At 45.8% G+C, this 71047-nt stretch overlaps 3 protein-coding genes and 1 long non-coding RNA gene across 9 annotated transcripts; 1 reads left to right on the top strand and 3 right to left on the bottom strand.

Annotated features, from left to right (window-relative positions):
* Positions 1-22121: 22121 nt before the first annotated feature.
* On the bottom strand, positions 22122-37668 carry Mfap1 (Microfibril-associated protein 1). The gene is made up of 11 exons (XM_077643809.1): positions 37472-37668; positions 37034-37085; positions 35105-35281; positions 33214-33358; positions 31344-31403; positions 29407-29534; positions 27916-28024; positions 23740-23900; positions 22873-23032; positions 22670-22759; positions 22122-22446 (listed from the first exon to the last, which is right to left on the bottom strand). Exons 1-11 carry the CDS (start codon positions 37551-37553, stop codon positions 22258-22260), a joined length of 1353 nt encoding a protein of 450 aa, XP_077499935.1. The 5' UTR covers positions 37554-37668; the 3' UTR covers positions 22122-22257.
* Positions 37669-38165: 497 nt separating this feature from the next.
* LOC144110740 (uncharacterized) lies at positions 38166-38908 on the bottom strand. The gene is made up of 2 exons (XR_013309914.1): positions 38771-38908; positions 38166-38234 (listed from the first exon to the last, which is right to left on the bottom strand). It is a non-coding gene; the product is annotated as an uncharacterized LOC144110740 (long non-coding RNA).
* Positions 38909-38997: 89 nt separating this feature from the next.
* LOC144110739 (exosome complex component RRP45-like) lies at positions 38998-42749 on the top strand. The gene is made up of 3 exons (XM_077643810.1): positions 38998-39133; positions 39329-39549; positions 39972-42749. Exons 2-3 carry the CDS (start codon positions 39370-39372, stop codon positions 41082-41084), a joined length of 1293 nt encoding a protein of 430 aa, XP_077499936.1. The 5' UTR covers positions 38998-39133; positions 39329-39369; the 3' UTR covers positions 41085-42749.
* Positions 42750-44182: 1433 nt separating this feature from the next.
* LOC144109460 (store-operated calcium entry-associated regulatory factor-like) lies at positions 44183-64529 on the bottom strand. Of its 6 annotated transcripts, none has more exons than XR_013309602.1 (10): positions 64414-64529; positions 61950-62115; positions 56707-56885; positions 54812-54922; positions 53661-53713; positions 51352-51483; positions 49343-49638; positions 46225-46336; positions 44540-44666; positions 44183-44323 (listed from the first exon to the last, which is right to left on the bottom strand). XR_013309602.1 is itself a non-coding variant. In XM_077642266.1 (10 exons), the coding sequence occupies exons 2-10, from the start codon at positions 62050-62052 to the stop codon at positions 44298-44300; spliced, it is 1122 nt and encodes a 373-aa protein (XP_077498392.1). In that variant the 5' UTR covers positions 62053-62115; positions 64414-64529; the 3' UTR covers positions 44183-44297. The 6 variants fall into 6 exon arrangements, 4 of the variants coding, with proteins under 4 accessions (XP_077498392.1, XP_077498395.1, XP_077498394.1 ...); XM_077642266.1 differs by having other exon boundaries at positions 44540-44649; XR_013309603.1 differs by lacking the exon at positions 46225-46336 and having other exon boundaries at positions 44540-44649.
* Positions 64530-71047: the final 6518 nt, after the last annotated feature.

Below are 71047 nucleotides of genomic sequence, written 5' to 3'. Positions count from 1 at the left end.
ACTTTCGTTCTTGCGGTGTTCGAAAGAGGTTTGCTCCTAGCACACACGTATACCATTTGCTGAAGGCGTTTATCTGTCTGAAGAGCGGTACAGTCACTAAATTGGCCATATCTTTAAATAAAAAGTAATATTTATTTTCACATTAGCAAGTGCTACCAGATACGACATACAACGATGCAGACGCCGACGGCGCACGGCAAGAATTTACGGGCTGCTCTTAAGAAACATAAACCGCGTCGCGTCTGTTGTCCGTTGCAGAAGCCCTGTTTGCGCAACAACCCACCGATTACAGCCACGAAGTGAACGAAGCCGCTAGACACCTCTCGTAATTATCGAATTACAGGCGGTCAAGGGCGGTCGTTGGCGGCTTTGCCGCTCGTCGTTGGGCGTTCGTTCGAAGTAGGCGCTGACAACCTGCAGAGGGAGGTATCCGCTCATTACGCTGTCTCGAAGAGGACCAAAAAATTGTTTCAATTATGCACACTTCGAACACTGGCCTCCCCTTGGTGCTGTCGGCACCAAGGCATTACTTCGAATAAAGCGGAAGGTCGAATAAAGCGGGTTTGAATTTAAGAGATTTTATTGTAAAAACAAAACGAAGGGACAGCTCTGAGGCGCGCAGAAATTTGAGTGTATCTGTCAACTACGATACGGGTATAACCCAAACAGCTTTCAAAACCACGACGCAATAGTTCCTAACGCAAGCTCTTCAGACCTTCTAGAAACAAGATTGAGTATTAATGCTTCCAAAAAGCATTCGTATTTAATCCCCCGGGAGGCTTCTGGATTACCTTTTTTATTTATTTTATTTGTTTATAAATACTGGGGTCTTGAAAAACAAGACCATCGCAGGTGGATACATAAATTTGTTTAACACCAAAGGACAAAAAGAAAAAAAAAATATACAGCAGACAAGGCGGCACCAGCAGCGAAATAACTACAACACACTGTATAGTTATCACAACATAAGAACATACACTATACTCGTTTTTTCTTTAATCCACCACCATGCTACAAAGAAAAAAAAATAATAAAGTTGCGCAAGAATTGCCAAGTTACAGCGGTGAAGGATAGCACAGTACAGGCAGCTGGGGCGCCGTTGGGACATCCAAGAGGTATGCCACGCCCACTGTTCAAGGTGAGCCAGTCACAGCGTGCAGGCAAATAGCCAATGTCGACGTACTAAAGCACAGGGAGCTTTGCTCTAAACACAATATTAAAGACACTGCGCTGGTCAGCAACTACGGATTGTGGCGGAAATCCTTTTATTTAAAACAGAAAGTTGATTCCAAATTCGGCGCTCGTCGTCTGAAAAGGAATGACGGAAAAGTGCAAAATTGCAGCATACTGATCATTTTTGTATAAATATGAACAAAAACAATATATAAACATTCTCTAAGCGAAACCCTTTAGAGTGCTTGCAGAATTGGCGGGTGAAATTCGATTTGCGTTCACGAACAAGATTTTTGACGAACTAACGTATGCGTAACCGACTTAACGATTTCACGTAAACAGTAATTATGCGCGAATTTTGATAGCTCTTTAGAGGTTATAAAAAGGTATGGCTTACAAAATTTCAACATCTATTTTTCTTATATTGTCATATATTAGTATGCACGTTTAATTATTCTTTGCGTTTTCTTGTGCTGTGCTCACTATCTCTTGATTTATGTTTGCCCTGTCGAATGATTTCTGGAATACCAGAGTTTTTCAAGCTGCATAGTTTTAAGCTTTCTGTCTGGGATCCTTTTACCATTTAATTCGGGTAATTAATAAATTAGTCAGATAAATATAATTAATTCATTCATACATTCGGCGTTGAACTCCAGCTAAAGATCTTTAACCTCTGAACGCCGTTTGCGGATGCGTATTGTGGCCATTAAGGAGCTGTTGCAGTAGGCCTGATAAAAGAAATGCAAACAGATGCTTTCAGTGAATAAATTCCACAGAATACAATGAGAAAGAATAGCGACCTTAGGCGCAATATCTGCACCAAACCCTGGTCAATCCCCCACCGTGGGTACGTGCCATTGTATTTGAGGCAACAACAACAATATGCGAAGCGCACCTTGTGAATCACAAGCGCGACACCAACGGCGGGCTTAGCAAAAAAAAAAAAAAAGCAACGTAATGGAATAAGCCAGCTAGGCCTACATGCACCGCCATTGCGTCATATCATGCGTTTGATAAGCAAAGGTAAACGTATCATTCAGGAGCAGCATGTGGTGCTATCTTTCTGCAGGTGTAAATTAAAAAGGTCTCGGCATAAGTAATTGCTTAATTGTGGCGTTACATAGCCAGGAACATTTATCGGGAAGAGTAAGCATGAATCGATCTGCATCCAGCTCTCGTGGGAGGCGCTTGATCGAGTTGAAGATAGCCCATTGTACTACATACGAGGTCAGCGTTCATACTTCAGGGCATCCATGGGGTGATGGGTTTAGCGTTGCCCGGTTTCCGTAATCGGTTGGTACAAGAAGGGAGAGAGAGGGTGGATTAAGAAATGATCACGCGACGACCGCAAGGCCACGCGCAGCGGCGTGATTTGTTGGGTTGGTGGTCGATTAATAATCTCACTCTGCTTCTAATAGATTCCCTATAATATTGTTGCTCGCGTCGATTTACTAGTACGACATACAACAAAGCACAAACATACGCTATTGCATTAGATTAGTTGTTCCTAACGTCGGTCCAGTTACGCGCTAAAATAAGAATGTAAGGAAAAAAAAACCTACTTATTTTGCATTAACCCACTGTTCGCATTGCATTGTTTGCATTAACCCATGAGACCCGGTGAGGCATTGGCGCTGGGTTCGAACCCCGCACCAGGACGAGTTTTCGGTGGAAGCTGTACAGCTTTCTTTTGTATAGCCATGTGGCTGCGCCTGGGTGCATGCCAATGAGTGATTACTCCCTTATTACAAATCTGCTCCACCTTGGGGGATTCCCCTAAACATTAGACCAACACCGTTCCCGCCTCGAGTTTATCAATTCGCTCTCGCTCTACAACATGCTAGACATGCCCCGATTAGCTCAGTTGGTAGAGTGATTGCCCCGCTAAAACGATGGTCTTGGGTTCGAACCCCATACCGGGACGAAATTTTCTTCAACTACAGTACAGCTTTCCTCTGTATGGCTGCAGTAACCAGCGCACAGAGACCTAGCAAAAGAACAAGCAGTACTAGGGGGCAGAGTGCTGATGCTGGATGCTTTGTAGCCGTGTGGCGGCTCTTCGGTGGATCAGTAATTAGTCTCTTATTACAAACCGTCTCCACTTAGGGGGATTGCCCTTAACATTAATTGCACTGTTTCGATAACAGATGCGTCGACGCTACAAAGCTGAAATCGTACCTGTAATATCGCATATTATTGAGTCTAGCTAAATAAGTAAAACAACTATGGGGCCGCTTAAGTCACGTTAAAAGCGGAATGCGATAGCATTAGATCTCACCTTTGTCGCAGCTTCTTTAGCGACTTCTGTGCGTGTTTGCGCCAGTTGTCGAAAGTTTCGGTCCATCAGGTACAGTAGCAGGTGCCTACTATGCTGTGACGGCGCCGACATTTGCATATGTCACATTTTTTCCTTATTTTTTATTTCTATTTCCTGTCTAGAAACTGGTTTCTCACTACCTGCTGGGCAGCTTGCCACCTGTCGCGGTGGGCAGGTTGTGATGACGTCACAAGGTAACGTGACCTTTCTCGATCAATCAGGGTGGCCCATCAGGGCAAGTTATGATGATGTCACTGACTCACGTGACTTCTCTCGACCAATCGGCGAATTTTGTGACACCAGACATCGATGAGGTTTTGTTGTGACAACTCTAATTTTATCGCATTAAAACCCGAGCGAAAATTCCAGTAACAGAATGTATTGGCCTCATACATTCCTGTATTTGCTCTGTAGGTTACCTATCAGTCTGGTACGAGTTTGTGTCCAAGTGGGAGCAAAATGCCCAATTTGAAAAGGACAGCACTAATTACTTTTTTGATGTCAGCAATTAATGGAACCTCCGATTAACAACGTCACCAGCAAACCTACTCAGTTTTACAAGACACATAACGAATGTCTAGCCGTAATATTTATTCACATAGCTAAATCTGCTAATCGTCAACTCACCACCGGTACACATGGGTTGTACAGAGAGACTATGAAAGCGAAGGCTGCCTATTTATATACAGCACGTGTAGAAGTTTTTAGCTCGGCTTTTCCTTATGATGTCGCCGTGCCCCCAAATGGCGTTAATGTGTGCGTGCTTTAAATGGCTCGAGAACTCTGTCACATGGCTGTACAAATGCTACTTCCCAACATCAGGAAACCTAATAACCTATCGTATTTCCTTTTGATGCATTTTTCATTCTCATTATAATTCTCGCTAGGGAAGCAACTGAATTTTTTTACAGTACAGAGTCAATTTCGTTTTTCCTTTTGTTAACGACCATTCCAACTGCGACACCGTGTTTACAAAGTAACCATGTGCTTGCTTTTTCCGGCTAGCAATGCAGGATTGCTGTAGGGGTGTGGTAGTACTTTTTTCCAAATGGGATCGAATGCAAATAGCGTAGCTTTGCTACCGAATCCAATACGAATAGTTTAGCTGAACTCCGAGTCCGTAACGAATACGAATCGAATATTTTGACAAATATTCGCTACTTGTGCGAATATTCAAAGAGTAATCGTGAGGAACAGCGAAGTGCTGCTTTCGCATTTATAGCTGTATCTGTTAAAAGACGCAACACTTATCTCCATTTGGGGGTCGCAACGCAAAGTCAGTGTATCAAGTTTATAATTCAATTCGGTATTCGAAATTTCCTAATATTCGAGCACCCCTACCATCACATTTTCTGAGCGCGCTGCCACAGAATTGGCTCCACATTTGATACCTTGAGTTTAATAAATCATAGAAGAAACTTTCAATAAATCTTTGCTTACTACGTCCTTAACTTTTTATATTATTTTGCAGTGATGGAATAAAGCAAGAGTTCAAATGAAAGTGCCCACTTCCCCAGGAGTATATGTTAATTTTCGATATAGTTCCTCAGCGGCGGTGCAGTTCTATACTACCGGTGTTCGGGTCTCAGCATTTCGTCGCCATAGAAGAATGAAGGCTTAATTCGCCCAACTCAAAGCCCGGACCTCACACCACCTCATTTCTGGCTGCTTCCAAGGATGGAGGAACGTATGATTGGTATGCGCTGCGCCGGTAGTGTCACCAACAGCCGCCCGCCTTCTCCGACGATGGGGCGCAGATATTTATTTATTTATTTATTTATTGAATACTGCGGACGTGCTGTATGTTCAAGCAGGAGAGGAAAATACATACAGGGGAAAAGCAAAGCAAGTACAATAGTACCGAACAATATAGATGCCACAAAATAAACAATGCAAAAACAGAATTGAAAATGCGGTTACAGTGCAGCTACTAAGCCAGCAGTGAAGATATCAGGAATGACTGGAAGGCAACGGAGAGTTCTGCGGTAGAGCATCCCATTCAGAAACTGCTCTTGGAAAAAAAGAAAACTTGTATGTATTTGTGCGTAATAATAATAGCATTTTTTTTTTGGGGGGGGGGAGGAAATGGCGCAGTATCTGTCTCATATATCAATGGACACCTGAACCGCGCCATAAGGGAAGGGGAAAGGAGGGAGTGAAAGAAGAAAGGAAGAAAGAGGTGCCGTAGTGGAGGGCTCCGGAATAACTTCGACCACCTGGGGATCTTTAACGTGCACTGACATCGCACAGCACACGGGCGCCTTAGCGTTTTGCCTCCATAAAAACGCAGCCGCCGCGGTCGGGTTCGAACCCGGGAACTCCGGATCAGTAGCCGAGCGCTCTTAACCACTGAGCCACCGCGGCGGGTGTATTTGTGCGTGCAAAAATAGGTTCCAGGCTATGTGTATGCTTGTGGCGCGAGGCTCGTCTAGAATCACTAGCGACGTGATTTTCGGGTCGAATACCAAGTCGAGAAAAGTATAATGAATGAAGGAAATTGAGGCGGGCTTTCTTTCGTCTATCTGCAAGTGGTTCTAAGTCTGCAAGTTTCAGCATGGCGGAAGGAGAGTCTAGGCGCCTGTAACGGTTGAAAATAAAGCGAGCCGCAAGACGTTGCATTTTTTCTAGTTTTTGGGTGTCATCTGTAGTGTATAGGGGTCCCATACGTGCAGGCATACTCGAGAATTGGCCTTACAATCGATTTATATGCCTTCAGCCTTAGGGCACTAGGGCAACTGCCCATCCGAAACTTGAGAAGCCCTAACTTTTTGCGGGCGGAGGAACATATATTATCGATGTGTTTCGTCTATTTGAGCCGTGACGTTATTGTGACACCTAGATACTTATATTGTTTTACATCCCTGATGCCATTGTTATGTTGTTAGTAAAATTAAGTTGCGTAGTCTTTTTACTGATGCAGAGAGAAACTGTTTTGTCAAAATTAATGACCATTTCCCATTCGTTACACCATTTTGCTAATAATTGTAGATTTGCGTTCAAAGTAAGCTGGTCAGACAAAGATTTGATAGTATTAAATGTAATACAATCATCCGCAAACAGCTTTGCGGACACAGAGGGTTCGAGACCTTCGATGAGGTCGTTTATGTAGATATTGAAGAGTACTGGACCCAAAACTGATCCCTGAGGTATACACCTGAGGATACCTCTAAGAATCGAGAGGTGGCTCCATCGATTTCGACAAACTGCTTTCGTTTTGATAAATATGACGTGACCCAATTGATTATTTGATCCGGAATACCTATTAATTTAATTTTTGTTACTAGTTTATGACGAGGGGCTCTATCAAAGGCTTTGGAATAATCTAAAAAAATCATGTTGACCTGGCCACTGCAATCAAGCACTTTGGCAAGTTCATCTACAGTGACCACTAGCTGAGTTGTTGTAGAGAATCCTCGACGGAAGCCACGTTGCGCTTTGGTGATTATTCCTGTCTGGTCTAAAAAATTGTTGAGGTATTTGGTGAGTACGTGTTCTAGCACTTTGCAGGGGGTGGAGATCAGTGAAATAGGGCGGTATAATTACCAACTTGCAGTCGGCTGCCACTTTTAAAAACCGGAACCACGCGGGAAATTTTCCATTCATCTGGTACTATGCCCGATTCAAGAGACTTATTAAATATTATTATCAAAAACTTGGCTAGTATTTCAGCGTACATTTTAAGAAAGGCAGTGGGAATATTATCGGGGCCGGGGGACTTCTTGGGGTCTAGCCGCAGGAGTAGTTCTACTATTCCTTCTCTGCTTATAGTAACACTTCTTTCGAGACTGTTCAGACAGCAATCATTAAACGTTGTGTTAGATTTGGTAAACACGCATTGGAAGTAAGTATTAAAAGCATCGGCTATCTCCTTTTTTTCTGTAATGGCAGAGTCGTTGGCAATTATCTTGTCAAGTTTTCTAGTTCCTTTGTTTGAGAGAAACTGCCAAAATTTACTGGGATTTTCCGTCACGAAACGACCAAGCGTCTCCCCGAAGTAGCGCTGTCTAGATTCTTGTATCAGTGACGCAAGTGTAGCTTTTAGGCTGTTAATGATAGAAATGGCAGCGCTTTTTTGTCTCCGATATCGTTTCAACATGCGTTTAACGTGAATTATCTCTCTATAGTTATCCAAGGACTTCTCCTATCTATCTTCTTTTTTCTATCTGGAACAAAGTTGTGCAGGCAGAAGTGGCAGAGAGTCCTAAACCTTACCAAAACTGTATTGACATCACCACTATCGATGATTGTAGTGAATCTTCTAAATAGGAAACAATGCTAGGATGATCCGCTAAAGCAAAATTTTTTACCGTTACGATCCTGGAAGCAACCTTCAGGGATCGACGTGGAAGTGAGCAACAAAAAAATACCAAGTTATGGTCCAAGATTCCATCATGCATTCAGTAGTACAGTTTGTTACGCCATTTGGACAAAGGATTAGGTCTAACACTGAAGCTGTTGATTCAGTTACACGAATAGGGAGTAGAACCACCTGCTTGAGATTATAAGCTAACAGCATGCTGAAAGCTTCACGTACGGGTGTTCTACAGATATAAGAGGTTACGGGAAATTACGTCGTAAGCTCTTACTGGAGTCAATACAGACAGCGCATGTGCAAATAATAAAAAAACGTATACAATTGAACCCCAAACTCCTAGAGCAACTATACAGAACATGGCAGAACATGGCGGGCGTAGACATAGTTAACATAACGAAGCACGAACACTTGATCGCATTAACAACTGCGATTTCACAACATATACGATGGGGAATGAACCAATGTAAAAGTTTGCGGGAAAAGTTTAATTCAACAGTTTTTCTTGTTTGTGAATGTTTTATTGATGCCGACGATACGTTAGCTCAGTGAACGCTACATACTCAAACACGGTAGAGTATAAACCTCGGAGCTCGCGCAGCTTTGTAGCGACTATTCGCCAATAACACGTGATCGCTAGTCGGATCATTCTGAATATACGTATCCGTGTCAGAGTTAAGCTGATCCTCTTTCGTGGTGCCATACATATAAGGTGCCCGAAAGCCGTAGGCTGCTGGATTCTAGGAACTGTCGCTTCCTCCACCGATGGGGGAAAAAAGCAACAAAAAACAACAGAACAACAACAAAAAAGTCGACAATAAACGCGGACTCGTATAACACGAGCGGCGCAAGGTACACCTATAGCTCGGCCTCCGTCCCCGACGTCCGTGACGTCACGGGACTTCACACGCAAACGCTGTTTGCAAAGACAACAACGTGCCGCTGAACGTCCTCAACTCTGGTCCCCGCTGCACGCGATCCGCTTTCGTGAGCGAACGCAAGCTTGCGCAGTCAGCACAGTGTTTGTTATTCTTCTTTTCCCGTCCTCTTTTATGCCGACACATGGCGCCACCGGCACCAATTAAACATACTTTAACCACGATTTCCGGGAAGTCAGAGGCGTGCCAAGTTTCTCACAATTGGGCCGAGAAAGATCCTCTGAAGTCGCTGCACAATTAAGCTGCGCTTGGAAGACAAAAGACTGGCCGAGAGTCGGGAGCTGTTGCGTCCGCCTAGAGCGCGTGGCCTTGACAGTGTTCGGCAGGCCGGACAGACTATAAATGAGATCACGGGACCCTCTTCGGCGTTTTCTTTTTTCAAAGGACTCCATTTGTCACTGGCATGGACGCGTAGCGTGGTACGCAAAGGCTTTGAGCGTAAACAAAGATATTAGAGGGTCGTCCGTCTTCCCGAAGGTCGCTCTCGGAAACTGCGTCCGCGACGCGACAATGGTGACGCGAAGGAGTGAACAGCCTCGCGACAACGAGGCACTGAGGGACCGAGGAAGGCTCAGCCATATGCTGCGGGCTATTTTTTGAAACGAACATGCCCTAGGCTGCTGTCACGTGCACACGTGGCAAATTTGAGCGTGTCTGTGACGCGTTTAGAAGCCCAGGCGTAAGAAAAAAAAAACTGATAGTACTGCTTTTGCGGTCGAGGGCGAAGGAAATACTGTGGGTGACGTCCACCCACATTCTTGTACCCCGCAGGGAGCCTCCGGTTCCTTGGTCACTGACCGGCCGGAGGAATCGTGGCAGAGTTGATGCACTCTAAGCACGAAATGAGTAAAAATGGAGTAAGCTAGTGCACTCCCTTCTACAGGGTACTGCAGGGTATGCTCCCCAAGCCCTGGGGCAGATTTCTATCACTTAAAATGCGGAATACTTACACTTGGCGACGGAAACAAACTCCCTCTTCAAAAACATGCCTAGTTCATAGCAGCTACGAAGATTTCAACCGAGGTTTCAACCTCCCCTATTCGCTAACCTCCATGCAGAGTTTAAAAACGCCATCCCATTGTTAACCGCATCAAGCTACTATGCTTTGAAGAGGGAGTGCACCTCTATTGCTAAGAAAAGTACTCCGTACATTTAGTTATCGAAATCTGCTCCGGAACTGCACTGGAAGCGTCCGCAAACAATTCAACGCCAAGAGTACACATTAAACACGTATACGCCTTTATTGGAATAGAGAGTTGTTCTCTAGCGTTATAAAAGAGAGGACAGCTTACTCCTTTCTGTTAAGAGTGTTGTGTTTAAAAAGAAGGCTCCTGGAACTCCCCTTTCAAAAAGCGCCAACATAATGCAAGCCTTACAAATGGTAAAGGAATAAAAAATCATTTTCGTTCTCGTAGGACCTTTATTAATCATTTTTCGCAAAGCACTTAATACTTTCACTGCGACAACAATTTTCGGAGCGCCAGACCATGTGCGTCACCCTAATGTTTTCTGACCCGCCGCGGTGGCTCAGTAGTAACGGCGTTCGGCTGCTGAACTGAAAGACGCCGGTTAGATCCCGGCCACGGCGGCGGAATTTCGATGAAGGCGAAATTCTAGAGGCCTGTGTCAGCGCACTTTAAAGAACCTCAGGTGGTCGAAATTTCCGGAGCCCTTCAATACGGCGTCCCTCATAGCCTGAGTCGCTTTGGTACGTTAAACCCCAATAAACCAAAACTATTTTTTTCTTACGTGCGGCGTGACCCACCAGTGAGCAACTGACGACGCCAGATTCCTTAAACCGCCAACAAGGCTTAATATCGACCTAGCATGTGTGTTTTTCGCGGGCTCTGTGAAAAACTTTAGCTATCCCATGGCTTCATCGTTTGGCCCAGTATTCGTGCACCCGCACAGCACAAATAAATGACGGGTGACCCATGACGCAGTCAACATGTTAAATCTTGCGGCTTACGAGTAGGCTACTGTATGATCACGCTTGTGTATCAGCAGACAGATGAAAAAAGACACAGAGCCCTGATGCCCTTGAGCCCTCGAGGATTGCGGACCTCGGTGGGAAAATAATCGCTTCGCGCGGGGTTACAACCATGTAAGGGATGTTATCTGCTCCGCGCTGTCTAATACAAGGCGACCGACAATCCCTATCACACTGGTGTTGATAGCGTGCGCATTCCCTAGCACGTGGCAGAAAAAGCTGCACTTGCAGCGAAGCCAAGGATAATCTTTTACGACGCCTTTTTTTACACTCCTAGCAATCGTCTTCTGTTATCATCTTTCGCCACTAAAACTCTGCTGACCTCTTTTAGATAAAGGGTGGAATGGGAGAGGGGGGTTAATAAATTTCTACTTCAGCATTCATTTGATAGTGCCGATACATGCTTACAACCTTTGTCCGTAAAGTTCCGAGACTGAGTCCATTAAAAATGCGTCATTGAAATCATTTGTGCAGCACTCCTTCGAAATAGTCCCTTGCAGTCTATACACAGCTTCCAACGCTTCTTGAGGTCTTGGAAACAGTTGGAAAACGCTTCTTTTGGCAGAGCTGTCAGCTCCTTTGTCGTGTGGTCTTGAATGGCCTCCACGCTCCCCATCCAGCGACTTTTTAGGGCTCTCTTCACACGAGGAAACAGGAAAAAATTGCATGGGGAGAGGTCAGGCGAGTATTGCGGATGGGGAAGTACAGTAATGCTGTGCTTGGCGAGACATTTTGTCAAGCTGAGAGCAGTGTGCTGCCTTGCGTTATCGTGGAAAAGGCTCCATTGTCCAGATGCTCATAAGTCAGGGCGATGGCGTCGCAGTGCATCATGCATGTGTTGGAGCACGCAGATATAAAACTCCCGATTCACTGTCTGCTCTTGTGGGACGCACTCGTGGTGTATGACACCGCTGGCATCGAAAAAAGCTATCAGCGTCGTCTTTGTTTTAGTCTTCTGTCGCCGCACCTTTCCCGACGCCAGAGAGCTTGTGGACCGCCATTCGGCGCTCTGCCTCTTTGTTTGAGGATCGTATTGAGAACACCATGTTCCGTCTTCAGCAATGATGCTCTCGACGAATGCAGCATCCTTCTCTGCCTCGGAGGGCAAATCAGAGCTCATTGACGCCCGCGTGTCCTTCTGGTTCTGTGTGAGGGAGTGCGGCACAAGTCTGGCATTCAGCTTTCGTTTCCCCAAGTTCTCACGCAAAATTTGGTGGCATGTTGTCTTACTAATGTCGAGAGCATCTGATAGAATGTGGACTGTAATGGTGCGATCTTACAGTACGATTTCCCCGATCCGAGCCACGTTGTTTTCATTTCGTGAGGTTGAAGGGTGCCCCTGCCTTGTATCGTCTTCCCCCGACGTTCTCCGCGAAACGGACCTTTTGTGCCACTCAAAAACTCGCGCCCGCGATAACGTCTCGTTGCTGTAAGCGTCACGAAGGAGCTCATACGTCTGTGTGGCTGTCTTGCAAAGCTTCACACAGAATTTTATGTTTACACGCTGTTCGTGGTGGACGTCCATCTCTCCACATTCACTCACAGTAGAATGCGCAGACGACTAGTGACAACGTATTTTTCTACATGTAGTGCCATCTAGCGGCTGCCATAGCAATGAACATGAATAGCTCAGGTTAGTCCGAAAAGATGACGCTACACATAAGCACCAACATTGTTTTGGGGAATCATTTCTAGAGAAGAAAATAAATCACTCTCGAAACTTTACGGACAAAGGTTGTATTTCAGGGTTGCTGCCTACAAAAATCGATTTTTGACTCGAGCGCGAACCCGCCGCGGTGGCTCAGTGGTTAGGGCGCTCGGCTACTGATCCGGAGTTCCTGGGTTCGAACTTGACCGCGGCGGCTGCGTTTTTGTGGAGGCAAAACGCTAAGGCGGCCGTGTGCTGTGCGATGTCAGTGCACGTTAAAGATCCCCAGGTGGTCGAAATTATTCTGAAGCCCTCCACTACGGCACCTCTTTATCCCCCGTGGCTCAGTGGTTAGGGCGCTCGGCTACTGATCCGGAGTTCCCGGGTTCGAACTTGACCGCGGCGGCTGCGTTTTTGTGGAGGCAAAACGCTAAGGCGGCCGTGTGCTGTGCGATGTCAGTGCACGTTAAAGATCCCCAGGTGGTCGAAATTATTCTGAAGCCCTCCACTACGGCACCTCTTTATCCCTCGGTGGCTCAGTGGTCAGGGCGCTCGGCTACTGATCCGGAGTTCCCGGGTTCGAACTTGACCGCGGCGGCTGCGTTTTTGTGGAGGCAAAACGCTAAGGCGGCCGTGTGCTGTGCGATGTCAGTGCACGTTAAAGATCCCCAGGTGGTCGAAATTATTCTGAAGCCCTCCACTACGGACTCCCTCCTTTATCCCTTCTCTTACGGCGCGGTTCAGGAGTCCAACGATATATGAGACAGAGATTCTGAGTTCAGTTAGGTTTTTGCAGGCATGTTCCGCACCGAATACTAAGTAGTCTGACATCTATATGTTTGGCTTTAAAACGTGAAGGCAGGTGCATAATCACTGTTTGATTAGGCAGTCAAAACTACTCTAGAGACCTCCACTGCGGTACATCGTTCTTCGTTTTTACACCCCCTCTTTCGTTCCTTGCGTCACGCCGCAGTTGAGGTGTCCACCAAGAAATGATGCAGTTAATTGATGCGTCCCTTCTTTATTGTAATTAAGTAAAGTTTTATATATGTTTGCATGGTCCTGCTTGTATGTCGCCATCTGCTAGGTACTGCTCAAGCCTTCTGTTGCTTTGGCGGGCCTGAATTTGCAATTGTTCTCCGAACGAACAAAAAAAAATATTCGAAACCAATTTTCATTATAATTTCAAATATTTCATAGCGAAAGCAGAAAACCCATGCGTTCAACCGATATTGCTGGAATACTACCACAAAAACGTAGCGTTTGAGTCCATGAGACACAAGAACTTTCCCTTGTCTGTCAATCAACAAACGCTGATCAAACCAGAGCAGAGCTTGACGATCGCTGCGTTTGTGTCTTCGTGGCTAAAGCAAGAGATATGGAGGGGTGCCTCGTTTCCCTCCAGGCACTCCTAGGCAAAATAAGGTTAAGGCCTTATCTTAAGCCCCCCAATCTTTTAAAGTGCTAAATTTACCCTTCCGGAGTGGAAGACGATACTAATTTGCCCAGATATCCCATGTGCACAAGGCCGCTCTTTTCTGAAGCCCTTCTACCCCAAGATGTTGCACGTAAACTGTATTGGCCACCCTGCCCACCACACATGCGAGGCGATCATGAAATATTTCACCCATGCGATTGAACGGCTGCAGCCAAACCTGCATTCCTAAAAGCGTTCTCGCGTTCGCTCGTTCAAGGAACCAGATCCTCGAGGTACCTGCATGCCTCTAATGTATTAGGTAGCCAGGCAGTGCGCACAAATATATATGCTTTAACGAAGTTTCCGCCAGGCCAGATAAACCTCCCTCAATGGTGGTGCTGTGCGTCTATTTTTTCAACTTGAACGAAAAAATTGCATAAAACAGAGGAAACACCCTTTTTCCGCCGCGGTGGCTCAGTAGTTACGGCGCTCGGCTGCTGACCCGAAAGGCGCGGGTTCGATCTCGGCCGCGGTGGTCGAATTTCGATGGAGGCGAAATTCTAGAGGCCCGTGTACTGTGCGATATGTCAGTGCACATTAAAGAACCCCAGGTGGTCCAGATTGTCGGAGCCCTTCACCACGGCGTCCCTCATAGCCTGAGTCGTTTTGGGACGTTAAACCACAATAAACCAAACAACCAACACCCTTTTTGTTGCGGGTACCTCAGACGGGTTGAAATTTTGGACTAACTATTTTGGGAGCGTCACGTTTAGCATCAAAGTCCCGTGCACTACTCGGAGGGGACGTGCGGCGGAACACACGGAGGAAAGCCTCGAGTGGTCGCCGTCGTTAGGGGCTCCATCCATCATGCAGTGCTGCGCAGAGAGTTAGAAACACAGGGAAAGTGCACGACGAATATACGGCACGTGAACCGTACGCGTCCGCCACAAGTCACGGTAAAAAGAAAAAGGAAGGAATCACTCGGCATGACGAACGCGGAGCACCGTAACGTCACGTGTTCATGCCCGGTTGTTATGGCTTCCAGCGCACGGGGTGTTTTTATTCATCGGTTGCAGCGGCCCAGGGCCGCACGTGGCGGTTGCGGACGTACGCGAGCAAATGTTCTATAGAGCGTATATTCGGTCATTCCAGCTCCTATATATAGATGGCGCGGCGGCTGTTCGACATGGCGTGGATGAGTACAAGTATCTTGGGGTGTGGATAAATAACGGTGCTGAGTATCTGACAGAGCATGAAAAATATGTAATGAATAAAGCTAGTAGGAATGCAGCTGTCACCAAAAATAGGGCACTGTGGAATTACAACAGCTATCAAGTGGTAAGAGGGATCTGGAAAGGGGTGATGGTTCCTAGCCTGACTTTCGGTAATGCGGTCCTGTGGATGAGACCAGATGTGCAAGAAAGGTTAGAAATTAAACAACGCGGCGTAGGGAGGCTAGCTTTGGGAGCACATGACAATACACCAAATCAGGGTGTACAGGGTGATATGGGATGGGCGTCGTTCGAGAGCAGAGAAGCTAGCAGTAAGATAGCATTTGAGGAGCGATTGAGAAAAATGGGGGAAAAGCAGTGGGCTAGGAAAGTTATCAGATATCTGTATATAAGGAATGTTGACCCGAAATGGAGAAAGCGAACTAAAAAATTGACAAGCAAATATCTGGACAGCAGTGGGGGGGGGGGGGGGGGGGGGAATAAGCAATTATCGGTTAAGAAAAAGGTTAAAGAAACAGAGAGAGCCCTGTGGAAAACAGGGATGCTGACGAAATCAGCGCTGGGAACACACAGGATTCTTAAGCAGGAAATTGCCAAAGAAAATATCTATGATAATTGTAGGGGAAGCTCTTTGTTGTTTGAGGCCAGGACGGGCGTTTTGCGGACTAAGACATATAGAGTCAGGTACCTGAGATAGACACGTTGTGCGTTGCGTGCAGAGAGGAGGAAACGGCTGAACACGTATTTTTTCTGTAAAGGGTTTCACCCTGGAGTGGAAAGCAGCGGGGCTGATTTATCCAAGTCATTGGGGTTTAAGGACAGTGAAGGGAAAGTAGATTTTAAACGGGTAGAAATAACCAAGCGAAGGTTATCTTATTGGTGGCTAAAATCAAGAGAAGAGTAAAATTTCCTGTCATGGCTAGGTGGCTTGAGCCACCGCCCGATTTAAAGGGTTCAGCCGTATTCATCTATCCATCCATGGCGGACGAGGCGGTGATGGCGCCGATGCCATAGCAAGGCGGCTTCTTGACGTTGTGGCAACTTTTGATGTGATTTTTAGTGTTTAGTTAAGCAGCAGTAAATTCTTGGTTATTAATAAAATCCTCTGCTTAAGTCTGGCTGCATTACAGGCTCGAAATAAATTTTTATCGATATGAGAATGTAATTGCCAGTTAAGTGCCTCAAAAACTCCGTTGAAACTTGCGAACTCAGCTTAGTGAAGTGCGAGAAACACTTTGAACTGTGATTTTTTGCACGTTCACTTTCTTGTTCTTTCGGCACTTGCCTGAAAGTGGAAAGGAACTACTTTAATAACCCAAACAGTGTGACGCTATATTTGGTGCCTACACGAGTGCGGCCCTTACTCGCATAAATACGGTATGTGTTATGATTGCGCGATGATCTTATAAAGACACAATTGAAAAGAAAATCAGCATTTGGTAACACTGGCCACGGTCTGCGGCCTAATATAACTGCACTTACCAATTGCGGCAGAGATCAGAATTAACCTTTTAATGTTGGGCTGCATCAAACAAGCCAAAAAGATAGAAATCCTTGAGCCTACAATTCCGACTCGTGATTGGCTGCTTGTTTGGGTAAACTGAAATGTTTTACCAGTGATCTACATTTTCTCACGAAGAAATTCTGTTCGGTGCTCTGTAATGTGGGTGGAGCTTTACTGCAGACTTAATTGTGTCCTACTACAGTCCATCTGCAGCGTACGTAGGTCACATATATGCGGCAATAGAAAAGGCAATGTAGCTGTTGTTTGAAACGGCAGCCAAGGGGCCATTCGAGTAATACAGTTGAAATTAGCGCTAAAAATGTGTTTTCGACTAGCGGGGGAAAACGCTGTGATCGAGTAAGCAGAGGACAGATTCCAAGAAGCGTTTGCGGTCATTCATTGCGCATCATATTCGAGAAATGAAGGTATAATTGTGAAGTTCTTGCCATTCATATCGCTATTTAACAATCACGTTGTGGCCAGAAAGCTGTGTTTAATCTAGACCAGAATGGACTGAAGCTTGATGAAAAATCTTTTTTTTTGTGCATAGTTACGTCCGCCTTAAAACATAACCAATATACTTCATATCAGCTCAGTGCATAAGCACTGCACTGTTTTCATGCAGCTGCAATACGCTGCGTTGGTCGCATGAACAAAGCACCGAATAGGAATGCATTACGACAAGGTGTCGTGGCGCCAAAAGAGTATGCCGCTGAGACGGGTCATTGGGCTGGAACGCATTACCATCCTGCAGATCACTTAATCACTGCTTTTTGACCTCTTTACGTGTCGGCAGAAACAACATGTTTGCTGCTTGGAATGTTTGCACATCGTAGAATAACAGAATATGATCATTTTTGACGCGTATCTTGCGCTGCAAACCACTGCGATTGCACGCGCCGCACAGAGCGATCACCCTCACCGCTTCAGGAAGAGGCCGCGTGGCGCCGCCACAGTCGCTGGAACAACCGTACATGATATATATATATATATATACACACACACACTCACTCACACACACACACACACACACACACACACACACACACACACACACACATATATATATATATATATATATATATATATATATATATATATATATATATATATATATATATATATATATATATATATATATATATATATATATATAATATGTTCGCAAGTTTCCGGCGGTGCGGCAGTAGTGGTTAAATTGAAAAATGAGAAAAAATTAAGCGGCTCTTTTCCCCGGCTAAGCCTAAGTAACCAAAGAGAAAACTTGAAAGTTAAGCCTGGTAAAGCTTGGCCTGACTTGGTTGCTGCTTGGTGGTAATAACACGTTTAGCCAAGGTTTACCAGGCTGAACTTAAAAGCTTCCGCTTTGGCTACTCTTTTCATCTCTGTGCGGCAGCCTCTCGGCGAGCTATGTCCACTGGTTGATCGGTTTCGGCCAGTTGTCTTCACAACCTCCGAGACGCAGACAGTCCATGAGGCGTCTCGCCTGGATCATCGATGACGACTGCTGCTGTTAAATTGTCGAGAGGTGTTGCAGTCCGTTGGCACCAGCGGAGTGGCAGCGGAGGCTATCTAGACAGAGCGAGTGCACGGCTTCGGCGCAGCTGCGGTTGAGTGACTTCATAGTTGTCACGTGACTGGGCAGAGGCACCGGCTGAGTGGCAGCGGAGGCTATCTAGACAGAGCGAGCGCACGGCTTCAACGCAGCTGCGGTTGAGTGACGTCATGGTTATCACGTGACTGGCAGAGGCGAGCGCTCAGTTTCGGCGGCGGCTCAGTGACGTCATAACTTCACGTGGTTTCTCCTCTGTTTAAGATCAAATTCGCGCACACAGCGAAGAAGCTACGGAGTAGTAAAAGCTTTCACATTTAGAAAGGTGTGTGTGTGTGCGTGGTGTGTGGGTGTGGAGTGGGGGGGCTCGCAGAAACTACCTTATTCTTGTGTGGGACGCCTGAATGGTGGCCGGCGGAAAAAAAACAGAAGTAGAGCAGAGAGTGACTGACAGGAGGAAAGAAAGAAAGACAAACATGACAGAGATCTAGAGGACAAAAGTATGGGCTATACATAGTATCGATTGCACCAGTGTTTTCGTTTCAGCTAGAAAACAAATAATACTCAGGGTATCACAGGATCCTCATTTCTCTCAACATATTTCTCAAAGTAATCGAGTTGGTGTCAGCAACCTGAGATGCAGAAGGGATAGAGAAAAATTTCCCAATTATCCGAAGTTAGAATTATCAATGACCCCTCAAAAAACTGCCAGAAACTTCTCACCATACATCAAAGTACATTCATTTGGTGGAAAGTTCGGCGACGGTCGCATGCTTTTGAGATGAACTCAAAGCACCGCAATGTCGATTTTGAGCAGTGCCGTCAAATGGATGGTTTACCGTATGCACACTGTTGGGAATGTCGAAGCAGAACTGCTACAAAAACGGTGAAGGCATCCGCCGCGGTGGCTCAGTGGTTAGAGCCCGGCGCCGGCAGCCGCGCTTCGATGGAGGCGAAACGCAAAAAGGCACTTCTGTGCTATGCGATGTCAGTGAACAATAAAGATCCCCAGGTGGTGGGTATTGAAATCCTCAGCTACAGCACTTTTTTCTTTCTCTTTTTTTCACTCTCCCCTTCCTTTACAGCTTGGTTGAGATGCCCGCCCATGCGCCATTTCCTTTCCTCAAAACAATTTTTTTCGTGGCCTTCTTTACTGTGCGTGCGACTGTAGTGGAGCCCTCTCACAAGCAGTGTTTTGTCATGTCACAGGGCTCAACCCCACAAATTGCGAACAGTGCGTGACGAATGTGCGATGTCTGCACACTGGAAGAGCAAAAGGACTACGAGGACCAAAGCGAGGCACATTTCATAAAATTATTCATGCCTCATTTAACGTTATTCCAGATCAAAGGCAAGTGTCCAAAAAAACAAAGCTTTACGATAAGGCTGACGATATACCAATAAATAATGAGTTAAATTCTCTCTTCCCCACTTTTGAACTAAACTACAGTCAGCACGCAGCCGATGAAAACTGGTCAATCTTCAAACACAAAATTATAATGAACAGATATATTCCAAAGTGCACAATCAACACTGATTGCCAAAATCCTTGGTTCAACACAACACTGAAAAGAATAAACAATTTAAAAGTAGTGGCTCTGCCATGCTGCAAAACCTAGACAAGCTCATTTTCATGGGAAAAATATTGCAGCACTGAAGATGCTTATTTGGCAGCTGTGAAAAGTGAAAAACTTTTCTTTTTTCACAATGACCTATCCAAAATAACAAGTAACCTGACAAAAATTTTGGAAAGTGATAAATCCCCAGCAATCGCACGACATCATCTTTAGTAATGATAACGGAGACTTTGTGACCGATGCTCACGGTTCCGATATATTTAAAACAGCATTTTCATCAATATTCACGAAAGAATGTGAAGAACCATTTCTTTCACTGTGTTCCATCTCCGAACAGGCAATGTTAGCTATAATTTTTTCTTGCAAATGGCATTCCATGCGCAATCGACAAATTAATTTCACTGTCAGCCGGAATCAACTGGAAGATGGGGAAGGTCGTTTCTGCATTCAAATCAGGTAACATAGACTCGCCACTCAACTACTGCCTCATTTCGCTGACTAGCATCCGTTGTTAACGCATGGAACATATCATCTACTCCCAGGTAATGCAGCATCTAGAGTCTAGAAATTTTTTCACTCCATCCCAACATGGATTTCGAAAAGGCCTATTATGCCGGATGCAGCTTGCTAACTTCCTTCATAATCTTCATTCCAAACTTGATGCTAACTTACAAACTGATGCCATCTTTCTAGACTTTGCAAAGGCATTCGATAGGGTACCTCATAAATGTCTACTCTTCAAACTTTCCCGACTTAACTTGCATTCAGAAATTATAACACGGATAAAAGAATTCCGAACACATCGTTCACAGTCCGTGGTTGTTAACAACTACTCCTCTGTTTACCGGTAACATAGGGCGTTCCGCAAGAAACTGGTTTGGTTCGGTTTATGGGGGTTTAACATCCCAAAGCGACTCAGGCTATGAGAGACACCGTAGTGAAGGGCTCTGGAAATTTCGACCACCTGGGGTTCTTTAACGTGCACTGACATAGCATAGTACACGGGCTGAAATAATGAATACAACGAAATAATGGGTACAACAAAATAATGAATACAACGAAGGAATGATGACCGAACCCGTGTCTTTCGGGCCGGCAGCCGAGCACCATAACCACTCAGGCACCGCGGCAGCCCCGTTCCGCAAGGAACTATCTTTAGTCCCCTCCTATTTCTGATTTGTATTATTGATTTGACACGAAATTTATCATGTCATGCCCATCTGTTCGCCGACGGTTGCATTATTCATGCCCCGGTTACTAACAACGCTGATCAGGAATTCCTCCAGGACAACCTTAACCGCATTCAAGCATGGTGCAATCGCTGGTTGATGACAAAACCCACTAAATGCAAGCCCATGTCTTTTCGTCGCCGTCGCAATCCGTATTCATTTGCGTATGTGATTTCTGGTTTTCCTGCTGAACTTGTCCCATCCTATACTTATCTAGGCATCACAATCAGCAATGATCATGGCGAGAGCATGTAGCAAACCTAATCTAGCAAACCAAAAAAGCTAGGCTTTCTTAAATGTCATCTTTGTGGCGCCCCTCAAAATGTAAATGCAAAGCTACTCATAAAACATTGATCATGTCAAAACCTGAGTAAGCATCTGCCATTTGGAATCCACAATAAGCATACCTCATTGATTCAGTAGAAGCCGTGCAAAACAGCCACCCGTTTCATTCATTACTCATATGCATCCAATATGAGTGCATCATCTCTCGAGCTACAATCCCAATTATCCGGTCTTTCCTCCATTGCCGCATTTCTAGCCTGTGTCTGGTTCACAAATTTTATTATTCCCAAATCAGACAGCAACCACACATCTGCGCACCGCCATCACGCATGTCTCACCGCATCGGTCACCCGTTAAAAGTTTCACACCAATGTGCCCATACTACTTTTTCCAAGTAATTTTTCCTCAAAACAGCAAGCGGCTGGAACAACCTTCCCCATGAAATCGCAGCCATCAACTTGCCATCAACTTGCCATCAACATTCCTAGATAGTCACTTTGCACCTGTCGTCATGAAAAAAAGAAATGTTATATTTTCTTACATTAACCATACCCCTTATCTAATACCTCTGAGAAAGGTGGTCCTTAAGGAAATAAAAATGATATGAAAAGAAGCTTATCTAATACCTCTGAGAAAGGTGGTCCTTAAGGAAATAAAAATGATATGAAATGAAGTGTCACATTTTTTATGTTTTTCCACTCCATGACTGGTGAATCTTCAGTCTGCCTTAGCAGTTGCCTTTCATACCAGTCTGGTGAGAACTTTAACTGCATTTTGCTTCACTTTATTACAGCTCTTTTTGTTCTCAAGTCACCCAACAAGAGCTAAGCAGCCAAATCAGGCTGTCTGCAGTAAAGTAAAACCTCCACTCTTGTGTGTCCTCTGTTTTCCTTGTACTACTAAACATCATTCCTGGAACAGCAAGTGACTCTAACCAGTAGCCACGATGGGAGTGAAACCATTTAATTAAGACGTGAATAACCTCTCTACTGCCTCTGGGAGCGTGCTGACTCAGAAACAGTGATGTGACGATAGAGTGACTATGTACAATTACGGGCATTGTTACAAATCCCCGGTCACTGCTCATGTCGTTGTTGTCTTGCGTTTTTTAGCACTCGGCTTCTCGAAGAGTTGCTTCATTCCACCGGCCTGGTTGGCATGGAACTTGAGGTTTTGTGCTGTCTCAGACATCCATGGGGAGTCGAACAATGTGGTGTCCTGGTCCACCAAATGGGTGTACTTGGTCCGGCCTGATCGGCCAAAGTTTTTCACCTGGATTTCAAAGAGGGTGGGGGTTGAGTACGAAAAATTGAAATGCATCCAGTAATAACACTGCAAGCATTCAGGAATAGAACAGTGCAGGGAGCAGTTTTGAAGGAAGCACGCTTATCTGGATGATGTTCCTAAACTGAGGTCCGTTGCTGCCAAAGTCAAGATTAATATTTGCACTCACCTGCATAATGCTGCCAAAGTCAAGATTAATATTTGCACTCACCTGCATAACCTTAGGCAGAATAGTTTTGTCAAAGTGATCCTCCAGGGTTGGTGCCGAAAAGTCGCGCTTGTAGACATTGTCGTCCTCATTCTGCAATAATAATGGGAAATAGGAAGTGCATGTTTAACTTGTTGCTTGATGAACTGCAAAACATGGAAAACAGGAAATGGGAAAAAACAAAAGAAAAGTGCTGATTGACTCACCAGGAAGAAAGCACCTCTGTGGTAATACTTCTGGAGGAATTTGTATTTGCCCTTGGACGCCTTGTTGGTGACCTGGCGCGGGTTGGCTCTAAGCTCGGCGCGCCGTTCTTCTTCTGTCATGTTGTGCATACGCTCCACTTCCATGCGTTCCTTCTCGTATCTGTAGTGGAAAGAATGGTATATGTTCGCTGCGAAACGCTTCAGACGCCAGGAGGTCATTTTCCCTGAGATCACAATTCACCTAACGACACCTAACAGCTCCAGGTGCATCACACCTGGCAAACTTTCCACAAATCCTTACGAAGACACTAGTATCACTGCAATTATCGAAAAAAAGAAAAAAAAAAGCTCATGTAAACATTGTCAAGACTCGACTGGATAGCTTGGCATGATAAGCAAAAAAGATTTAATTTCACTATGAGTAATACCAGGACACGCTCACTCTACAAGTAGTTCAGCCCCCAGAGCTGCCTCCCCCTGGTTACATCATTTACTCTACAATTCAAACCTTCTGTAGGATATCACCGGCCAAAATAATGAAGAGGGATTGGGTTTTTCTCAGAAGTTTGCCTCAAGACTGGATTAAATTTGGGTGAATGCATTTTTGTGTCCCAAAGCAATACTGTCGGTGATGGTGAGAGGGGACCGCGAAAACCTTAGGATCTAAAATGCGCACCAAGATCTCGGTGCATGGGCATTTTTGCACTTTACATCCATCAAAACATGGCTGCCATGGGCAGGGCTTGCCAAACAGCTCCCTGGCTAAAACAGTATGTAAAAGCTTGCTTCAATTTTTGTTATATTAACTTCTTCAAAAGCCTGCAAAGTGCCAACCAAGACCCGTCACATGCCCTAAAGGTGACTCACTGTTCCTTTTCCTCCTTGTCACGCTTGATGCGCTTCAGCTCTCGCAGCTTCCAGGCCTCGTAGGCTGCCTCATCGTTCTCGTCGTCTGTGTTGACCCAGTCCTCTGAGTCATCCACACGCTTCTCCTCCATCAGCTCCTTCTTGGTCTCATCCTCCACAATCTGGAAAGTTGAGCACACAAGAAGGCAAGGAGTAGCCTAGATCAGAGGAGTTCCCAAAATGGGTTAACGAGAACAGGGAACTGGGCGAGTTGGAATGGATTCATCTTTAAGCAGCGTGAAACACAGGACGTAGAGGACGAGACGACACGAGCATCTCGTGTTTCTTCCTCTACGTCCTGTGCATCGCACTGCTTAAAGATGAATCCAAAATGGGTTTCCTGCAGTGCGTACTGGTGTTCCCCAAGCACCTACATCCATTCATGCCTCAACCCCCATTTTTCCTTCATGCACTTTGTTTCGGGACTAGTCACACTGTAACTATTCACTGTAGACTGCATCCCTGAACAGCCAGTGATTATGCATTGAATTTGTGCACTTCTTGAAGTGCCATGTGTCTGCATGCTCCTTTCTTCATGCATGTCGGGCAGGAAGGAACAGAAGCTGAAATATACGGGGTGCCTCAGCACCTGTACAAGTCTGCCATGGGTTGCACAAGGCTAAAAGGATTAAGAACTGCTGGCCTAGATGATAAGCCCATGTAACAAGAACGCAATGCTGCAAATGCATATAAAGTTGAGCCCACTTATAACGAACCTAAAGGTCATGTGGATTTTGTTCATTGGATCCAAAGTGCGTAGTAAGCGAACTTCCCTTATTACAACCAAAAATACAAAGCTAGAAAAACTGGCATTTAAGACAGATGTATCACAGTGCTTTCTAAGCTCTTCAGCTCAGTCATGTGCTCCTTGCTTAGGATCTTGCAGCCTACGAGCTGCTTAGGGATGCGATTTAAGTAGTACTAGTGGTTGAAGCATTGATGGCAACTGATGGTAGGTTGACGTCCTCGTGGAAGCATCACCACAGACGGCGGTGCCCTGTGCGAAGACTCAACATGTCACCACCGGCACACACACACCTGTATCCCCTCTCAGTGCATACATGCAGTCTTCTGTCTGTACACAATCTGCATGCGGAAGCAGTGCAGAAGGTAGAGAGCCGATGGTGTAAGCAAAGCACGACATGTGATCAGTTTGGCCAGCAAGGCATAACGCGTGACCGTATTAAAACTTCTGAAAGCGCTGTCGCTTGTTGCTCTTCGACCATGGCAAGTATTTTCGACTTAATGCTGTCCCCGCCTTGCACCCACCATGCTCCACTTCCACTTTACACACTTTTGCTGAGCCAGCACACAAGCACACGCTGACTGACCTTGAAGCCTTGTGCTGCGCCACTGGCCCGCTGTTAACTGCAATTTCATTGCCGCCTTTCTTACTGATTTTTTTTGGACGCCACGCTCTGATTCAGGTTGGGTCACGGGGGCTGAGAGGCGCTCATTGCTATCCACACAGAGGCATGGGTTTTTCTAAAGTTGGGAAGAGATTACACTCGCTATAACATGCGACCACGGTTGTTTGCTGCAGCTAAGATGCAGTGCCATTGCTCTCTTACATATTTTGACGGTAGCGCCGCCCTCATTCATAATAAGTGACGTTCGATGTAACTGTGGGTGTTATAAGTGGGTTCGACTGTATATGAATTTATGAATTTCAGTTGATAGATGGTATGGTATGATAGGGAATTTAACGTACTGAAGTTGCACATGAGCAATCTGGGGCGCCGTAGTAGAGTGTTCCAAATTAATTTTAACCACCAGCTAAGGTGTAGGAACAGCGCTAAGAACAGGACAGAAGTCAAACATGGAAGCACAGGGGTTTTATTCTTTCACTATCGTTTCCACGAGTTTTAAACTTTTATAAACTCATTTTTTCGCCATACTTTCGCATCCTGTTTAATCCTTCATCTGTTTTTTCTTAGTTCGCGTGACGGCCCTCTACACCGTGCAGTTTTTTATCGGTTTTTTCTGTTATATCACCTCTTCCCTTCCGTCCTTCTCAGCCTCAGATGTCAAAATTCATTATTTGACGTGACTATTCACTGTTTCCATGTGACCGCGCATACCTGATTGTACCCCCTTGCTGCCACCTTATATATGTTTGTGCTCCGAAATAAAGATTCAGTTGATAGTCAGCGCCCGTCCCTGTGCTTCCATGTTTGACTTCTGTCCTGTTCTTAGCGCTGTTCCTACACCATGCAATACCAACTAGCCCGTCAACTCGCTCTCCTAAACACCAGCTAAGGTTCTTCACTGGGCGCTGATGTCACACAGCACACAGGCATTTTTTGCACTTAATTCTCATCAAAATGTGGCCACTGTGGCTGAGACTCAATCCCGTGACTTTGGGCTCAGCAGAATGCCATAACCATGGGTGGGTGAATTTCAGCTGATATATGACCAATGAAACTGATGTGCAAGTTTAATAATAAGTGGTTTCTGTGAAAAAATGAGCTCCCATTATCCTTCCACCTCTTTAGGTAAAAATAAAGTTTCTTTGTTTTTACCGCAATCTCCATGCTTCAGTTGCCTGCACTGCCACAGCGCAAAGTGACCCTTGCCAAGAATAATGTAAATAAAACAGCCACTACTTATGTCCACTAGGATCCATTCTGGCAGTGGTTTGGCTAGGTGTGAAACATTAATTGGCATGAAGGTAGAAGTAGTTAGGAACAGCAAACTGATGACAAAAGCTCCACAATAAACATCACCAGCTAAATTTTAAAAATTCGGACCAGATCACACCAAACGTAACGTACCATTTTGCAGTCACAAACAGATGCAGGATAGAAAGACGGTATTGACGAATAAAAAAATCTTTAAAGTACTAGATAAGAAAGGTCATGAAATCAACAGTTTGCATTGCTAAGTTGGATGTGCTATACCGTATTTACACGATTCTAATGCGAACCTTCTGCCCAGAAAAATTAGTCTAAATATGACATGCGAGGTAGAATTGAGTGCGAAAATGGAACTAAACCAGCAACATCCTTTTAGTCACTAGCATCACAAAACAGCAGCTTCCTATCTCTTGTGCGCTGATACAGCAGAGGTACGTTAATATGAATGCTGTCAATTAGGAAACCCGGATAACTCTAATAGCTGTAGCAGTCCCAGATGGCACCTATGTAAATCTATGGTGACAGAAGCTCGCAAATAAGGACGCTAAGCATCTTGTACCGGTTAATTCGAACAGCTTCACGAAGGGAGGCAGAGTCCAAGTACAGCTGGCATGGCAAGCGATTGCCAGTATAGCCTTATTCGCACTGAATTGCATGCTGCAGAGTTGCTCGTGCACCTGCGCCGTGCGTGCAACAGAGGGCGTGATGAAAAATGGACAGCAGTTACAACTCCCTGAGCTGCAAGCCAGCCCATGAAAATGGTGGATTTTGGTCATGCATCGGGCAGCCAACCGAACACAGCTGCATGCTGTTTAGGACACTGAATGGCACGCCTGTGCATTTTTCTTCCTTCCCTCCTTGTGGTGCTTCCAGCGCGCCGAAACTGCAAGCTCCTCACGCACGATTTGCTCTTTGTGCGGGAAGCATAAAAGTCTGTTGCGCGTTACGATAAAAGATGATGCACTTTTTTTTGTTTGAATGTGAAAAACTGGTGGGTATTAAAAGCGAGTAAACACAGTATGCAGAAAGGTCTACAAGGGTGTCAGCTGGTTCTCAGTGAATGTGCTAAGTACTAGTAAAATAAGAAGAGCTTCAAATGGGCCTAGTTGGTTTGTAATCTTCGACATTGTTATTGCGCTACTCAAGGTATGTGTCGTTCTTGTCTGTGTAAACCTTGAGTAGTGCAATAACAATGTCGAAGACTAGTAAAATAACATTTCTCGTGCAAGAAGAACAGAATTTGCAGTTTGAATTTTTGCCTGCTTTCTCTGTGGAGCCAAAAAGGAAAAGACAAAAGTTAATATATGTCGCTTCTCAACTTTTCGTTTATAGATAATCTGACAACGTCAGATTAAGAGGTCAGATTACTCTTATCATTCTTATCAGCGGGAATAGTTTCGGAGAAGGCTTTAAGCCTAAACGTTTTGAGAAACTTCCCAAAGGCGCAGTGGATATCAATCATAAGACCAAAATTTTAAACAAAGAAGCATTCCGTGGTCACCTTCAGTGTGGTTCGTCGCCTCTCTTCAGCAATACGCTTGGCCTCGTGCTCCAGTTCCTTCTCCTTCTGTGCCAGCCGCTCTCGCTCTTGAATGGTGACCCTGTCACGCCTGGCGGTAAACGCATGCAAAACACAACCTTACTTCACACTGTACCATGCTTCTCAGCAATGAATGTGAATGCTACCCCTTGGGTATTGTTGAAGTGACTGGGGAGCCCACTGGAGTGCAGACAGTAGTAAACTGTCAACTAAAGATAAGCTTCACAACTATCTGAGTGGGTGAATTGGACATGCACTGTGGATACACATGAAAGAACCACCCATGTAATACTGCACAAGCTTATTTTCTTTGCTCATTTTTGTACAGTGCCACTATATCACAATGCTGAGTTTTAAACCACTTTTCCCATGATGTTTAGGATGCCAAATGCACCAGTGTTCAAGCTCGACCCTCCCCAGCGTCTTCCAGAAAATTAATGGCTGTTTACTCTGCTGCTAAAAATCTTTTGCCACAATATTTTTGGCAAAAAAATTTTCAGGTCATATGACAGCCCTTGGATTTTTCCAAGCCAAGTCTAAAACTAGGTCTCAATAAGAACTTCACAAAAAAATTAGGTTTGCCATTTTACGCTTCACATTTTTTCTGAACAATGCATAGAATTGTCCTTCTGTACTGCTATGAAGAAAACTGCAGCATTAGATTTTATAAATTTTTAGTCCATAAATTTAGTGTGAATTCCATCATTTAAGAATTAGAATATGTAGTCATCTTTTTTGTGGCCACTATAAATCGTTTGTCGGCTCCATGAGACATGTACATTTTAAAACTGTTCAGAACCAGAATGCAACAGGCTACATTCCAGAAAAGAAATTGAAATTTGTGGAAAATTGCGTTTTGTTGCTATTCGGATGTAAATTTCACCTTGAAGTGGTCCAACTGCACATATAGAGATAAGTCTATTTAACAGACAGTATTATTGGGATTTGACTCAATGATTCTAATCAAAATGATTTTCATTTCAGGCTAGAAAAAAAAATCACCCTATTGTGTTCTGTCACCTAACCAAAAAATGCAAGCGCTCATGAGTTCTCAACAACTTCCAGATTACAGGTCTATAAGAAATTGTGTTTATGCGTACTGCTTATATTAATACTACATAATGCAGTTCTTGACGATTGCGTGCTATCTTTGCTTAAAATTCCAGGAGACATCACACTGAAACAAGTATGCAAACACTAAATCAATATTTAAGGCAGAAGAAGAAGCACAAACCAAACTATCTTCAGAACTTTACAAACACTTGGTTTTCTCAGTACAGAAATAAATTTGCTGTTTGCAAGTGTATATACACTAAACACCCAAAGGTTAAAAATTACAGAAGAAAAAAACTAAAGAGAGAAAATAGAAAAAATATTTTATCTGGTTAAATGAAGAGCAATATGGAATGCATTTGCATCCACTTCGAATAAACAACAGATATGCATTCTCACTTTCGCACAAACACAGGCTTCAGACGGGGCCCTGTGTCCTCTTCCTCCGACTCTGTGTACTCCTCGTATTCGGAATCCTCAGACTCTCCTTCGTCTGAGTGACCTTCCTCTTCCAGGTCAAGAAGCTCCTGAAGTACACAAGTCCAAGCGGATTAATGAGAGTGCGCAAATAACCCAGGGCGGTCAAGTATGCAGAGCTCTGCTGTCATTTCCAGGTTGCCCCACTAAGAACCTCGCTTGCACTAGTGACACCGTACAATTAATTCTATCTAGTTGGTACCCATGCACAAAGCTGAGAACATGTGCTATTAAAGAGCATTTACCGTAAAAACCGGACTATAGGTCGGACCGGAATATAGGTCGACCCCCTAACTAACCAATTCTAAAAATGAAAAAGATCTTTTTCAATGGGAAAAGTACCGAAAGACATCCTTACTTTGAAACAAATGCGACTCGAGAGGTTGCACAATGGTGACAGTATTTAATTTCATTTAAATGCTGCTTGTATGTACACCCGGCAAATTTTTTAACAATATCGCGCACCAATCGGCCCGCGTGTTTGTTTCTGGCACAGGCAAGTACGGCGCCGTAGAGCAAAGCCCTCCTCTTCATGAATCGCCGCAACCAGGATGCGATTGCGCCCTCGTGAGTCTAGAGGCACGCGCGATCTCTGCCGCTTTCACGCGGATGCATTCGACAGTCACAGGCAGCGATCTTGTTCGCAGCGCAACGTTTCCTTCCTATTCTCGATACACTACGGTCTGCCCACGAAATGATGTTTTCTTCTGGTTGCTGCAAGTTGTAATACGCAGCCTCTGCCTCCGCCAGTACTGAATGCTCTTTTCGGATACTCCAAATTCGCGCTGTGCCGCCAGGTTCCCGTGAGCTTCCTCGTACTCAATCGTGTTTTTCTTGAAGGCGACGGTAAATTGCCGTTAGCTTCCGCTTTGCATCTACTGAAACGCAAAATGGCGTCACTGCTGCTGATGGCGATGGTGATGGAGGCTGTTGACTTCAGCCACCCATTGTTACAAGACTTCCGTATTTTTTCCGCCAATGACCGGTATATAAGACGGGGGTCGACTTTTCACCATGGTTTTTTGAAAAAAAGTTCGACCTATTTTCCGGTTTTTACGGTAGTTTACAGAACAACGCCAAGTGGCTTATGTTCATTTAGTTAGTGTTCAACATAGACATTACTGGATTTCTGCTTAAGTAAGAGTCCTCCCGCAATACCAAACTGCACAGCTTGGCACTCACAGCTGCTTTCTTAAAGTGTAGTACTGGCTGTATGAATGCACATTAAGCTCGTGTTGGATTCGAATTAGCAGATACACTGCCATTAAGTTTGTTCCTTACTTTGAAAGCGTACATTTATCCTATAACCAGTTTAAGTTTGCTGGGTGGTTGTCACTTCATGAATGCTTTATATATATCCACTTCTTGGGTCAACGAACCCTAATCCCTGACAGTGTGGGAAATAGGGTCATCTTTATGCACAAGTGGATGGCTGAAATGGCAAAGAAGGGTAGTCAGTGGGCAATGGATCCTAGTAAACATAAACACTGTGAGGCAAACGCTAATACCCCCCCCCCCCCCCCCCCCCCCTCCCATCAAATTATCGACAGCAGCATATGGTAGTTGTCTTACAGCTGCCGTGACAACTAGACAATTATGTTCAGGTGTTTAGGATATTTTGACTCATATGATTTTAGTTTACAGAGTCGATATAAAGGTCACCTGACCCATATTTTTTCCATTCGCAAGGTTTATTATTTGGCACAGGAAGCTGTGGGATGCAGTACAGGCAATGAAGCACTTAGTTCATCAATAATGTATCAAAAATGCACAGTCCATCTATGACATGCACAGAGATAAGAACACATTCTGTTATGGCAGGAGTTTAAAGAGAGCACTAGAAAGACAACACAGCTTACCTCCTCTTGGGCTCTTGCCAATGCCCGCTGCCTCAGCATCAGACGTCGGCGCTCAATTTCCTGCAGACAGGAGGACACCCAGGTGACAAATGTGCAATAAATGCAAGTCTCTTCCTCATCAAATAAAATTAGCAGCCTTAAAACACATCCCTGGAAACATGAGTATCTCAAACAAGGCCTGGGATAAATCAGTAACAATAAAGCATGAAGTATATATAGCAGCCTTCGTTTTGGGGTTTTATTTTTTTCTGAATTTCGGGGGGGAATTAGGCAGCATCTTTTTTACTTCAAATTAAAAAAAAAAAATCAGGTTGTACAGCAAAATGTTTTATAATTTGGGCCAGCTCAACAGCCAGCAAGAGCCAGCCAATCTAACCCGGTTTTGGATACTGAGTGGTCAGTCACTGGTGCTTTCTCCCCTCCCCATGCCCTTTTTTTTCTCTCGCATGTTTCCTTTCTTCCAGTGCACCAGAGCTGCGTGATCATCATGTGCCATTCGTTGTTAGCGCAGTGAAGCCTTTTCACATGCGGCGCTGCCGTTTATGAATGGTGTGATGTGGTAGCGGTAGAGTTCCACCATGTTGCACTATAAAGGACGTAGGAGGCCCTTACGATTTTGCAGCAGTTCTGCTTAGATGCTCTCAATACGGTGCATGCAATAAAGCACTGAGGGAACCATGAAAAGCAGCCATTGCTGCGCTGCTTTTATGTCAAAATCAGGCAACCGTTAACCAGTCTTTCACTAAATAAATTTACATCGATGCAAGCAGTTCTCGGCAGTTTTCTGGGGGTCATTCGATAATTCGAACATTTTTTCCAGTGCCCTGAAGTTCGAATTAAAGAACTTTGACTATACTTCATTTTTTGCAGCAAGAGAATATGCTATAAGTATTCATTTTTCATGCAGGTCATTAATTTTTTTTTTGCATTACTTCATTAGGATTGTGGAAATGGCAGATTGCACCAGAAAGCTGTATATCAGATGCAACTTTTTTCACATCTATTACAATTATTTCATTACGTACGATTCTTTAATCTCCAATGCACAACTTCCTCATCAGTACAAGGCTTCCTCACCTTTGCTTCTTTCTACATATTAAGAACGTTCCTTCAAAATCACGGTGGCCATTTTAAGTACACAAAAGCCTTGGAGCAGGACATAGTTAGCGAGGGTACCACTTGATACAATAATGGCAATAGGGGGCATTCATGTGACGTCACAGGTGCCACTCTGTTGTGCACTATGCAGGGGCAATAAACCGATCAGGCACATGCGGCGGCGTTATGCTATACTCCATGAAAAAAATGGCGCCTACTCTGACACCGGTGCACACTCCTTATAAGACGTCTGTCCAGTGCCCGTGTTTTGGCTTCTCACTTCTGAAGCACACTTTTTGACCATATTCTTAAATTAAGCTGTGTCTTGAGTAACAGAGCTGAAACAGGTTTAAGACCACCAGTTCACTGAAAACACCTCTTAATGAGCACTAGATATCTGCTAACTTACATGAGGTGTCTTCAACTTTGCACACTTTGAAATATACATTCTTGAGATGGAGCATCTTTGGGTAGAAATTGGGTTTAACCCAAGTTTTAAGAAACCTGCTCAAGGTGCAAGAATAGGTAAAATCGGGCTTTACACGAAGATGAAAAACTCTAACTATATATAGAAAGTGCCAGATTATCCAGACAGACTACCATCTGGTCTATTTGGCCGTTTACTTTCCCAGGCACTATGTCCGGAAAGTATATTAGAATCAACTGCTAATTCTCCTCAGAGTGGTTTGACTATTATTTCTGTGCAGTTCACACCACACTGTTAAGCTCACACATCAATGTGTGCACAAGGAAGCACGAAACTTCAGCACACCTCGTCGTCAAGCTCTTCCGCGTCACTGTCCTCCTCTCCATCCCGCCACCGAGCAGCACGTGTTTCCGCTTCATCCATCGGTTCTTCTCCTTCAGCGCCAACAGATAGGATTTCTGGCTCATGGATCATCCTGTGTCTCTCCATTCTGAGGTACAGAATGCAAAAGGCTTTGCAATGAAAGCAGGAAACTGAATGCATTTAGAGTTTTTTTAGTTTAGGGCTTTCTGAAACAGATGCACACATTAGACAGGAACATAAACATTCTGTACAAGCACCCTTCTTTGGTAGAGCTCAATTGCAGAGCAAAACTAGAACGGTTTCCATGAAGTGATATTATTTGAGTTGCGTCCTTTCTCACAAGTCACTTTCAGGAGAATTACTAGGGCCTCTAGCAAACAATGGCCGTAATGAAAACGGTCAACCACAACCAAATGTTTCATTGTAACATTACATAAATCCCAAAGCGCATTTTTAAACTTGTAATATGACTGCAATGCACAGAAGTTTATTGAGAAAAGCTGTCAAGAAGTGAGGCAAGCAGAATTATTACAAGTTCGAAGGAATAACAAATATGGTAGCTATTGAAAGTAAGCAGAACATTACGATAAATCAATGTTGAAAGATGAAAGCAGTTCTTGCATTTTTCATAGAACCTTTTGAAGGAAGAAAAGAGGCACTTAGCCTCGAAATATTTAGTTTTTATGCTGAAAAAAACAGTGTTCACAAAATAATATTGCTGAAGATATGATGCTTGCTCTCCCCGAGCTTTATGTCTGTATATTTTAGCACATCGCAACGGCTCTGCCATCTGATCACCCCTGTGCTCTTCTCCTCCCTGTCTTTTTTGCACATTTCCCTTGCTTAAGATAATACCTCTGCTCACAGAACAAATGTGAATGCCATTTTCACTGAAGGTCATTAACACCTCATGCTCTAACGGCCGCCTGTGCGGCCAGACAGTATGTCCACATTACTGATTACACAGCATAAGAGAAGCTTTCAAATAACATTCAAATACTGCTGCAATGTTGATCCACATATCTGAATGCTATTTCACACTGTCACCTTTGACATATGGTCAGTACTCTGGTCACACTATCTGGCCGTTCATATATGGCTGTTTGGATATATATGGCTGTTTGGATATTAAAGGTAAAATTTATCTGTGTAATCCCAAACGAATGGCATTAATGGCAACGAATGGCATTGCAATGCGAAGGAGCATACGAAAAAAGGAACTAAAATTGAAGCAACATCTTAAGAGAAGACCAGAGGTCGCTCTTTCCTCATCACCTTCTCCATGTCGAGTATTACAAAAAGCACACAATAGCGAGCGAAAAAATGTGATAAATAGAAATCGTTGAGGGCCTATCATAGCACTGAACTATTGATCTGCAAACTGTTAGCGCCGCTAACTGGTTGGAAACAAGAAGCTGATATTGTTTCAGAATTTTGTGCTGCGTTTGAATTCACAACTGGTCATGTGGTAACTTGACACTGCTAGATGAATGAACAAAGAGAGATGACGAGTGAAGACAATGGTCAACCAATTTAAGATGTAATTATGCAAATATTAATATTTCTAGAGTAGAGCGTAGCTGTGCACAAAGTGGAATCATGAATTACAAAATAACGCCACCATAACCTGCACTGTATTTTTATATGCAGCCATGCAAGGTGAACACTATGAATGAAAATGACGCTTGAGGACAGTGATAAGAATGAGTGCCGCCAGATTATTGTAAGATACACTTCTGACAGACAGTTCATCGCAAAGATGCAGTTTTGCTGCACTAGATGCACCCTTTCAGGAAAAAAAGGGTGCAGTAGAGTAATCATTAAGCGATGGTGATAGCACAAACAGCTTCTACAAACTAGAGTGAAAGCTTACCGTTCCTCTTCATTATCCTGCTTCTCACGTCGCTGAAGACGGCGCAGACGTGGATCGTTCTTTTCAGCCTCCTCATCAATGGGGATGGGCTCAGGGATGACTGGTTGCTGCCGGCGCTCAAAGGTGAACTCATCTCCACTCTCCTCATCACTGCTCTCTTTGGGAGCATACTTAGGTCTGAGAAAGTGGCACAAAAAATCATCAGTAACAAACATGCAATGAAAAAAATAAAGTGAAGATCACAACAGCCCAGAAAAAATAAAATACCAGCACAAACAAGCTTTGCTGCTGCTTGCATGCAGATTGGTGTTAAAAGAGTACAGATGCCTAATTTTAGTTGTGCACTCTTTCTTTGTAATCATGTGCAAGACAGTAGTAAACATAAATTGCCACGTGGATTCACATAATCCAATTAAGTATTTTAATTTGCTCTCGCATCATTCTGATTTCAGTTTCAACAGTCGAATGGTGACTGTGGCATCGCTGTTGACTTCAGGCCACGCTCCCCAACACACACAGAAGGAAGGAAGGCCTCAGACGTTGCTGGCACATACCCACTACGGGGGAGTGGCCAAGACACAGGCAGTTAATTGCTGGATACAGGAAAGTTTTGATGGGAAAAGGAGTGGTAATAGTATGTAGTCTGATAGATTGGAAGACGGAAGGACAGGGGTCCTGTTAACCTGGAGATCGAGGACAGGACAATGGCTTAATGTGCATAATAGTATACAATGCCTGTAGTGTTTCAATGTCGTACTGACTGAGAGCGGGAAAAAGGAATTAGAATGGGAGTCGCTGCGTTTCTCGAAGAAAATTTTGCACAGCAGAGCGCGCACTCCTGTCGCTTCATCCAAGCAAAGAAGCGTCAATGGAAAGAACAACCGCGGAGGACACAGGCAAGCCCAGTTGATGAAATGGAATTTGCAAAAGACGCTTCCTCAAATGAAAGAAGCGGCGGCAGAACAGCAGGAAGTGATCTATTGTCTCAGGTTCGGCACAAAAAGGGCACAATGGGGAAGCCGCCAGGCCAGATCTGTGAAAGTAGAAATTTAAAAGGGGAACCCGGCAACGCAAACGCGTGAAAGAGACCTCTAGTCTGTGCGAGCGCCAGTTTTTGCTACTCCAAGGATGCAGAAGATGGTAATATTCGGGAGATGATGTAAGAGCCGAGGCAGCAAATTCCTGAAATATTGTGTAGCTGCGAAACCTCACTGCAGCTGTACATGCACACGTTGGCAGGACAGCAACAATTGGGCCGCAGAGAGAGGCTCTTGCTAAGGAATCTGCAGCCTCATTTAAGTGTAAGCCCATATGACCTGGTACCCAAAGCAACTTTACCGAATTTAGATGGAGCGGAATCAGGAACTTAAAGAGGGGTAATGCCCGAGACTGAGTGGGTGAGGATAATGAAGAGCAAATGGACAGAGGGTCTGTCATAACCACGACCTGGGAAACGGTAGTTTCTAATTTTCGTAAGGCTAAGATTACTGCTAATAATTCAGCCAGAAAAATAGGAGTGAAGTGCCAGCGCGAACGAACGCAAGACAGTGACACGGACAAACGCTTTGACGCTTCTCTTTTCTATAACATGCATCAACTAGCGAAGCAAAAAGTTCTATTCTAATGCATGCAATGACTTTTTCTGGACACCGATGCTTTCCTGGGGTTGGTTGACGGCAACACATCACCGCGATTAGCTGTTTGAAATTTCTTCACGCATTTGCGGGCAGTTAGCGGCTGTGGCCGATGTGGACGACAAGCAGCTGTGAGTGCGGCTAAACTGAAAACGCCTGAGAACTGCTTGTTCATGCGTTACAATCAATTAAAACGACAAAGCCCGGCAACACGTTTCGTCTGCTAACTGTAAGTTAAATGCACCTCCTATTAAATTTTAATCGCCTGTAACACGTTCATAAGGGTATCGCTCACCTTCTTCCGGATATGTATCTGTGGACTTTCACCTTTTGCATAGACACCTCACCTGGAAAAAGAACAACGAATTCCCTTTCACAACCCTCACAAGATGCACCCCTTAACTCATGACTTCTGACAAGATATGTCGACTTGAATATTTTAAGAGGGGCTACGGTGCTCATTCATGAACCCGATAAGTACTGGTATGAGAAGTACGCGACATATCCACAGAAGTTTCTACCACTGAGTTCAAACAACAAAGTGACACACGCAGTTGGTGGTAATACTTGTGTACAAGCTATAATGCAAGTTTTAAGGTTACTAACAACAACATGGGTTCGAACAGAAAGCCACAAAACAAGCGGTTGAAAAGAATACGAATCAAAAGGGGCATATTGAGAGGTTATGAGACTGAGATATAAGCGAACGTAAAACGGGAGCAAAAACACTTACCCTTCTCATTGAGAACGGGGATGGCGCCTGCCGTGGACTGGATAAGATTGGAAGCCAGCGAGGCATTCATTGAGCCCGACATTGTGCTCTAATGTGCTTACAAAACCAGCAAAATAGTTTTTCTCCCGTTGGGAAACTGAGAGACGCACACGAAACAGGACATAAACATTCCCAACGGATATGGCGCGTAGGTAGCTTGGCTCAGATTGGATTTTTCTACAAAAAAAGTTCAACATTTTGTGTAAAACCCCAAATTATTGCTCTATAAAATAATATAATATACTAAATTTATCAATGAAGAATTAAATTTATTTGACTAAATTTTATTGCACTGCCGGATAATTGTTTCTGACGTCAGTGTCCCAGACGTCGCAGTCACGGGCTGCGTTCCAATACTCTAGACGTCTAACAAGACGTCTAGTGTGACGTCTAGGAAGCAGTCTACATGTCCATGTATTGGAACTTGTCTAGTGCTCACGCCGCCTCGCGGCATAATAATGTAACTAAAGCTTATGAACAGTTGTACTACTATTTTTCACAAACTGAGCAATAAAGATAATTAAAAACGTGTTTTCAACAAGTTTACACATTTCTTCTGGAATGAATTTGCGCGTAAACCGGACTGGTGGATGTGCCTATCGGTCAGTCTACTTGTAGCAGACGGGACCGCTCTCCGAAGACGACGCTAAAGAGATATGCGATTATTCTTTTATTATTGATGCTCAACTGTACATGCTCCTCGAACGTGCTCGTCCAGACGGTCCTGTAAACATAAGAATACGAAAGACTGTAATTAATATGCGCGAAATACGATACGGCTAATATACACTGCAACAGGAAAACACATACGTGACATTAAACCCGCTGTCTGCCCTACGTGGCACTCGGAGACAGCGAGAGACCTAAATACAGCAGCGATCTTTAATCCTGCAACGACTAAAATCAATTCGCAACATGCCGGTGTATTTGTTCTGAGAGTGTAGAGATAAAAAAGAATGCACGCGAAAGAGTTGATGCAACTAATACAGCAACAGAAGAACACATTTGTTAACCGTCACGCCAGCCGTCTTAACGCCCGTCGAGGAAACCAACGACAGCGACGAGTATTCTCTAAAATCAAGTGCTAATTAAGATCCGGCATCGTCCGGATCACGTAAACAGACCTACAGCGTCCGCTGCTGTAGCAAAGCTCTCAACTGCACGATTTTCTCCTGCGTGATTCACTGCTAGGAATCGCACGTCCACGAAGATTAATTAGCCACTAGTTTGCGTACCAAATAACATTATGGAATGACTCACATTTTTCCTTTCCTATACTCCGTGTACAGTCCGACGCCCGCAAGAGCACGACTCGCTCATCCGCGTATATCAGCTCCGCCATCTTTAGACAGCAAGTTAGCCTGCATCGATGTGGACTTCGGCGAAGCAGTCTTATGAGACTGCTTCGTCGAGAAATGGAACGCGTCCCAAGATGGCGGCTGTCCGGCTAGACGTCTAAGTAGCCGTCTACTTGGGAGTATTGGAACGCAGCCACGGTAAGTCGGTAACATGGCGTCTTGGCGCGCGTGGAGAACGTGATTCCCCATGTGGCTTTTGCGGACTTTCGTGCATTCGTGTGTTTGCTGGTTAAGTGCGTTGAACGGCGCACCTAACGGTCATCAGGTAAGCCGATAATTAGCAGCTGATAATGCAAACGATGCTGTGAAACAGCCGGTGCTGTATTCCGTTTATGAAACGGGACTCCGATTCTGTTTACTGCTGCAAACATTCAGTTGCTGTTGAGTTTTGGACACGAACTTGCTTAAGGTTTATGATTTTCCTTCTGCCTTAACATGACTGGCGTGCTTTTCACCTCAGGTGCTTGACGGATCGCCTGTGGCAGGACTCTAGAAATCACGATGCTCTCGAACGTCGACCAGCTGTCCAATTGTGAGCGCGACTTCGTAAAGACTGCCGTGACTGAAGATAAGCGAGTGGACAACCGGACATCCAAGGAAAGCAGGAGTGTGCACGTCTGCTTCGGCCTTGACAGAGGATGCTGTGTCGCGTCTCTCGGCGAGACCAAAGTTCTTGCCCAAGTGAGTGTGAGATCGCTCATCCCAATAACGTGCTGCTGTGGCTCGGTTGCTTTGACGTTCGGCTGCTGGTCCTAAGGTGGCGGTATCGAATCCCGGCCACGACGGTCGCATTTAGATGCAGGTGAAGTGCAAAAACGTACGTATGCTGTGTGATGTTAGCGCATGATAAATAACCCCAGGTTGACTAAATTGATCCGGAGCCCGCCACTACAGCGTCCTTCATAGTCCATGTACCACTTCAGGACGTTAAATCCTAAAATTCACAATTAGCTTACGACAGCTGATTTCCGAGCCAGTAATATCGCTTGCTCCAGTCTCCTTTGAAATATCCTGCATGAGGCCACTAAGCTTGAAACAAATGATAAAATTGTGCCAAGTTAATGCTTCTCATTGCAATATAACACCTCTTGACTGTTGTGCAGGTCTCTGCCGAGATCATAGTGCCTAAACCAGGAAGACCTACGGAAGGAGAGCTGTTTGTGAGCCTGGAACTCTCGCCGATGGCAGCGCCACATTTTGAAGCAGGTCGCCTTGGTGACTACGGGGTTGAAGTCTCCCGCCTTCTGGAGCGATGCATCCGTGACTCGCGCTGTATTGACCTAGAATCCCTGTGTATAGTGTCTGGCGAGAAAGTCTGGGCTCTCCGAATCGACGCCCAGGTGCTAAACCACGAGGGTAACATAGCGGAGTGTGCAGGCATAGCGACAGTGGGGGCACTGACCCACTTTCGGAGACCGGACGTCACTGTTATCGGCACAGAAGTCACTGTCCACAACCCGAGGGAGCGCGAACCAGTTCCATTACATCTGCACCACTATCCATTCCTCGTGTCCTTTGCCTTCTACGATGAAGGAAAAAGTGTGCTTGTTGACCCCACTGAGATAGAGGAACGAATTGCCGAGGGGCTGCTCACAGTTGGTGCAAATGCCCATTCAGAGATCTGTCTGTTGCACCAGCATGGGTGCACCGTTCGTAAGGATTTGATCCTACTGTGCGCTCGGCTGGCATCAGTTCGTGCCAAAGCTGTCGCAGACAAGATCAAAGCTGAGGTTGCCAAGGATGAACAAGCGAGGATGAAAAACAGGAGGGTTGGCTTTGCTGCTGCCCTTGAAGCAGATGAGGATGAGAACCTGACTACAATGGCCGAGCCCGAAATGATCGAAATAGATGACGTGGAGCCACAGAAGACCCCTGCTGCAGAAGTTGTACCAGCACCTCGGCCATCGAAAGCTTTATCCAAAGCGAAGGTGTTCTTGGAAGGGCTGGGAACAGCAGCGATTGGCAAAGGTGGGCCTAGCAGCTGGGGTGTTCTGGAGCATTCAAGCAAAAAAGGTAAGGGCACAAAGAAAGGCGCCAGAAAGGCGAGGCAGCGTTCGCAGCAAGTGGTGGAAGACAAAAGCGATGACAGTGAGGAGGAAGAGGTTGTAGTTCTTCAACCTGATGAGGTCGGTGCAGATGCAAGGACTGCGAAAGATACCGGAAATGCTGCTGAGGGTGATGTGGCTCGTGGGTGGTATCCAAAGACACCTTTTTGAGTGCCTGTTGTGCTAGGCCACCATTTTTTGTTTTAGTGTGAATGACTTTGCAGCACTGTGACTGCAGTTTGTGATATGACATATGGTGCATCTGCAACTGTTTTAATTACTAACAGGTGTAGCATAACATATATGTTTGGCAGACTGCATTGGTCAGTATTGTGGCCGGCACATGCTTGTGAGGCGGTGGAGGCGAGCAGTTTAAATTTTCAAGTTCTGTACCTCTCCACAGGGCCACTTGATGACACCCATTTCGCAGTACAAGGTTATCACGCTTTGTGCATGAGCAGCTGGTGTAGAGCCTCGTAATGGACCTGAGAAGTAGTGCATAAAAATGATTTTAACTTTTGTGTTCCAGTGTATGATAATAGCATGTTTTTTTTCTGCCTACTGCTGATATCTAAAAGAAATGTGGAAATGCCCGACTGTCAGGTGGAAATCATTGACTGCCATCTACAGTCAGTATTTTTCGCACATAATGCACATGCATGGTGTAGAAACGTGAATATTAACTGGAGCTCTCAATTGCAATGTATGTGCCTGATTTACAGTGGTGGATTGGCAAGAGTGTTGTTTTGTATCACCATACATATTTGTTTTTGATTGTTAGTGATATCTAATGGCGCTTGGAAGCCGTCAGTGTTTTGAATAATTAGGTATGGTCTTATTTTGTACGGGCACAGCATCAGGTCTTGTTCTGGAGCAATATCAATGATGTAGTAATGTCCCCATCATTTGGAAGGAAGAATAAAGTTTAACCTGCTCTAGCAGTGTGATCTGCCTTTAATAAGATTTTCCATCTCAGAATTTGTCCTTGAAATTAATATTAATAATTCAGTGTTTTAATTGTGTCAAACAATTTTGATTTCTGTAGTGTGAATTTGCTCCTGCCCCAGTGTACCGAAATTGTTGAATGTTTTAGTGAAGTCTGACGAAACTTCCTGAAGATTGGCTGTTTCATAAGGTACTGCTTCCAGGGGCCAGATTACGCAACTGTGAGAAATTCTGTCAAAAGTTATTGACAGCGACATCAAAATGACGAAACGAGGAGACGTCACCACGTGACGCAACGAGGAATCGGCCAATTACAGCAGGGCGGCGCCCCAAGAACATGCGAGGGGCCGTCTGCTAAATTTTTTGTAAAAAGAAATAAAAAGTAAGCAACGATGAAAATAGCTAATATTTTATTTTGCCTAAACATTGTGCTTAAAGTGTGAAAATAATAAGCAATACAAAAAGTGTTCGAAGTTGTGCTAATAAATTGGCTGGTGGGTAACTTTTGCTGCCGCGGGGATGCGCTGACGGCGGTAAAACGTCAAGCCGCTTTGCACGAAAGCAGCCGATTCTACGCCGTGTTTATTGTTTGTTACACGGCGTCTGAAGTCAAGCTACTGTGCGGTTGACCTAAGTGCGCAGAAAAATTTGAACGAATGCAGTGAAGGCTACGTGCCTACCGAGCGAACTTGCAAGAAGCGTTTGGTACGAAATTGACGAAGACAACTTGTTGAAGTCTGTTTTTCGCCTCTTTCGATCGATGACAAAAATGCCAAAAGGTGAGGTGTTGCAGTATGTGATGTGTGGTTGTCTGTTTCTTTTTCCTTGGGAAACAGAAGACGACCATGAAGTGCGATTTGCTGGGAAAAATAAAGTGCTTTGCCAGCATAAGTGTATTTTATTTATTTATCTGTGGCACAGAGGTGACCTCAAGAACCCATCCCTTCTGCGCGCTAAGTTAGCAGGTTGCCTGCAATACCTGCCGCACGCATTTGCTCACCGTCGGTTGTGCGATGCCGACATGCGCCTCGCTACCAATGGCAGCCTGAAAGCCGCCCATGGCAAATAACCGCAATGCACACACCTGCCACCGCACCGATAGCGCACTCGTACGCAAACCTCCCAGTTCATCGGCGAGTTCGTCTCCAGCCACTCCACAGTCTGCTTCTCCAGTCAAAAAGGCGTCGAAACAGCTCGTCCGGCAAGTCAAACGAGTCTTCGTGCATCCTCCTTTGCCGTTGCTCGCGCCAGCGCAGCCGCCTCAGTATCGCCACGTACACTGCCGCCATTTTCTGTCACAAACTCAACGGTCAAATTGACGGCGTCGAAACTGTGACAAAAACTGTCAATTAGCGGCTGTGTAATTAGGTGTGCAACGTCACCACTTCTGCCACATCCGTGAGGTAATCTGCAGCCACCCATGACGCAAAAAAGCAAAATGGCCGCCGGCCACGACCGACCAATAGGAGCGAGGCTTATTGACACCTTTGTGACAAGTTTTTGACAATTTTCCTAATTGAGAGTTGCGTAACCTGGCCCAAGATATCTTACATGCATATTCAGATACCAGTAGCATAGCCAGGCTGTTTGACCAGCACTCTTGTTGGACTTTCGCATCGGGCTTCAGACGCAAAACTGCGGTGCATCCAATGGTTGGGCCGTGGACAACCACAGAGGAGGTACGAAAGCTCGTCAACTGCCACTATCACTGCCACATTGGGACAGAAGAGGAGTAAAGAAAAATCTACAATGGCTAACTACTACTTAGCACGAACAGCAGCGAAACAGCATTACCACTGCTTGAACACTTTCGGATAAAAAGTTACTTCGAAAAGTTGCGTGCAAACATGCCAGGCACATTTATTGTATACAGACTGCGCTACATATGCAAGATGGCAGTGCCCTGTAAAATGAAACCATCAAGGCTGCAGTTTGAGCGTGTTGGGCATTTCCCACTTCTGTGTTCCTATCACGGTGGGAGGTAAAAGACCATGCATGGTGAGTAATGTGCCATGTTGCCAGTTTGGCAATCACGCTATATCGTCCACGTTAAGGAAAATACATGGCCGTATGTGCTGTCACTGATACAGGAAATGGCGCTGTAGGTGAAAGCTGTCTCAGCTACGCATTGCAAATACACCGTCGCTTTAGTTCTTTTTCCTGAAGTGAGAGCTCCCGTCATTGGCTGCTTTACTAGGCATTTGTTCACTCTGGATACTATCGTGCGGTACCCTTAATGACAAATTTAACGACTGGCACAGGGATTATTGGTGCAATTATCGTGTTGAAATGGCACATACCCACGATGGGTTGATTGACCAGCGTTTGGTGTTTTAAAGAAACAGAATGTCTATTTGTAGACACGTGAAACAATCATAGAATTCGCAAAGACTGAAGTAATTTTGACAGACGGCGGAAAGAATCTCGCTTTTTTCTTTGCTACCTCACGTCGGTGCCTCCGAAACCTGCAAATAAGAAGTGAGAATGCCGTTACGTCACTTGCTATTACATAACATACATTGTGGTGCACAGCACGAATGTAAGATTACAAAAGTTCTGTGTATGCAGTTGTAGTATACTATTCTATAGAGCCTTTAAATTGGTGTGAACACCCTGTTTGGGAAGAGTGACAACATGACTAATTTCTGACATTCCTTTTACTAAATGTTGGGCACCCTTACCGGTAGAGACGTACTCGTCAAGCTCGTCAGCGAAGACAGATGGTGGAGGTGATGCAGCTAGAAATGCATGCTCTCCAGGGGAGCTACAGACAGTTCTCTCAGATGTGTTGCTGAAACATTCAACATACTGGTAGTCAGTGCAGCTGCAGAGCCTACACTATTTTGGTTTCGCGTTCCGCGCTGCGCATTTTTTACGCAAAAGTGTAGTGCCCTTTGCGGTTGCGCTGCGAACCACCGAGCGAGGGCGAAGTGACAAGGAGCGCGCCCGATTATACCCTGATCAGCTATAAAGATCGCAGCGCCCTCTGTTTTCGCTCCGTGAAACAATGGTCGATGGAAGCTGCAGGACACCGCGGGCAAGTTACCGCGTTTTACTGTGCTAGCTGTTAGCGGTACATCGGGCAGAACCTCGCTTTCCGAAGCCGCACTTCATGATGCCAGCATCGAGAACTGGAAAATTGGTTTCGAGGAAAGGAAATGACATGTCACGCATCTAGGTGGACACCCTAACCGCGCCGCAAAATCCCCGAAGTGCTAGATCTCGTTGTGTATGAAACCGGTGGCGCAACCTGTCAGCTTTATAGAGCGCTAGCTGTTAGTGGACGCTCAAGAGCTGCGATGCGGCCCAGTTAGAGCACGGGTCGACGGATGCTAGCTAAATGAAGAACGTGAACTGGAAAGGAAAGAGTCTACGCGGGAGCGACAGCGTAAACCAGAGGTACGCGCTCGTCTAGCAGGAATCCATCGTGCAAGGCGAGAAGTGCGCCAATAAAAATTGGAGGTCGCTTAAGCTTCCCAAGCATTTCACCCTAAATAAGCCGAACACCAGACCAAGGGAAAGCTTGTACCCACTGTATCACTGGTGGGTATTCGGCGGCACTGGGGATCGAACCCAGCACCTCCCGCATGTGAGGCGGATGCTCAGCCACTTGGACACTGCTGTGGTAACGCTGCCGAATTGTGGCCGATTCTGTCCCTCTATGAAACCCAGGGGAATGTCTTGTGATCAGTAAGGAAAGCTGTCAAAGGACCTTGGTTTGGCCCCCACTCGAGCTTAGGGCTGCTGGGCTGTCACGTGACGCTGTGTCAGCAGTTTAATGGAGATATTCGCTGATCCACGAGTTTGTTTACCACTTTCAGGGAACTTTCAATCGCTGTGAATGAATGGCGCTCTTATACTTTCGTTTTATGTTGTTTATGTACGAATTTAGCTGGAAATAAGTGACGCTTATCTTAGAACGCACCTCTCATGCGTCCGTTCCTGGGCTGAGCGGCATGCCTCTCCGCTGTAGACGTAACCGAGCGCGCAGCGCAGCAGAGGCTGGAAGAGAGCGCGAGGAGGGAAGCGGAGGAGAAGGGTACAGGGGTAGGCAGGTTGCGCGGCGGCTACCCGCGGCACCAGATTAGCGCGCACCGTCGTCTGTTCGCCGATGACGTCATTGGTAAGGTATGCGTCGCTAGCTGGAGATGGCGCCAGAATAGGACGCGCAGGCCTTTCGCCCGAGGCGTGGTTCATCGGTGTCGGAACGCTGTGCGCGCTCTGTTAAGTCGAAACCCAGAGCCGCCTCCGTTCGGCACTAAGTGTTCCGTATGCGGTCGCCTAAGGTTCGAGTACCGCCGCAGCTGCACTCAAGAATCGCGTTACCGAGAAGCGTAATCATCGAATATCTTTTTTCTTCACTTACTTCCTGCTTCCAAACAAATAGCCCATCAATCCGCCTGAAGCTGCACCAGTCCAAAAGCCGGGGCCTCCGCCAGAGCTATTGGCCCAGCCAAAGCCAGGAGCTGAGCCACACCCTGCCAAATGGACACGATATACAACTTTTAGTTTCTGCACTAGAGACGATATAAACAAGAGTAGTGAAGTGTGACAAGTGAAACCCTCGTGATACTGGTAAGAGTGTACATCAAGGCTACCGGCGGTGCAAGGACGCCTCTAGAAAGGAGGGGAAGGGGTTGGAGGGCGCTCTGGCGGCGGGGTAATGAGACGGGCCTCGTTAAGGAAGCGGGAGTTTAAGACTAAACGCGGAGTAGGGTGCCTCGATGCCAGCGCCGGCGATGCAGCGCCACCGCTACAAATACACATACTTATACAATATACAGCTAGCATAAAGCTAACTTACCACGTGCCGCAGTGCGCATGCGTGGATGGTCCCAACGCGGACGCGTGGGCGCAGCTGGCGCCATATAGCGTCCTCAGAGCGATCTACGCATACGCAGCGGCGGCGCATGGCAGCGGTGGTGAGTCTCTAATAAAGAGTTACAGCATAGCGCGCTCCGCTACCGTGATCCGCTTCCGCGCGCCGCCAGTGTACACGTGCTCATCGGTTCCGACGCAGCAGGCGAGTGCGCAGATGGCCGGCGCCTGGCGCCATCTGGCGCCCTCAGGGATATCTGCGGATGCGTAGGTGAAGATCGCGCTACGCCTTAACTCAAATGCCGCCGTCGCGGTCCCATTCGACGTAACGCTAGCACAGAACGTTGCAGTGGCGTCACTAGGCTTAGCGGCACCTTGAGCGGTAGCATGGCGCGTCAATCCCCATATTCTCGTCCCTGCTTCGCTGTGGAGCTCACTCAACTATATAATAAATATTTTATCAAAGCATCACACACAAAACATAGTAGTGAAAATATTACCACATAAGATATATTTACGAAAAGGAAAATGTATACGGTTGAAGACAGGTGCAGACAAAGCCGAAGAGCTAGAAGCAAAAGTAGTCCAGCCCTGTACCGCTCTTTATATTGTTTCTTTCTTGCACCTATAGTCGTGATGCAATCCACCGATGCCAGAACGGCCTTCCAAGCGCTAAGTTGGATGCGGATCATTTGCGTGGTATGGCTTGAGCTGAACGACATAAACAACGCCATTTGCGGGTCGGCTGACCACGGGAGTGGGAAGGGGGGGGGGGGGGGACCTTAACGCGTGACGAAACACGCGTTAAGGTCTAGTGTACGCCGAGAACAGTTTTTTTGGGGCCCGACGCGGTGAGATGGACACTACGTAGGGACGAGTGAGCCCGGAGAGAGAAGCGAACTTCCTGATGCCAGTGGTCGTAAACCGACTTCTGACAGCGCGCAAGATCGAGTTGTGCGATGGTATCTCGTGTGTATCGTGTGAGTGAGGTGGCAGCGGGCAGTCCAAGCGCAACATAGGTTGCCTGCTGAACGAAAGATAAAAAGGCGAAAAGCAGGTGGCACTGACAGTGAACCTAAAGGGGGGCCAAGAACATTCTGCAACCATCTAAGCTGGCTGGGTAAAACGAATCAAAGAAAGCAGGAACAGATTCAAGATGCCAAGGGAAAATGTTGAGGGGGACGACGCAGTGAAGTACATTGCATCAGCTATAGCTGAGTCATTTAGGAACGACGATAGGGTAATCTCCCCAAATGAGGGAGCAACACAGACAGCACAATAGAACCGACCAGTATTAACTGGAAAAAGGCAGAAGCAAATATTCCAAAATGCACATCTGCTGGGATAGACGAAATTCCAATCAAGCTGATTAATGAACTTTGCCCAAGAGGCAAAGAAACGCTGATAAAAGCATTGGAAGCAGTCATAACGAATAAGCAAATTCCGCACAGCTGGAAACAGAGTAAAATGAATTTGATTTATAAGGGGAAAGGCGATTAGATGAACATAAAATCCTTCCGACCGATTACGATAAAATCAGTTGTATACAGGCTGGTGATGCAGACGATGAAATTAAAAATGTAGTCATGGGTAGGAAGTAATAGAATACTCGGATAACTTCAGAACGGGTTCAGAAAGGGCAGGCGCTTGGATGACTTGGCTGCGGCTGACTTGGCACTTCGCAGAATAGAGTACGACTCCCGCTTGGGGAAAAAAAGGAAAAGATAGTAGAAAATGGTTCCAGGTGCATAGAAAGCTTTAGCCGGAGCTTTACATAGGATGCAAAGCATAATTTAAACTGACAGAGATCATAAAGTGTAACGAATGCGCTCTTTTCACGGCCCATGACATTCACAGTGATCTGCCACTAATCAGGGTGGATATACAGATGAATCGCACCTTTCGTCGTGACAATATTATTAATGGTTTATTCCTGCAAGACGAGGCAGAAAAACAAGTGCATGTCATTTTTTACAGCAGTAATAATGAAGAAATAGACACCGCGAACGTTTAGTGTCATGGATGAATCTATACGGAGTGATAACAAGCTAACAGGGCGAATCAATTGGCACTAATTGCGAACGTTGTGTGAGCATGCAAAAACGCATGTATCGGTCTTTCTTGTAAAACAGCGCGAACTACTTAACAAGGTGGTTTGAACTTGTTGGTATAGCGTATTAGAAGAATACACAGCACAGCTAGCACAACAGGACAGAGGGAAGGAGCACGCAGGAGGAGCGCTTTGCTCCTTTTCTCTGTCCCGTTGTGCTGCGCTGTCTTCTTCTAATAAGCGCGAACTACGACGGACAAGAACAAGCAGGACACGGGACAGCGCTTGTCCCGTGTCCTGCTTGTTCTTGTCCGTCGCTGTTTTGCAAGAATGCATCTATACCACCTAGCCCCAACTGAACATTCTGCTTGGCCGTGTATCGATACGCGTTAAAATGTACTCCTTGCAAATAGTTGAAAAAGTAAAGGCACGGGAGTTTTCGTCACCACCTGTATTAATTGATACCCGAATGCACGCGTGACAAGCGCAACGTCGGAACCCTGAAAATTTGCCCCACCCTCCTCCTGCCGTTGCGCTTGAGCTGCGCCCCCCTTAGGACTGCACCCAGTATGGTCTGCACCCCCCCCTAGTGACGCCACCGATATATCCACCTTACCACTCGTGTATTGGTAGGGGTGCGCCGTGAAGGTGGGGTTGTACGGCGGGGGAGCACAGTAGTCCCGCTGCCCAAAGCCGGGACCGGTCGTGAAATGGGTGCCTTGCCATTGATGACCTTCGCCGTATGCCGGAAGGCGCTGGTAGGAATAGCCAGTGCCACCCTGACAGAGCGCCATACAGCACAGGCAGAAAGCGTAGATGACAAATGCCGAAATGGCAATGAAGACTACGTTCAGCAGTAAATAAATGGTGCCCCCGGAGCGCTGGTAGTGGTGGTGCTCGGGATACCGGTACCTGAGAAAAAAAAAGAATAAAGTTCAGTGTTTCCTAATTACTTTCACTGCAAAAAGAAATAATTTCCGTTTTTTCACTGCTGAATAAGAAACATAGTTATTCTTTCCGAGGGCAACAAGCGTTCGAATTCACTGCCAGAGGGTTTGGTCATGGTTCGCATTCAAGCGGTGGATTTATCCTTATGTTTTTTTCTGTTGCGCCTAATCCGAATGGTTTATATTCGATTTAAAAAATGATCCTTATTCTGTCGCCTCATCTTCATAGTGCCACGCGTTTCTGCTTTCTTCTTTTTGCTTTATCTGCTGCCTTTCGTGCGGTGTTGTTCCTTTACCTACGCTCAACAAGTTATCACGTGGGGTGTTTCTGTTGACCGAACAAGCCAACTTGGTGCGAATAAGACGGTAGCTTGTACTCTGCAACATTTAAAGACATCAAGGTTGGCTGACGCCAAATCTCATATCAATCATTTCACCAAAACGTGTTACAACATTCTGGTGGAAATAAAAAGATGTTTGATTTTGATTGAGTCGTGGCACTACCGCTTTGCGACAAATAAAAACTTCATTTCTGCGCTGGCGTAAAACGAGATGGAGCGGTGATCTTCACTGAAAATTTGGTGCTATCAGTGCATCCCACTAAGTATACGCAATGTAGCTTGCTAAGCGCGCTGCGATTTTTCTTTAAGATAGTGCCGATAGCATTTTATTAGCATCTGCGCGTAATCTTCAGTATTCTAATGCAAAAATTCACCGAACGCTTACCCTAACAATGAGAGAATTTCAACGACAGCTGAGGCGCATGCTTTGAAATGTTGATGAGCAGCGTGGGATGTCTTTTGCCTTTGTGCCACTGCACTCGCATTAGCGCCACGGGTAAACATTTGCTGAGTGTGTTAAAGTAGCCTGGTGCAGTAACCAGTCATGGGGTGCGGAGGCAGGTGTGCAGGATAAGCGTGGCGCATGGTCACAGCTCGCTGTGCTTGTACCTTTTTATCTAACCCATGCTACCCATCACTGGAGCGTGAGCTGACGACGACGCGATTTCGCCGAACATGCCAATACACCTGACGCCGTAAAAACGTTTGTGCCGTAAAGCGGCGGTTTCCATATTCTAATGGCATGCATCAGTGGTTCTGTGCGCATACACGTGTGTAGGCCTAAAAGAGCGTACAAGCGCGCGTACATTGCCATATAATCAACTCAACAGTTTTGAAGACATAGTGGTGACAGTACAAAGGCATTACTCAACGTGAGGTTTCTTTCTTGCCATTGTCAAAAGCACACTGACAATAGTGAAGTTCGCCGGCGTTCGATTGCTCTCTATCGTCAATGCTCTCTATCGTCAATGTTCACATGGCCAACTTGGGCCTTAGAGAGTGCACTGACGGGTGCGTGGATGGGCAGTGGGGTGCCAACTGCTATCCATTCTCCGCCCCTGGGTAATCCACGAGCTTGTTGCACGAAACCTATAGTGCATACCATGATGTATAATTACCTTGTTCTATATTCATGATGCACCTCCGTTCCTGGCAGTGAAAAATGATACAGCTCATCACAATGTAAAAGAATGTGGAAGATGTTGAACGACTGGCGCGATAACAGATGCCAGGAACGCTGTTTAAAACGTTTTACCCTAACCAGCAACCAAAATACAGCGACATTCTTTCAAGCCAAGTGTGAGCTGTGCTGTGAATGATTCTGCATTCGCCCTCACCTAGCTCCCTCGTGTGCCTGACGTCTGGCATTTTTCGGCGGATATTCCTGTCCTGGGGTTGCTTCCTCATGAACCACACGCCTGGCGTTTTTTGGCGGATATATCTCTCTTCGTTGCCGACGGTCGGACGGCCTGGAAATAAATCAGTTCTCTCGATCACCACCACCGCCATCATCAGCATCGTGTATAATGATTGTGTCTCCCAACATCAGCTATAGGCCTGAGGCGTGCTGCTACCGTTCCAGCCTCTGTATTTATCGTAGCTAGCAGCCCGAGCATCATGCCACAGGGGGCGCTATGAAAATCTTACATTCGATATACACACGCTTCCAGTAACGATTCATTGCATCTGATCACAAGTTATACTCCCAAGGTACAAAATAACTGTGTGCGTCATGAGTGTATGATCAGTGATGTTCTAGAAGAGATTTTTTTCTTTTTCAGCGAATTCTCGGTTTGAAATTGCGCCGAAAGGGAAAAAGAAATCCTCAGGGGTTTGCAGATATTTATAAGAATCTCAAGGGAAACGAGGGGAATTCTTTTTCAACTAATAATACTTTTGGTGAAAATAAACATCACAGCCAGGGCAAGGCGTGAAGCCTCCTACAAGCGCAAGATAAAATAATATATGTATGGGAAGAACAGAGCAATCGATCCCGCGAAACAGACACTAAGGTAAGGCCAACACGGCGATCAGCAGAGCGCACCGTGCCGTCACTTCTCTCATCACGTTTTCATGCTAACGTTGCTTAGTTGTTAGGTAACTTATTGCCATTAATGTACGACATCTGTGACACTGCGAACATTTAGGTTGACAGCCGAACGATAAGAGAGCCGAAAGAAGGTGGCTCCATCTCGCCTCTTCTTTCGCGCTATTTCGGCTTTACGCGCCGCAACATCAGTAATATGGGATATACGCTGCGCCAATCATGTTAAATCGCATGCTGGCTCCTCAAGATCTCGTTGGGCGATTCAAATTCAACTTGATTATTTTCCAATTCCCGAGGTTAGCATGTCGACCTACGCGTCGAGCCGACACATAATGGGAGTAAATGCGGTATAGTCATGTTGGGCTGACTATACCGCATTTAATCCCAAAGTCCTGGAGTGAATTCTGACTGAATAAAGCTTGAAACTGGATTCCAAAAAAATTTAACACGTATGATTTTAACACGTATTCTTGGTAGTGTGGTGGACAAGGTTTCTAAAAGTTCGCGTCTGGTCGAAATTCGTGATGGAGCGCAGAAAAGTAAACACACACACACTGATCGAACAGTTTCTGCAACTTGGCCTCCATCGATCCCGATGAACAACAAGAAACAATGAAACCTTACTATGAAATAATGAAGGGAAAATGGAGGGATTTTTCAAACTGCTGCGGGGAAGTGCCCTAAATACGGATTTTTTGGCGCCTCTTTCATTTAATTTCTCCATTCTGCCTGCTATCCTTTATTTCCGCTGCCCCATGCAGCTCGGGTGCTTCAGTATCGATGGCAGATGCCGGGGACAGTTAAAATCGTATCCTTCCTTTTTATTATTATTTTTAACGCACTTAAAATAGACAACGCTTGTGGCGTGAGCCCAGAGAGGCGCCGACTGCGTGCCGCATCACACTGGCCCCGGGAGGTCCGTCACGTACCAGTTTACGTCGAATAAATATGTAAGTACGCGATCAAGAATAACTCCTTCCCAGGTTCGAGTGGAGAAGAATTCTTCTCGTTTTTAATTATTGATTGCAAACCAGTTGTTTTCTTTCATAACACTCGAGCCTGTGCGTCATTCGAATCACCAGAGAAGGAAATGCTTGCAATGGGGACACGTACACAAGACAAGCGCATTAGAACATATAACTCCAGTATATTACGGATATATAATGGAGTTCTAGCGCCGTCATTCTTTGGTTCTTTTATTCTGTTCACAAGAATAGCGCTTACACTATAGCGAAGAACAGGGAATTTCATTGCATTATTGATAGACAGTGGAGTTCCGCATGATAAAGCGACAAAACACACCTTGTCAACGAGCTCTTCTCTCATCCTGTTCTCATTCTGTTCCTGTTCATCCTGCACCAAGTAGTCTAAATGCACACCGTTGTCATCGTTGTGTAGTTATCTTGTGTACATGTTCTTTTCCCACTGGGTGCCTTCTCTGGTGAATAAGCATGCTCATTTCTGCGAAACTGTGTCTTCCCTCTCAGGCACAAAAGGTGTATAGGTTATGTGTCATATTAACCGAAAGTGTAGCAAGAAAACTCATGCTGAGTATGGCAGCTCACAAAAAAAAAAACTCTAATAGTAATGGCAACTTACGGGTTCCGTGCGGGACCATGGTCATACCCGGTTTTCTCCAAATAGTATTCCAGCTGACAGAAAAAGCAAGGAAAGGCAGCTCGTTTATGCGCATATAATTCAGTCAGATCTTTTTATCAACGAGTGCACATACTACAAATTTATCTGTACAGATTACGAGTGCGCGAATATTCGATAATTTCGAATAGTGAATCGAGTATCCTCCTATCTGATTCGAACGAATCAAATTTGGTATGTTCAAATTTATTCAAAACGAATCGAATATGCTCTAAACTTTTCGAATACTGTTCGAATAACTGACACTAAGTTCGAATAAGACCTGCCGTATTTATCTTCGACGGTTGTTCCAAATGCGGTACCCACACCGACGCCGAGTACCATCCTGCCGCTATCAGCATGTGCGCGATGGTGGGATGGAGGGTTCAGCGCCGCGACGCGGTCCATTCGTGTGGCAACGTTTAAAATGCTCACACATGGCCTCTAGCATAGGACGACGCTGCAGGGCTGAGTAATTTCAGCAAATCCTGTCTTAATGATATCGGAGGCCACGGCTCATACGTAGCCGTCGTCCGCTCGTTTCTCTTTCGTCAACAAGAGCAAAATGCAATTGTCCTACACGTATCACTTGACGGCCATAAAGCGCCATTTTTTTAGTGCCACGTGACCAGTGATTCTGGCGCGCTCTGTGCGCACAGGTTGGGAAGTGGAGATGAAAACGAAAATAAAAAAATGTCTTCAGCTAGATGTATCAGGAAAGTAGTCGCGTCTGAATATACCTAAATTGCGCTGCCATGCTGGACAAACCTCTTCAATGCTGCCAAATTGCCACGTCCATTAGTGTAAATTTTACCAAATTTTAGGTAATTAACAATTAAATTGAAGGTTATTTAACTGTTTCTTGCGAATGGTCTACCTTGTTAAAAGAAAACAGCACACATCCGACGCCATGCTTTTTCTTCTCTGTTTCACGCTCTCCGTTTCACGTCAATCAGAAAAGGACAAGATGCCCTCATCATTCACATAGGCTAGAAGACACTGCTGTGGTCTGCACTTTTTCTTCAGGTTGTAATGGTTATATAACGGGCTCTAGCTTGTTAAAAAAATAACACAATAAGTTTTCAAGTATGGCCAGTAAAGTCCAAGATACTCACGCCGCAGGATCCCACTAGGATGTAGTCGTCTTTAGGATAATCGTAACCCTCGCAGCTTACTTGTAGCAGGCCGAACTTTTGAGTCTTTTTCATTTCCGCTTTGCATTCCCACTGAAAATGCAGGCGAGGTGAAATGTGAAAAGACTCGTGCTGCGGTGGCTAAACGTGACTGAAAGCAACATGAAAAGAAGAGTGCATTGCAAGCTATGGAAGCGATTATGAACAGGGAGACGGTAAGCGGCGCGAACTAACGAACAAACGCAATGTAATGGTGTTCTATCTGGTATCACCTATCGGGTCGAAACTTGAATGTTTACGAAAATGCTTGAAATTGACTTGAAGGCAGCGGATCGAGCTGTGGAAATGAATATTATACTGGAAGAGACAGGAAGAGAACACAGTTGGTCAGAAAAGGAACTCGAGTTAATGATATCCTTCATGAAATCAAGAAGAGGAAATGGGCATTGGCAGGGTATGCGATGCATAGAGCAGGTAACCTGCGTTCCATTAGAGCACCGGATTAAATTCAGAAAGAAGGCAAACGAAGCAGGGATTAGCGGTGAGTCAGGTTGACCGATGAGACTAGGAAGTCTGCGGGGGTTAGGTATACCCGCAGCTGGCACAGAACACGGTTAACTGAAGATCTATAGGTGGGGCATTTTTCCTGCTGTAGACACAGTTTGGCTTCTGATGATGATGATATAAATACGACAAATAATCTTCGGAGAGGGGGGGGGGGGGCGATATTAAATGCATGCAGGTAAGAGGTAACTGGCGGTTTATTGGATAATGCAATGGATATACCAAAATAATGGTAAAGTAGCCGGAGGCAACACGGGCTCAAAGCGGCAGTGTTGAGATCAGAAAATCTCTTGGGATAAGTTGGTCGCTGCTGAAACCGGACAGACATATCAAAAATCAATAGAAGAAGCTTCCTTCTGTCTTGCGGAGGATCTATCACGGATGATGATAATTCTGAAAAATACAGTACTGACGCAGCATGACGCGTGCAACTGTAGACGTGAGGGTAGAAGAGGTGGAAAAGAAACGCAATGTCCATTAATCTCCCGCCATAAGAGAAGTTCGAAGTAAACGCAAAAAGACTGGGGAATCGGCGAACGCCTACTAATTCTCGCCACGCTTGTCAATCCGCCGGGAAGCACTAATTAATAAAAATTTCATCGAGTCAAGTATTTATATTAACTACAGTGAAGATAAATATGCACGTGCACAGTAATACACAGACGGGAGTCCTAAAATTAGAAATACTAATGGTATCCTCGGTGATAGATAATCTGTCAATTACATATAAAAGAGGCAACCACAGTAATGGGAAATACTAAAATATTAAGAATGTGTAAAAAATATACGACCAGTATTTTATGCCAACATACAAAGCACTCAATACGTCGTCAGGGCGAACAAGTATTCCGACGAAAAGTGACCATCATACAGGTAAAACTGTTTGAAATACAATAACTACAGAAATGCAGTACAGCAAATACGGTATAAACAATAATAAAAGGACAATACTTTTCATATCGAACAATACATACAACCAAGAAAGCAATGTTTGGTTTATGGGGGTTTAACGTACCAAAGCAACTCGGGCTATGAGGGACGACATAGTGAAGGGCCCCGGAAATTTCGACCACCTGGGGTTCTTTAACGTGCACTGACATAGCATAGTACACGGGCCGAAATAATGGATACAACGAAATAATGAATACAACGAAGGTATGGTGATATCCCTTCTAAGCTCGAAGCATGCGCAATAAGGAAGCAACGGCTATAATGAAGTAATCGCCGGGCCCCTTCAACTTAGTTATAACGAGGTTCAACTGGCCTCTTAGCTTTCGGAACTCTCAGTGGAGTGAAAAAAAGTAAAAAGTTACCTGCACGTCTCTGCCGTCACTGCCGCGGTTGTAGCACTGAACCACCGAAGGTGCGTCGCGGCATCCCGCGCTGCCGCCGCGGCAGTTCAACTGTGGAACAGGATGCGACCTTCGACCAGTCGTGTACTGTCCTTGACGCAGAGTCAGGACCTCCACATCCCTGAGTCTGACTCTGTCCCCTGCAGACGATAGCACGCGTGAGCTGGGAAAGCAACGGTGACGTGGGGGAAAAGAAAGGTCGAGTAAAAGGAAAAAAGCAGAGGAAGGAAATGAAGAGGGAAGAAACTTCCTTAACGCGTTTGGAGCGCAGCTTGTTAGAGGAGACCGCTCAGAAAGGTCCGTCGTTTGAAACTTGTTCTCAGCAATGAATCGCAGATAAAGGGCGTCTTCTAGGAAACGGCTCCTGCTGAGCAAGTTTGAAAAAGTAATCTCACGGCCATAAGTCAGCCTACTAACCGAAAGGCGCCGTTTGGTACATGCAAAGCGTAAACATACGCCTTCGGCGAGTGAAATTTAAGTTGTTTGTTTGTGGCTATAACTGAACGTGAGACATATACAAAGGCACGTATTGTTTGAGTACAGTGTGCTGTTGTTGGTGATGATGACTTTGGGTGGATAACTACAGCGCCACCTGAGCCATGAGGGATGCGCTGGCCAAGTAGTGGTTCAGGAATAACAAAGCTATTAGATGACGAAAACGCGCCATCAAGGCGCTAGACGCCTCCATGTTTCATTAGCTGACAATTTGACGACGTCCTTCCACCTACCCTGAACTATGGGTAGCTTGCTTCGCAGTACAGAAAAGTTCACACGACTAAGCCTTACTGCATCAAATTTTCACAGTGGCTAAATACAGGCTAGATGGTGCGAGATTTACACTGATTATCTTTTACACTGATTATCTTGCGCAACCAAAACACAAATGACGTAAACGATATATGGTATAGTATACGGTATGCGAGTTTAATGTACCAATGCGGCACGTGAGCTATGGGGCCACCGTAGTGGGCGGTTCCGGATTAATTTCGACCACGGACCTGTGATTCTTTACCTTGCACTTACAACGCACAGTACGCGGTGTTTTTCCGTTTCACTTCCATTGAGTTAAACACAGGAGACATGAAAAACACACTTGAGTGGAAGTGGCAATTGTAACAAAGACACATGTGACATACGATGCTCAGACAAATAGCTAGACAGTAGAGAAATCGACCAACTCCCGCTTTGAGTTTGGATGAGCTCGAAGGTCAAAGTACCGGCTTGAGGAGTTTTCCGAAGCTGTACCCCGGTGAGTCGAGCTATATGCTTTAAAAAGACAAAACTCGTATGTTTTCACTGTCATGCGTTTTCGTGTATACTGAAGTGTGTCTGTACTGTATAGTTCCTGTGTCCACGTCTGAGGGTTCGCCGAGATCGCCAAGCGTTGATTTCTCAGCCATAGCTCAGGACCGTTCCGCTGTCCTGCGGTTTACGCTTCCGACATCGGTCGCAGGAAAGGCACGAAAAGGCGAAGTAAAAGCATTTACGCACCTTGCCAGCCGAATGACGGGGCGATGAACAGCGCGATTAGAACGCCGAGCGTGTAGCGCATCTTGCAAGGCGTCATCGAAGCGGTGAACTACGCTCAGTGGGATCCGATGTCGCGATTCAAGGGCACAGCTTCGGCGACAAGGTGGTCTGGTCCGAATTTTAGAAACCGAATCATGACGCGCTCGTCAGATCGCTCAGCGTCCCCCGCTGCATCTTCTGGCTCCCCCCGAGCGCTGCACAGCCGCGGCCGGGCCCTGCTAAGATGCTTCTTTTTCTTCTCTTTCAGACAGCACCATCATGACGCCGTCTCATTTTGTGTACAAATGACAATGACTGCCTTTCTCGACGCTGCAGCTGACTGCACTACCTTTTCCCAAAATTTTCCCCTTACAGGAAAAAAACAAAAACAAAAGCGCAGAATGTTCCCAAGCGTATCCGCAAAATTACGCCTAACTGGTAATACACATAAAAGTACGCCCGGCAGACCAAATAAGGTATTAATATGTTCGCACATATGACCAATTGCCATCATTCCTGAGCGGACGCATGCACGCAACCTTGTTTTGATCGGGTTTCCCTTGTTATAATACGAAAAAACATTTCGCTCTCCCTCGAGTTGGGATTATCGACACTTTGTATGGGGCGTCATTACACTCACGTGAAACATCGTTTATTTATCACCCGCCGCGGTGGCTAAGTGGTTAGGGCGCTCGACTACTGATCCGAAATTCCCGGGTTCGAACCCGACCGCGGTGGCTGCGTTTTTATTGAGGAAAAACGCTAAGGCGCCCGTGTGCTGTGCGACTTCAGTGCACGATAAAAATCCCCAGGTGGTCAAAATTATTCCGGAGCCCTCCACAACGGCACCTCTCTCTTCCTTTCTTGTTTCACTCCCTCCTTTATCCCTTCCCCTACGGCGCGGTTCAGGTGTCCGCCGATATATGAGACAAATACTGCGCCATTTCCTGCTTCACCGAACTGCTTCAAGACTCTGTACTAGAATTTTTTCTTCCTCAAATTTGACCTCGGTGTGGTTGCTTTATTTTTCTGGTTTGCCAGCCAGTGATATCAAGGTGGAGCGCGCAGGGCAGTATATATTTTAATAATTAATGATTAATCTTCTGGGCCCACCGCCTATGTCAATAATTTAATGTTTGACTTATCGTTCCCCCTTCTTTACCTCGAGGCTGGTTCAAATAATGTTCACGCAATGTTCAGATAATGTCCAGATATTTGACGGAATGATTGTGAAAATTTTAAAAATTCCCTAAGAATATTGCGAGGATAAGTGAGTACACAGGAAAGGAAGTAGGAGAAAAATTTGCTTTTGTCTTGTTTCTGCCCCGTCTTTTGTTTCGTAACTGAATGTCTTCTTTTATCAGGACCTTAATGACTTCGACTATATGGACAGCGCGCGTCTCGTGCTTTCATTTGCGTGTCGCATGTCGCACTGCAAGTTCGTTTCACATCGATCAGGAGATGAGAATTTGTCTCTCACGTTGGTCTTTTCTTCAGTAAAATCGAATTATCTTTTCAACTGCAGTGGACGCACCAATCATTATAAATGATGACCCACTGTGGTCGATTTTAATCCAGCTAGCTTTAAAATATGGCCAATAAAGTCGCAGAATACTCACGCCGCACACTCCGGCCAACCCGCCGCGGTGGCTCAGTGGTTAGGGCGCTCGGCTACTGACCCGGAGTTCCCGGGTTGGAACCCGACCGCGGCGGCTGCGTTTTTATGGAGGCAAAACGCTAACGTGCCCGTGTGCTGTGCGATGTCAGTGCAAAATCCCCAGGTGGTCGAAATTATTCTGGAGCCCTCCACTACGGTACCTCTCTCTTCCTTTCTTCTTTCCCTCCCTCCTTTATCGCTTCCCTTACGGCGCGTATCAGGTGTCCAACGATATATGAGACAGATACTGCGCCATTTCCTTTCCCCCAAAACCAATTATTATTATTATTATTATTATTATTATTATTATTATTATTATTATTATTATTATTATTATTATTATTATTATTATTATTCCGGCCAGGATGTAGTCGTCGTGGGGGTGATTGTAACCTTCCCATGTTATTTGCACCGGACCAAACGTTTGGAAATTTTTCATTTCAGTCTTGCATTCCGACTTAAAATTCATGAGAGATAAGCTATTAGCACTTGTACGCTATGGCAATTAGCTACGTACAAGAAGACGAAAAGATCACAAAACCGCGGGCTTTGCTCCAGACAGGGAAAACTGTAACCTTAACACTGCAATGGCCAGGCAATAAAAATATGGAATAAAAAATGAACAGGTGCACAAATACGATGTGACGAAGAAAATCTGAATTAGCAGTATTAGTCGTATTTCGCCGTCGTTTTTTCGTTCCAGTGTTGCATGGGGTTCTGGTGGGTGGATGCGTACGGGGGTGGAGGTGAGCGCATGGGTGGTGCATACGGCTTTTTTGAGGATGGAGGCGGTTGGTTGTTGGTTAGTTGTTTGACGCCACTGTTAGAGTCACATGATTCTGAAGAAAAGACTGCTTCAAATGGCCATTCTTTCCGCTTCACACATTTTCCTGCGAGTGACGAATAGTTCAAGTCGGTCCGTTTCGTGTAGTCACAATGGCTCTCCAGTACCATAGCTTTGTGTGAGCACTGCGTCTTGCTGCTTGGAGTGGTGGTAATGATGACGATTCTTAGATTTTAATGATGCAAATGGAAGTTGGCCAAACAGCATCATGACTAACATGCTTTGATCTGCGCATGACAAAAGAGCTGTTTTTTCCAGCATTTGACGCCATAAAGGAGAGCAACATGCGAGGAGAAAGCCTATGCAGTCATGAGATTTACGAGCGTGAACACGTGGACGCGTGTCACTACCCTCTAGACACAAAATGAATAAAAAGGGGGTGACACGCCCTCACTCCCTTTCCGGGGCAGTGTATGCTGCCCAAGCCCTGGGGTAGTTGCTAACTCCATCAAGTTACTATGCTTTGATGTGGGAACATACCTCCGTTGTTAAGAGTAAGCATTCCTTATATTTCATGATCTAAATCTACTCCTTAACTTGGGCAGCATATCCGTCCCTAAAAGGCGGTGCGCAAGAAGAAGGTTTACACCCTCTTTACTCCCATGCATGTTCATTAGTGTGTACAGTGTACGTACAAAGAGCGCAGCGTGCACTGCGAACGACGACGCCGTGCGTGATTTCACTCGGCTACCGCTGTTAGACGAGCGGATGCATGAGCGGATGCACTTGGATGCCACCACTACTTTGAGCCCACGGAACGAGCCTTTAATAGCTGTCGCTACAAATCGAGTCCATTACCTTAATTTTGTTTGCAGTTATCTAAAGGGCGAGTAAGCGATGATTTTTTTCGATGGCGTAAAGAGGAATTTAAAAATAATTGGTTTTTGGGGAAATGAAATGACGCAGTATCTGTCTCGTATATTGTTGGACACCTGAACTGCGCCGTAAGGGAAGGGATAAAGGAGGGAGTGAAAGAAGAAGGGAAGAAAGAGGTGCCGTACGTAGTGGAGGACTCCGAAATAATTTCGACCACCTGGGGATCTTTAACGTGCACTGACATCGCACAGCACACGGGCGCCTTGCCTCCATAAAAACGCAGCCGCCACGGTCGGGTTCGAACCCGGGGACTCCGGATGAGTAGTCGAGCGCCATAACCACTGAGCCACCCGCGGCGGGTAAATACGAAAAGGTCACCTGCAGGTTTCTTCCATCGCGTCCACGGCTGTAGCACTGCGCGCTGCGGCATCCTGCACTGCCGCCGAGGCAGTTCTGTTGGGGGACAGGGTGCGACCTTCATAGGCGGTACACCGTCCTTGTTGCAGGGTCAGGATTTCCGTGCCTCTCTGTTGCACTCTGTCCCCTGCAAACGACAGGAAGCATGAGCACGGAACACAGCGGCAAAAATTGGTAGAATAAAACGAAGCACCCCTGCTGTCGAGATAGATCGGCGCTCCTTCGCTCTGTTCGAGACAGGCGCGCACCAGTGCGCCGGTCTTGACATCAGTAGTGCTTCGTCGGATGGCGCTCGCATGCGGTTGGGCAGGGATCGGCACGCGCTGGCAGTGGTGTTTTACTTATGCTACCGATAGTACTATAGCGGACAAGCGCCCAGGACGCGCGCGCCTGCGAAAGAATGTGTGGCTGGAGGCGGTATCTTCTGTATCGGCGTGTCCATTACAATGTTTGGTTTATGGGGGATTAACGTCCCAAAGCGACATGGTAAAAGGGGGCGGTCGTCCGGTAGTGTATTCGGAACGGTGTTCCAATCCGGCTTGATACGCGAATCAACGCTCCGGCGGCCCTCATACGTGAGCTGTTGGTAGAATGGAGAAAAAAAAAAAGCGTAGATTGCCGATGCCTTAGAGCGACAGGAGTGTGCGCTCTGCTGTGCAAAATTTCCTTCAAGAAAGGCAGCGACTCCCATTCTAATTTCTTTTTCCGGCTCTCAGTCAGTACGAATTTGAAACATTACAGGCATTGTATACTATTATGCACATTAAGCCATTGTCCCGTCTTCGATCTCCAAGTTAACAGGGCCCCTGTCCTTGCATCTTCCAATCTATCAGCCTACGTACTATTACTGCTCTTTCCTGTCAAAACGTTCTTGTATCCAGAAATTAACCGCCTGTGTCTTGGCCACTCCCCCCGTATTGGGTATGTGCCAGCAACGTCTGAGATAAACAACAACAACATAAGAGTGGCAGCATTCGCGGGTAGCGCGCGAGCTTATCGACTCGTCGTACGGGCTGCTTCTCGCACCAAGCCCAAGGGAGGCAGAGAAGATGCTCCCAGACGAGCGCCCCTCGGCGCTCGGAGTGAACGCGCCATTCTCGGACAACTATACGCGACAACGCTGGTGACGCAGCGATGCATTTGAGCAAGCGGCTGTGCGTCCTGGTCGATTCCGTCCACTTAATACCACAGGCGAAGGCGCAACCTGCTCGTGACGCGCGTTTATGCTTATCACGTGACGTTGACGCGTAGCTCTGAGCCCACGCGAGCGCCGTTGTGATACCAGCCCAGCACCTCTTGCTCAAGGCGAGCTCAAAACCGGTTTCTGTCTGTTGCGACCTTGCCAAAAACAAGTGGTTTGCATGAATGAGGGGACTTTATCGAAACTTTAGAGCATTTGCGCTTATAGGGAAGACGCACGGGATAGCACGCCTCACGCATCGCGAGCACAAAATGGTTAAGGCTGTGAGCAGCGGGCAGCGATGAACAAAGATGATCATTATCGTCGTCAGACTTATTGCATAGACTGTAGGACAAAGCCCTCTCCAATAGCCCTGCAATGCACTCGGACCAGGGCGAGCTGCAGTCACCTTACCCCCCCCCCCCCCCCCCCCCCCCCCCCCCGGCCTTTTTACGCTCCCTGCTACGCCTGCTCTCTTGGAATCCACACTGTTACCTTAAGCGATCGGCAGTTATCGTACTTTCACATTGCATTCCCCGCCTATGCCCATTTGTTCTTGATTTTGGATGGGTTGTGATGAGCTCTTACCGTTAGCCCCCACTTTCCTGGCCCTCCCATAGGCGAGCACCGCTAGAAAACACCTGCTATATTGTTTCGCCTCGAGGGATGCTGGTAAACTGCCACTCATATTTCAAATACACTCCACATAATTCTCATTCAGCAAAGAGGGCACTGTCTAAAGTGAAAACGCTAAAATTGCTGCAGTATCGAAGATAAACAGGCAATCATCCCCACTACGCCCAACTAAACAAGAACCTCGGCATATAAAGGCGCGCTCTCTCAGGTGACATTATGAGGAGAACTCTCTGTCTCATTCTCTCTCTCTCTCTCACACACACACACACACACACACACACACACACACACACACACACACACACACACACACACACACACACACACACACACACACACACACACACACACACACACACACACACACACACACACACACACACACACACACACACACAAAACTCATGCCAATTCATTCACTCATTCAATCTGTCGTTGCACGTGCGTATCTTCTTTTTACTAAACGCCGCTCTCTCTGGCAAGACGAGGACTGTAATGTCTCCCATGAACACCCCATTAATACCTTCCCTCTACAGCCCCGGACCACGTGCATTGTAAATAAAGGTTTATCGTCCCCATCTGCATAACGCCACTTGTGCATACACTCACCTTCGGTGTGCTCTTTCGTCTTGTGAGGCATTTTGAAGACTGGCGATGCTGCAGCAAGCGTCTCGTTTCAGCTTGTGAAATACTTCAGCTGCCCGTACCCGCACCACGTGTGCCGCGGCCATATTCTGTGGAACTGATAAATTACGCTCTTTCCAAGTCAGCACTTCTGCGAGCGGAAGCTCTGAGCGCCAGTCATCGGTTCGCGGCGGGTTTTATCAGATAGTGATAGCAGTCACGCATGCAAGCTCGAAAGGCGATCGAGTTGGTGACAAAACAGTTTTTACAACGCTTGCATTTTTTTCTTTGCGGCCGCTTTTACCGTGGCCGACGCAAGGATAAGAAATTACCGACGACCAAAGCGCCCAAACGAAGGGCCGCGCAAGGTTAGATTTCCGTTTTAGTGAAAGTTGCAGATGCATTGTTGAATCGTTTTGTGGGGGTTAGAGGTATAGGGAAGATTGCTTTTTTCTCTACTCGAATCGTTGAAGAAATCCTACAAGAACATTATGAACGGTATATTGAATATTGTCTGAAACGAAGAAATAACGTTATAAAGTTTCCTAGCACTGGGCTAGGAAAGTTTTCAGATACCTGTACATAAGGAATGTTGACACGAAATGGAAAAAAAAACGAACTAGAAAATTGACAAGCAAATATCTGGACAGCAGTAGGGGGGCAAATCAGCAATTATCGTTTAAGAAAAAGGTTAAAGAAACAGAGAGCTCTGTGGAAAACAGGGATGCTGACGAAATCGGCACTGGGAACATACAGTATCTTTTAAGCAGGAAATTACCAAAGAAAATATCTGTGATAATTGTAGGGGAAGCTCTTTGTTGTTCGAGGCCAGGACGGGAGTTTTGCGGACTAAGACATATAGAGTCAGGTACCACGATATAGACACGTTGTGCGTTGCGTGCGGAGAGGAGAAGGGAACGGCTGAACACTTGATACATTTCTGTAAAGGGCTTCACGCTACAGTGGAAAGCAGCGGGGCTGATTTATCCAAGGCATTGGGGTTGAAGGCCAGTGAAGGGAAAGTGGATTTTAAGAGGTTAGAAGTAACCAAGCGAAGGTTATCTGATTGGTGGCTAAAATAAAGACAAGAGTAAAATTTCATAAGCCATGGCTAGGTGGCTTGAACCACCGCCCGATTTAAAGGGTTCGGCCTCATCCATCCATCCATTCATCCATCCATCCATCCATTCATCCATCCATCCATCCATCCATCCATCCATCCATCCATCCATCCATCCATCCATCCATCCATCCATCCATCCATCCATCCATCCATCCATCCATCCATCCATCCATCCATCCATCCATCCATCCGTCCGTCCGTCCGTCCGTCCGTCCATCCATCCGTCCGTCCGTCCGTCCACACACGGATTATCCCCATGAAAATCATGTGTACAAGGATGCGAAAGTGGCGCAGTATACTGAACTGTAATTCTGCCGGTCGTCTGATATATCGAACTGCGCACCGCGCCTCTGCAAGTGGCGCCTTTTCTAACGGCGTTCTTCAATGACTTTTCGCGCGCGCAGACGGGTCGACTGCGTGGCTTTGGGAATCTGCTGGCATGCAGAGCTAGATCTGTGAAACCGAGTGACGAGGCGAACGTAGCGTGTGCTTGAGAGTGGAATTCGATCTCTTGCACTCATTTTCCACGCCACATCCAGAGTCATGCTGCGAAACCAACTTAACTAAAAGCCCTCACCAGTCGTGCTTCGCTGCCGAAGGCGTTGCGGAAACCAACTGTTCGTTAATTTTAAAGAGCGATTATTCTATTTATAGTGTAGTGATAGCAAGATTAGACAACTTCCGATAGACAGTGGCTATAGTTTCAAAGAGGCGCCGGTTACGTCTTCGATGAGAAGCAGTTTAAGCACAACAGCGCCTAGCCCGCGCCAGTGCGCCGACGGGCGGCATGTCGCTGCAAGAAGCGCTTCACTTGCGAGAATGCAATGTATTCTTGCTTCTAGGCTATAGCAAATCTTTTTTATACAACGAACTATTATTAAATCGAACAGCTCCGTCGCCTCCTTCGTGTTCGATATATCGGGGCTCGACTGGACTCTCTAAATATCGTTTATGTACAAGTGTGGACCTTAATTTATGAACCTCTGTGTGAAGAACCGTACTACCCGCGTTTAAAAAAGGACACGACTGATTTCTACAGATAAAATCATCAGTATATCAATCTATCAAAAATTAACCGAAAGAATGATAAACGCAATAATTCCAAGCATTTAAAACATCGGATAAAGGTTATACACTTTGACGATTTCATCACAATCAGTACCTTCGTTCTGGAAATGTGAAATAGTGAGGGATCTAACTAGGAAGGGATGATTAGGGCTCCAATTTACCTAATTTAGACTATTTCTAAATTTTTAAGTCAGGCATGGAACTGACATGCTGTGGGTCTCGGAGCAACCCAGGGAACAAGAAAACTGCATTTTGGAGCTGGCAAAACGAAGTTGTAAAGTAGATTGGGAGCTCACAAACCATGTTTTTTTTATTTTAAGCACTCAACCAGCTCGAGCTGCATTTTAGAGCAGTAGATCAGCTACGTTCGCAGCATGCACAACCTCTGAAACATCGTCACAGCGTGCGGTGGCCATAATTCATGTGCCTACAACAATGGCTGCATGAAACAACTAAACAAAACTTTTAGCCAGTGCCCTTTCTTTAACATCGCTGGCAGTCCGCGTGTTTACCAACAGCCTTTGAAATAACGACTGCATGCCTTCGCATGACTACGAAGATTATTGTTTTTCCACCGTCGTGCCTCCACATTTTTCTTCGCACATCAGAGGCTAGGTTCACATGTTAACAAATGAGAAAGAATGCCCGATGTAAAATGGACAAAATGCCTAACCATGCCCTTTAAAGCGGGAGATAGCAGCTAATGCCACTGACATATCGCGCGCACATCTAATCGCGTGGATAATAATAATAATAATAATAATAATAATAATAATAATAATAATAATAATAATAATAATAATAATAATAATAATAATAATAATAATAATAATAATAATAATAATAATAATAATAATAATAATAATAATTATAATAATAATAATAATAATAATAATAAATGGTTTTTGGGGAAAGGAAATGGCGCAGTATCTGTCTCATATATCGCTGGACACCCGAACCGCGCCGTAGGGGAAGGGATAAAGGAGGGAGTGAAATAAGAAAGGAAGAAATAGGTGCCGTACTGGAGGGCTGCAGAATAATTTCGACCACCTAGGGATCTTTAACGTGCACTGACATCGCACAGCACACTGGCGCCTTAGCGTTTTGCCTCCATAAAAACGCAGCCGCCGCGTTCGAACCCGATATTAGACGTTTTTAGCGTACCGGAGACGTGCACCGGTTTACCGGAACCCTCTTGCGCATGCGCAGTGGCATTGTCGGGGTGAGGGGGAGCCACTGCGCGCGCGCAGCGGGCGTCCGGTAAACCGATGTAGGTCTCCGGTATGCTCTAAAAAGGTCTATTTGCAATTCCTCAATAACTTGGAGTATTTTTTTATTGATAAAAAGTATTCTACCAACTATTAGTGCGGCCCATCCACAAACACACATTTTTAACGAATGTATATTGCAGATTTTTCAACTTGTTTCTTTTATTTTAGTCGTAACTATCGGTTACCGCACGGTTACGTCGGTCCTTTGCCCCGTAAACTAGTCGGCTTGAACTGAACAAGTAAAAACATTCTGAAACGGAGCCCGTGCCTCATGTCCACCGACAGGACTTGCCAACGCACAGCAAACAATTCCTCATTCCTGTTTCCGAGAACTTTGACTAACGTGGTTTTAAACAACCGAATTGCTATTATAATAGCAATAGCATTACTACAGACACTATAGTCTAGAGATATTGGTTTAGTTTATGGGAGTTTTGACGTCCCAAAGCGACTCGGGCTATGGGGACGCCGTAGTTAAGGGCTCCGGAAATTTCGACAACCTGGGGTTCTTTAACGTGCACTCACATCGCACAGCACACGGGCCTCTAGAATTTCGCCTTCAACCAAATTCGACCGCCGCGGCCGGGATCGAACCCGCGTCTTCCGGGCCGGCAGCCGAGCGCCATAACCACTCAGCCACCGCGGCGGCACAGATAATCGAGAAAACTAGAAAAGTTGTACCCGGTGAAGACGCTGTTAGCTTGCTTCAAAAGCAGGGCAACTGGAAAAATGCTAATCAGTCCTCATTCATAACGTAACGTAATTTATTCACTGATGGTTTGATTTGATACGCGTTCTAGTTTATCTGTGGTTAATAATAGTGTACTTCAATGACTACTCTTTTGTACAAATACTTGCATCCTTTCTGTATTGCTGATGTGTTTGGTTTTGTTTATTATTTTTGGCCTTTCTTTTTCATAAATATTTTATGTATGTACGTGCACCTTTAACCTGTGTACTCCCACCCCGCGAAAATTTCTTCCTGCGAGTGCAAGATCAATAAATAAATAATAAATTAGATAAATCACTATAACTTTTCGTGCCTGCTAGCAAGCTTAACGGATTAAAGCAATAGATTGGTACAGTAGCACGTAGCTGCTACTTTGCCGGGTGCTGCGTTTCCCCGGCGACTACATTTTCGCGAGCAGGTCTCGCTGTAGCTGTAGAAGTGCACACATGCAGCAAGTTCTTCCTGTCCAGGGTGCTCCCTCCCTTCGACCGATAGCAGTGCAGACAGGAGGCCTTGATTCGATTTAAACGCAGATAAACAGAGTACACGTGCGAAAGCATGTGTTCAGCCTGGTCGACTCATGGTTTCGCTTTGCTGGTCGTCGGCACGCCTGGCGACGATATAAGACTCAGGTTAAGCTGATCTGATCTGTTCGCGCCGCAGAGGGAAGTTGATGAAGACGGCGATGCGCAATGCTCATCGCGAAAGTGTGTTGCAGTTTAACACGTGGAGTGATCTGCGATAGCGCAGTGCTCTCGTGTAGTGACCAGCGAAACTGATCTGTTCTCACCGCCGCGGGTTCGAAACCCAGTCGCGGCAATATTTGTTTTATTTATGCAGGGACTGTTGCGATGCTAGGTTTTGCCAAGGTCATCTTCGAGGTCAAGCTTCACACAAACTTGGTGAGCCGGTTAGGCCTAATGCTTTCGCACTAAAACGTAAAAGCAGGATTTTACCTCGGCATTTTCTCACGAGCCCTGGCGTGTGTGTGTGTGTGTGTGTGTTTGCGAAATGAAAGTTAACGCCGGCTACCACACATTCCACATGATACTATAGCCGGATACAATTCAAGAACGAAGTGTCAGAGGCCTCTTAAAGGCAGCCCTCCAGTCAATGGCATTTATAGAGTTTCGTGTCACCATGGCTCACCCGATTATCCTGTGGTTAATTTCTTCCTACTGCGACCCGCCGCGGTGGCTCAGTAGTTACGGCGCTCGGCTGCTGACCCGAAAGACGCGGGTTCGATCCCGGCCGCGGCGGCGGAATTTCTATGAAGGCGAAATTCTAGAGGCCCGTGTAGTGTGCGATGTCAGTGCGCGTTAAAGAACCCCAAGTGGTCGAAATTTCTGGAGCCCTTCACTACGGCGTCCCTCATAGCCTGAGTTGCTTTGGGACGTTAAACCCCCATAAACAATCTTCCTACTGCCACTCCCTGCGATGCCATGCTAGCAGGTCAAAGAGGATAAACCACGACGTCATGAAAAGCTGTCGACGCCATTGGATGGAGGGCCTCGTTTGGAGGATAATTTGCCGCTTCGTTTTAGAGCGCAGCTCTTAGGTGCTGTTCCTGGCTTGCACGTCGTAGTTGGCGTAGCCGGTTGTCCAAGTAGCAGAGCGAAACGCCACGGGAAGATCCCGGTGAGTGGCTAGCAGCGTAACACACCACCTGCTAGCCGTGAAGAGCAGCGCTCAAATTTTGCATTACCGACTATTGTAGTCGTCTGTTTTTTAGTTGTATCCGACCATATACGCATCCAGTGGTGTGCGGGTTGTGCTCGGCGTCAACGCTCATAGAAAACTCAGTAAAAAAATAGAATTGAAACCAATTGGATTTCGATCCTCTCCTAGAGCCACCCTAGAGACCCTCCCGATAATCACCAGTATTCAGGACCTCTCCCTAGCGCCCCCTCACCCCTCAGGATATACCGCATACACCGATCCAATACCGGCGCGCAACTCATACGGGTCGGGTTCTTGCACAACTGCGAGGTGATCTACGAAAAGCTTTTACCAAACTACGTCCCCACAGTGTCACACTGAGGTGGAATCCTGGTCACGCTGGATTTCCAGGCAATCAGATTGTGCATCGCTTCGCCCGCGAACTTCATCACCGGGCGCCTGGGATTCCCTGGCATTGTCCACCCACGTGCATGGGACACTACTCTCCGCCACAAACAAGAACTAAATCTTCACTATGCCAACATTAGAGAAACTCTTCGTACGCTTCCTGTTCCGGACAAATCCGTCACTACCATGCAGCTAGGCATTCTTCAACGCATACACCTAAATACACTCCTTACTCCTGCCCATTCTTATCTCTACCGTATTCGACACTCCCCCGCTTGCCCAGATTGTCCCGAACCTCATGCTAATTTGAAACATTGCCTTTTTTCCTGCCCCGTTGGTGCTCAGTCCCTTCACTTTCCA

The sequence above is a fragment of the Amblyomma americanum genome, chromosome 11, assembly GCF_052857255.1.
Source record: "Amblyomma americanum isolate KBUSLIRL-KWMA chromosome 11, ASM5285725v1, whole genome shotgun sequence".
In the NCBI taxonomy this organism is placed as follows: Eukaryota; Metazoa; Arthropoda; class Arachnida; order Ixodida; family Ixodidae; genus Amblyomma; species Amblyomma americanum.
Note: the sequence above shows the minus strand (reverse complement) of the source record. Positions and strands in the feature narration are given on the sequence as shown.

Bases quoted from the DNA above. Each gene is read 5' to 3' on its own strand.
- LOC144109460 (XM_077642266.1), bottom strand. From the start codon at position 62,052: ATGAAGGTCGCACCCTGTCCCCCAACAGAACTGCCTCGGCGGCAGTGC. The intron at 56,886-61,949 runs GTGACCTTTTCG...TATCGTCTGCAG, and splicing joins GCGATGGAAGAAACCTGCAG to GGGACAGAGTCAGACTCAGG. The intron at 54,923-56,706 runs GTAACTTTTTAC...CTGCATTTTCAG, and splicing joins GTGACGGCAGAGACGTGCAG to TGGGAATGCAAAGCGGAAAT.
- Mfap1 (XM_077643809.1), bottom strand. From the start codon at position 37,553: ATGTCGGGCTCAATGAATGCCTCGCTGGCTTCCAATCTTATCCAGTCC. The intron at 23,901-27,915 runs GTGACCACGGAA...TCAACTTTCCAG, and splicing joins GGCGACGAACCACACTGAAG to ATTGTGGAGGATGAGACCAA. The intron at 22,760-22,872 runs GTGAGTCAATCA...TTATTATTGCAG, and splicing joins ACAGAGGTGCTTTCTTCCTG to AATGAGGACGACAATGTCTA.
- LOC144110739 (XM_077643810.1), top strand. From the start codon at position 39,370: ATGCTCTCGAACGTCGACCAGCTGTCCAATTGTGAGCGCGACTTCGTA. The intron at 39,550-39,971 runs GTGAGTGTGAGA...ACTGTTGTGCAG, and splicing joins AGACCAAAGTTCTTGCCCAA to GTCTCTGCCGAGATCATAGT.